At 37.2% G+C, this 58,289-nt stretch overlaps 5 protein-coding genes across 8 annotated transcripts; 2 read left to right on the top strand and 3 right to left on the bottom strand.

The window, feature by feature from the left end:
- Nucleotides 1-1,617: 1,617 nt before the first annotated feature.
- Nucleotides 1,618-16,704, top strand: LOC147517039 (protein FAR1-RELATED SEQUENCE 5-like). The gene is made up of 3 exons (XM_086593454.1): nt 1,618-2,427; nt 10,342-10,410; nt 16,528-16,704. The coding sequence occupies exons 1-3, from the start codon at nt 1,618-1,620 to the stop codon at nt 16,702-16,704; spliced, it is 1,056 nt and encodes a 351-aa protein (XP_086449580.1).
- A 5,431-nt stretch (nt 16,705-22,135) lies between these two features.
- LOC147517040 (Transducin/WD40 repeat-like superfamily protein) lies at nt 22,136-27,664 on the top strand. Of its 3 annotated transcripts, none has more exons than XM_086589461.1 (4): nt 22,136-22,322; nt 24,716-25,045; nt 26,222-27,054; nt 27,158-27,388. In XM_086589461.1, the coding sequence occupies exons 2-3, from the start codon at nt 24,718-24,720 to the stop codon at nt 26,932-26,934; spliced, it is 1,041 nt and encodes a 346-aa protein (XP_086445587.1). In that variant the 5' UTR covers nt 22,136-22,322; nt 24,716-24,717; the 3' UTR covers nt 26,935-27,054; nt 27,158-27,388. The 3 variants fall into 3 exon arrangements, with proteins under 3 accessions (XP_086445587.1, XP_086445585.1, XP_086445586.1); XM_086589459.1 differs by lacking the exon at nt 27,158-27,388 and adding an exon at nt 27,395-27,664 and having other exon boundaries at nt 22,138-22,322; XM_086589460.1 differs by lacking the exons at nt 22,136-22,322; nt 27,158-27,388 and adding exons at nt 22,666-23,234; nt 27,395-27,664.
- A 9,483-nt stretch (nt 27,665-37,147) lies between these two features.
- LOC147517041 (uncharacterized) lies at nt 37,148-37,894 on the bottom strand. The gene has a single exon (XM_086593455.1). It carries the CDS (start codon nt 37,892-37,894, stop codon nt 37,148-37,150), a length of 747 nt encoding a protein of 248 aa, XP_086449581.1.
- Nucleotides 37,895-43,133: 5,239 nt separating this feature from the next.
- LOC147517042 (flavonoid 3',5'-methyltransferase-like) lies at nt 43,134-47,072 on the bottom strand. 2 transcript variants are annotated; one of them, XM_086589462.1, is made up of 6 exons: nt 46,877-47,072; nt 46,563-46,648; nt 46,228-46,372; nt 45,190-45,321; nt 44,707-45,026; nt 43,134-43,704 (listed from the first exon to the last, which is right to left on the bottom strand). In XM_086589462.1, the coding sequence occupies exons 1-5, from the start codon at nt 46,928-46,930 to the stop codon at nt 44,733-44,735; spliced, it is 711 nt and encodes a 236-aa protein (XP_086445588.1). In that variant the 5' UTR covers nt 46,931-47,072; the 3' UTR covers nt 43,134-43,704; nt 44,707-44,732. The 2 variants fall into 2 exon arrangements, with proteins under 2 accessions (XP_086445588.1, XP_086445589.1); XM_086589463.1 differs by lacking the exon at nt 43,134-43,704 and adding an exon at nt 44,073-44,337.
- Nucleotides 47,073-51,276: 4,204 nt separating this feature from the next.
- LOC147517043 (uncharacterized) lies at nt 51,277-52,965 on the bottom strand. Its single transcript, XM_086593456.1, has one exon. It carries the CDS (start codon nt 52,963-52,965, stop codon nt 51,277-51,279), a length of 1,689 nt encoding a protein of 562 aa, XP_086449582.1.
- Nucleotides 52,966-58,289: the final 5,324 nt, after the last annotated feature.

Below are 58,289 nucleotides of genomic sequence, written 5' to 3' on the forward strand. Positions count from 1 at the left end.
GTTTTGGTGGTACTGATCGGTGGTTCTGGTTTGAGAAGGGGGTGACAGTTGTGCTGATCGATGGAAGGTGATGGTGGTGCAGACAATTGATTGAGTGATGGAAGGTGCTAGCGGTGATTAGAGATGGGTGCCTGGAACTAGTGGCTGTTGGTTTTAATTGTTGGTCTTGGTAGTGGTGGTTTGATGGTTGCCTGGGCGTGTTGACTAATCTGTGTTGTTGGTTGTGATATCTGGGCTGTTGGTTGTGATTTCGGTGATGTTGGTTTTGTTTGTTGTCGCTGTAGTGGTGGGTGTTGGTATTATTAAGACTGTGGGTGGTTGATGGGCTGGTCGAGCTAGCTGTCGCTTCCTCTGCAAAGGTTATTGATTCAACAAGATCAGTAACTTTTGGGGGTGAGAAAAAATGGAGACTTTCTAAAAGTTTCTAAAAGATGTGTCCGGCGGTCTTGTTCTTCTTTGGAGGATTTTGTGTTGGGGATTTGTATTCGGAGTCAGAAGATGAAACTTGGGTTTGAGTTGAATCCAGTCTTGGGGAGTGCTTTGGTTGATTTTTATTCTAAATATGGGTGCTTTTCAGAAGCTTTTGAAATATTCAAGGCTACGAATTGCGGTGATATAATTTCTTAGACGACAACGATCTCTTCATGTGTACCAGCTCGGGAATGGGGCCTGGCTCTAAGGCTTTATTGTCAGATGATTAAGGGGATCAGACTGAACAGGAAAATTATATTCCTACAAGTGCTATAGTTGGCCGGCTAAATGTTGGTAAAAGTAGCATGTTGAATGCATTAGTTGGAGAGGACATGACAATTGTTAGCCTTATCAATGGTACTACTCGAGATGCAATTGAAACAGAACTTACTGGGCCAGATGGTTAGAAGTTCAAGCTTATTGACACAATTGGGATTAGAAGAAGGGCAGTGGTAGTTTCATTTGGTAGCACAACAGAGGCATTATCAATGAATCACGGATGTCGTTGATCTTGTTATTGAGGCTCTGGCTTGTAGAATAGAGCGGGATTACAAGATTGCGGAAAGTATCGAGAGAGAAGGGAAAGGTTGCGTGACCATTGTTAACAAATGGGATACCATACCAAATAAAAAGTTGCAGACAGCGAGCTATTATGAAGAGGATGTCAAGGAGAAGTTTCGAAGCCTTAATTGGGCGCCAATAGTTTATTCCACTGGAATGGTCGGCCACAGTGTTGAAAAGGTCGTGGCTACTGCTAGTAGTGTGGAGAGAGAAAGGTCAAGAAGATGGGAATAGATTTGGGTTATCCCCAAACCTCGTGATATTCTAGGTGTCCGCGGACCCGGATGGGTAACATGGCCAACCATTGTGTCTATATTCTCGTAACTGCTCTCGATCAACTGTAGGACGATGGTGTAGTTATTTGTATGTATTGGAGATTGAACCTTGGCTTCCACATCTTCTTTTAATGAGAATATTGAAGGGGGAGACAATGACGCATCTTTGATCAAACTCGGCTCTGAACCATATCTCGGTCTGAAATTTGGTTCACAGGATGAGGCATATGAGTTCTATAATGCGTATGCAAAGGAGAAGGGATTCAGTATACGCAAAAGTCGTATAGAGCGCTCGAGGATTGATCACAGTATGATATCTCGACTTTACGTGTGTGCAAATCAAGGGTTGCGTTCTACAAAAGATAAAAGGTATGAGGGTAAGGTGGTCCGACCTCGCCAAGAAACAAGGTTAGATTGTCGAGCAGCAGTGTTCATTAAAAGAAGATCAGGAAAATGGGTTGTTGAGCGCTTTCAGAAGGAACATAATCACGATCTTGTTGATCCATCCAAAGCTGAGAAACTTCGTTCACATCGCAAAATGACAATGGCTACTAAGTCAATGATTGAAGCACTCTATAAATGTGGAGTTGGACCATCAAAGATAGTGGATATACTTACAGGAGTAGCAGATGGAGCTAAGGATACCCTTGGGAACAATGGGGAAAATAGCATTCTCGGAAATGAAAAACATTGTGAACATAATATGAAAAAGGGGCGGAAGAATAACATTAGAGTTGAGTGCTACCGTTTACTGGATTATTTCCAGAGAACACAAGCAACAGATCCTGGATTCTTTTATGCAGTAGAATTCGGTGAAAATCGAAGTATGAGGAGTATACTTTGGGCTGATAATAAGGCAAGAGAGGCGTACAAGCAGTTTGGTGATGTGCTGGTATTTGATACGGTTTGTCGAACAAATAAATATTTGTTCCCATTTGCTTCTTTCATTGGATTGAATCGCCATTGGCAGGCTGTTCTGTTTGGATGTGGATTCTTGGCAGATGAGACCGTTGAATCATTTGTTTGGTTCTTCCAAACCTGGCTTAGAGCTATGTCAGATCGAAGTCCTTCTTCCATAATAACAAATCAAGACAAATCAATGAAGGTCGCTATAGAGAAGGTCTTTCCAGAATCGAGGCACCGGTTTTGCATGAGGAACATAGAGAAAGATGAGTTAGAAAACTTGTCCCATGTCTTTGATACGCATAACAATTTCCATGCAGAATATAAAATGTGCATTTATAACACTTGGACGCCAAAAGAGTTTGAGTTAAGTTGGGAGGCTGAGCTATTCCCGGATGTGCATTCCGAAAGAGAGCGGAGGGGTTCGAGAAGACCCTTCGTGGATATGTCGTGGGACTATCTGAAGGAGTGCGGGGGGGATGAGCCTTCCGCGGACCCTTGTGTCCAAACAGCGCGTGTGGGGCAGGCAGAGCTGTCCCGAACCGGCGACAACCCGGTCGAGCCCGCGGAGTGGGATGAGCCCTCCACGGATCAGAGATGCTAGAGATACATGGGGCAATGAGAGAGCCCCAACAGGCGATAGTTTGAGCGAGCCCGCGGAGTGGGATGAGCCCTCCACGGATCAGAGATGCTAGAGATACTGGGGGCAATGAGAGAGCCCTAACTGGCGAGAGCCCGAGCAAGCCCGCGGAGTGGGATGAGCCCTCTACGGATCAGAGATGCTAGAGATACATGGGGCAATGAGAGAGCCCCAACCGGCGAGGCCCGAGCGAGCCCGCGGAGTGGGATGAGTCCTCCGCAGATCAGAGATGCTAGAGATACATGGGGCAATGAGAGAGCCCCAATAGCGAGCCCGAAGCGAGCCCGCTGGAGTGTGATGAGCCCTCCGCGGATCAGAGATGCTAGAGATACATGGGGCAATGAGAGAGCCTCAACCGGCGACCACCCGGTCAAGCCCGCGGAGTGGGATGAGCCCTCCGCAGACCAAAGATGCTAGAGATACATGAGGCAATGAGAGAGCCCCAATAGGCGAGAGCTCGAGCGAGCCCGCGGAGTGGGATGAGCCACCCAGCGGACGAGAAAAGGTAAAGAGACACAGGCGGTCAAAGAGAGTAGCCCCAGAGCCTGGTTGAGCCGCAGGTCGGAGATGCAAGAGATATGCGGACATGAGATCTGAACAACGGGGGGGATGATCCCTCTGCGGACATAGTGGTGAGTTCTCTGAAGGAGAGATGGTGGCTGAGGTGATACACTCCGCATGAGGCAGGCGATGAGTTCCGGAAGGAGAGCGCGGTGGGGGGGAGGCATACCCGATATGGTGGTAGTGAGTTCTATGTGAGAGGTGTTGGCTGGGTTGAGACACATTGTGGGCATGGTATTGAGTTGAAGAGAGAGAGCGAAGGGGATGAGACAGTGGAGTTCTACGAAAGGGAAATGAAATGGTGAGACACTCTGCAGATATAGTAGTGAGTTATGTGAAAGAGAGCTTGTGGCAGGGCTGAGACACTCCGCGGACATAGTGGTGAGTTCTCTGAAGGAGAGATGGCGGCTGAGGTGATACACTCCACAAACAAGCAGGCGATGAGTTTCTCTCGGAGAGATGGTGGCTAGGGTGATACACCCGCATGAGGAGCAGGCAGATGAGTTCCGAGAAAGAGAGCAGGTGGCTGGGGGAGGCATACCGCTGATATGGTAGGGAGTTCTATGTGAGAGATGATGGTTGGGTTGAGACACATCGTGGGCATTGTATTGAGTTAATGGGAGAGAGCGAAGGGGATGAGATCCTTTGGGGATACGTTAATGGGGTATATGAACAAGAACTGATGGATTGAGTACTTCACAGACGTACGGTCCAAGAAGAGAGAGTGAGTACATGGATACGAAAATGTCCTAAGGAGGAGAAGACTACGTCTGATCAAGAGATATCGCGGGATATCTAGAGTTCAAAGAGAGAGACAAGAAAGTTTGAGGACTTCTCGAGTCCACCGTCGTCATCGCCCAACCCGACCCGAGAGGGGGCAAATGTAGTAGCCATATTCAGGGATGTATCACATAGGTACTGGGCCAAGAGATAAGGCCCAGACCACAGTATGTGTTGAGCCAAGAGAAAGGCCCAAGACTAGACTAGGCCCCATGAGGTAAACCTAAGAAAGGGATATAAAAAGGAAGAGAGAGGAGAGTAAAGGGGGGGGAACAAGAGAGGCATAGAGGGGTGAGGAGAGAGGTGAACTACGGCGGCTTGATCCCGAAATGGGTATGTAGGCAACCTAATTGGTGCAGCCGATCCAAAATATAGAGTGAATGTGAGTAAAGTTAGAGATTGGCGAGATTCGCGGTAAAGTGGTTGTAACAAATACTATTTGAAACAGCACCATTACATACAATGATTATGAAAATGGTAGAGATCTTTATAAGGGTGGTGGTTATCGGAAAAAAAAAAATGGTAGAGATCATGATCAGATTAAAATGTGGATAGACTGTAATAATTAAGTAAGTTGTACTAGGAGTATTGTTATGTACTTATATACTCAAGGAAGATTGTGTGTGTGTGTGTGTGTGTGTGTGTGTGTGTGTGTGTGTGTGTGTGGGGGAGGTCATGTCCTCGATCTCACACTTCAATTAACCTCAACGTCTGAATTAGGTGATCCTAGTATGTAGCCGCTCTATTAGCTATGGTACTCAATCTCACTTCCCAGGGGGAGGGAGCGAGGCAGCTGGGATCCATCATTCCCTTGATTCCGATCTAAACGTTTAGTTAGAGTATTGAAGTAGGTGCACCGTGCCAGATAGACAACATGGAATCAGAAGAAGATTGAATGAGATTGAGAAAGAAATGGAAGCGGTAGGGATCAAAATGATGCTATAGCCTCCACGGCCCAATCATTGGAATTGACATAAACCCCCTCCTCCCCACATTCAACCGTTAATTCGCCCGATTATGTAAAAGAAAAACCAAAGAGATAAAAGCCGGCTATGGGAATCGAACCGATGACCATCGCATTACAAATGCGATGCTCTAACCTCTGAGCTAAGGGGGCTCATATAAAAGAATTGAACTTGCTCTGTGCGTAAGGCTTTAGTGAACTACTGGAAACCAAGTAATATTATGAGTAGCTTAATCATTCCCAGGTGTAGTAAATCAAAGTATAGTAAGTTGAGGGAGCCTACCAGGGGTCTTGCGGATAGTCTGTACTTTCGAATGATGGAGCTCATGAACTCTAACTAAGATAACTCCATAGATCTAATGCATAGTTTGGCATACCGGAAATAATATTCCAAAGTTTTCGTATGTTCTCTGTTGTTTGTGTGGATAAGACTTATGTTATAGAGTATATAACTTTGATCATAGGGATCAATTTCTAATCTCGTAGCTTCATAATAATTATGTAAAGCTACTGCATAATTGCCTTCAGATTGAGCTGAGATCCGTTACGGTCGTTCATTCAGAACCGTACATAAGATTTTCACCTCATACGGCTCCTCCTTTCTATGCATAATGATAATAATCCATGGAATTAAAATGAAATATTCTCATTATAAACTGAGAGGGGCTAGCATTTTTACAATAAATATCTAGCCAACCCTCCTGCAAGAGGTTTTTTCTTAACACCAAGCTCTTTGGTGCTAGATAGAAAAATGGGTAACTCGAGCAATTTCTTTGTCCTCAACGCCCCCTATTTCCAAGAATTAGTCACTTCAATGGTCTTCGATGGTTGTACGGGTATCCAAAGTACAAATGAGATGGATGCTTGTTGTCCCAACCATTCTTAGTAATCCCGATCTCGATAAGGAAAGGGTATACTTTATAACAATAACAAAGTTTTCGTGTTGTTGATTCCTAGGTGTAGTGCTTCTTCCCCTATGCCGCCTATTAGTACTAGTGGAGTGGTGTTAACCTGTAATACAAAACCCATAGGTGTAACCTTTCTCTTAAGACTAAAATCTAAAATTGAAGCGTCTGAGGCTGCATCAACCGAGGATGAGTTGTGGTTAGGGGTGAAATGTCACTCGAACCCAGAGCTAGCCGGTTCTCTCCGAAATGCGTTAAGGCGCAACAATTGACTGGACATCTAGGGGTAAAGCACGGCTACTGTAATAATAAAGTAAATTTTGATGGCACATGAATATTGTTTGCTACAATAAATAAGCCATCACCATTTTCATGGGAATTCATATTTGGGGGTATGCACTTATTTTGCATGCTAAACTGTAATTCTTGTTGCGGATATTTTACATCAGTTTCTTCTAGGAACATGTGTTATAGCATTGTGGCGTACTTCTCTGGCACCTGCTTAGTAAATTTGGTTAGCATATCTTTCCTGGGTCGAGCACTTCCTCTTTCAGATATGTACAGCTATGCGAATCCTAAATCCCGGGAGGGTTATATATTTGCAAACAAAGAACACATAGCTAGTTGCTAGTCTTATGTCTTCATGAAAGAAAGTGCAACATAGGTAAAACGTTCAAAGTAAATTATATAGAGAAAATCTAAGATCGACTTAAATATAATTGAATGAGCCAACAATATGCTCAACGTGATTTTAATGAGTAAGATTCTTTTTATTTTCTATGAATCAAATTTCTTTCCGGGCAATTGAACCCAAAAACAATACGCTTTCTTGGGTAAATTTTCATAAGAAAATTTTCCATGAGGAAATGAATAATTTCTCGAGAACTTCTAGATGGGCTGAGGTTCAGACTTTGAGTTCTACATGTGAGTAGTATGAAGGTGTGGTGTATATATATGCGAAGTGTGGTATCTCTGGTTGGAACTAATAGAGGTGTATAACAATGATATAAGTAGAAATGATGTATATGTTGTTTTCATTTTAATTCATGTATATAATTTATAGTATTCTTTTGATTCGAGGATTGGTTACTTGACTTAATTGGCATTAGTCGAGATGGTTAAGTAGTTGGTTCTACAAATCAATATATATTTGAGTAGTTGGGTACTTGGGTTTACGACCAAGGTCTGAGGTTTTAATATATGTTATTGAAGTATATTGTTTGATTTTCATGTTATGACAGGTTTTAAATTTATGAAATGTTGAAAATACAAAGGAAACTCTGCTAAATATTTTTTTTTTTAGAATGTGATGTTCAGTAGTGGTTTTATATTTGAGTTATGTATATCATAGGATATTTTGTATTCTTGAAGTCATCGAGAAGAGGATTGTATCCATCTTTGGTCCTTATCTTTGAGGGTAGACCAAACTCTTCCATGAACTGATATGTACCAAGCTACATCCAAAGGGGTAGATGTGAACATATTATAGTAATTGAGATGAAAATTTTACTGAAGCCTTAAAGCAATTGTCAGACAACAATTTAAAAAACTTTAGGAATACAAGTATGTTCTCAGTGGTTGTTTGTTTTTCTATTTTGCAAAGATAAAGCACAATGAAAAACTTAGTTGTTGCGCTCTAGGTACGTCGTGTTGTCTCAGTGGTTTGTTCTTCTCCCACTTTTGGTTGTTGCGCACTAGGTACATCGTGTTTTTTTTTCCCAGCAAATATCAAGTTTTCTAGTATTTTGAGTAAGAAAGTCTAGCCTTTATTAGTAAGAATAGCTGAAATAACCTGTTCATTGTTGGTGCAGTAGTGGAGTTTGATTTGTAGTAGTGGAGTTGGCTTCTGATTCTCTTGAGGTAAAACTTCTACCCATTTCGTATACTAGTTTTATTTGTTGCTTGTTGTTTTTTGCAACAACTGAAATTGTGGGCGTTTGTATATGATGAAGTTCTATTAGTGCGCTTGGAATCTCAACTGCTATTTACTGAGAATTGGTTAATGCATTAGAAACATTTTTGGGGTTAGTAAGAAGTTTTCTGGTTTTCCAAGGCTTGAGAAGTGTGTAGGAGCATATGAGAAGTGTATAGTATAGAAATTTACTGTTGCTTACCCTTTTTTTGGCCAAAGTTGATATTGTTTTGGGATTTTTAACACTGGAAATATATACATATCGTGAAAATATTGAATCAATGAGAATTGAATTATTTTGATTTTCAGGTTATGACAGGATTTACGTGTTTTAAATGTCGAAAATACAAAGAAGACTTTGCCGGATTTTATAAAAAAAAATGATGATTTATCATTGATTTTAATTGGAAAAAATTGAATGTAGTCCTATTAATGCCTTGTAATCTTTCTTTAATCCTGAGGCGTTACAACCAGTGTAGTAATTTGTGTGACTTTTTAAATATTTGAAATTTCGAATATGATTTTATAACGACATATAACCATTCTAAACATGTACAAATAAGTTAGTATTTTTTAGCATTAGAGAGTAGTTCATATTAAAAGTATGACCACATTCAAAGAAAATATAGATGATTTGTGGACATTTTTTTGCGATATTTATCGATATATCTACGATATTTGCAGTTAGCAATACCCACGCAGAGTCTGGCGATATTTTGCAATCTTTGTTGATATATCTCGATATATCTACGATATTTGCAGATGCCCCAATGTAATATATCCCCGATACATATCCATAAATCAGGGGGTCGATATTTTGCCATATCTTGATATTTTGTACTATGCATTGGCGATCCCTAATTAAGTATAACAAGTAAGACTTGTGTCCCGTCTATCATTGGGTCAAAAGAACAACCATATTCTCTTAGCAGTTTTTGGGGAAAGTATTTTAGTTTATGCTGCATTATGAGACAAAAATGGAATGGTGATCAACATAGAGTATGAAGAAAAGTTGCTTTAATCTTGTTGCTAAGCCATAATATTCCCATTATCTTCTCACCCAATTACACTTGAGATGCATTAGAGTGTTGATTCTTAACCATATATAGGACTCACGATTCTATTACGGCACTAAAGTAAATGATGAATAATACAAAGAATTAATTTCAACATTGTGATAAGTTTTCCTTGTCTTGTTACAGAAGTCAAAAGGAAAGGGAAAAGGAATTGATATAGATAGAGATCAAGATTAGTTGTGAACTATGCTTGTTTAACACATGCCTTAATTAACTTAGTGTTTGATAAGTTAATTAGGACATGTATGGAATGGTCATATAGAACCTATTATAGATTTGACTAGAACATTACAATGTGAGTCGAATATGAGATGTAAGAGCATCTTTAATGGTGAGACCTGAAAAACACCAAATTTTTTTGACCAAACCAATACCAAACCAAATCAGTGGAAATATCAAAGAGTGAGCACCAAATGTATATTTGATACAACACCCAAGCAAACACCAAATTGGAGCCGATTTGATGTTTGGTTTGATGTTTTTTTAGCTTGGTATTCAAGAGGTCTCACCACTAAAGATGGTTTTTACCAAATTTTCAAGAATTTGGTGTTGGGTATTCAAGAGGTCTCCACCCTTTATGTTTATGTTTTCCTTCTTTTACTTCCTTGTATATTTCCTTATTAATTTTTTATAAAATGCTCGTTTTTCCTACAAAAAAAAATGCTTGATAAAAAAAACATGTCCTAATTTATCAAAGAAACAACATGTATGTCTTAGTTGGACTATAAATGTTGATAATTATAATCAATTGATTAATCATGGCTCTGTAAAGAAGATGTGCACGTGGCTTTGTGGTTTCTTGCTTGAAGGTCAGACTCAATAAATTGGTACGATGATGGTCGGGCACTTCATTTCAAAGAACGTTTGTGACAATCTTACATATCTATATCAACTTAACAAAACAGCTCGGCTTCCTGACTCGCGGCTGGGATTCGTTTTCAGGGGTATAAATTGACGGTCGGGACAAGTGCCACGATGGCAGTGGCGTAAATTAATTAGATCATTAATTCTGAAATTAAACAAAAAAACCCTTCGTTTCTCCAGACTTAAACCACAACTGGGAGACTTGGAGACCTTGTTTTGTAGGATTAGAAAACCATTGAAAACCTTTTGGTTCTCTTCGTTCTCTCTCCCTCTACAACTTCATCTAACAAAAAATTCTCCTTGCGTGCTCGGTACTCTCGCAACTCACATGTAAGTTTCTCAATTTTTCATTTTTTGTTTTTTTTAAAGTGGTACGAACCAGTTTCGCTTCTTCTTCTTCTTGATTGATACCATGCAATTTTTTTGCAGGTGAAAAAGAACAACAAGCATTGTAGGACTTGCAACCGTTGTGTTGACGGGTTTGATCATCCTTGCAAGGTCAGAGGCTGTGTTTAGTTTTCTTTATTTCTGGAAATTGTAATATATTTTTTGTAGAAGGGATTGGGAGTTTCTTGAAATGGGTTTTTTGATGATGTAGTGGTTAAACAACTGTATTGAGAAGAAGAACTACATCAGCTTTATCCTCCTATTAGTTTTTGTATTGTTAATGGTCAGTGATTTGGTGCTTTCCTTTTCATTTCTTTCACTTGCAATGTCCTTGAAAAGATTAATAGGGCCCCCAACTTTCTAATTGTGCTCCTTTAATGTCATGAAGTTTATTATAGAAGGAGGAGCGTCAGTTGCCATATTTATAAGGTGTTTTGCTGATAAGAAAGGGGTAGAGCGGGAGCTGTTTAGGAAACTCAATGTAGAGTTTCCAAGAGGAGTCCTTGCAACAATATCGGTAACCTTTTCGTGATTATGTTTCACTTACACATGTTCTGTTCTCCATCTAAAAGTGAGAAGGTATTCTGCATTGTCTCATCCTTTTTCTTATTCTCATTGATTGTGTTATGTATTTTCAAGTTTTATTGGGACAACTCTTTATGTTTCATGTGGTTCTCATTCGCAAGGTATGTTTTGCATTAAACTAGTTAAAATTTTTTAAATCCTCATTCATTAAATATGGTAATGTCGAAAATGTGGGTAAGAGTACCACACCAAGTCGTTTTCCTCTGCATTGTGATGCAAAAGGTGTTCCTATAGATAGAGTATATGGGTGAAATGAATCTAAAGATTCATGGTAATTAGAATCATTTGAGAATGAAGGTGTTTTGGAATTTTTCTGTCAAAGAATTTTAAATTGGATAGAGAACATAAATCTTTTAGAATTAGAGTGGACTTATTCAAGGGTATGGTAGGTTGTTCCACCATTAATTACATACCAAAGAAGATGCAAATTCAGTCCAAGCTTTGCTTCTGAGTGATAACTTCCAAATGTCACCTTTGGCTATTATGTCCTCAAATCACCTCTATTCTTCAAATTCTATGTAGGAATATTTTGCAAAATTTGCAATGACATCAAACATAGACTAAGTTGGACTTAGAACAGAACAGTGGTCTGGGAAAAATCACTTAACTATCAGAGAGAAGGCTTAAGGGCTAAGGCAAGCCGAGCATCATGATTAACGAAATATAATGATACATCAAGGGACAAGCAGACATTACCCTTGTTGGTGATAGGTGTAAGTGAGCCATCAATAAAGCACACTTGGCACGGTATAGAAGACACTACTGTAGATGGGAAGTACCAAGTCTCGCCTCATATGGTGTGATGTATTTTATTGATTAATGTAGGAGACACTACTAGCCTGAGTTGATATGGAAGGAAGATGAGATGCTTGATGAAGTAATAGCATATACATCTTATGGTGAGGTAGTAGCCTGGGGGCAAAGATGATCTCTGAGTATCACATTAATACAGTTTTTGAGTTATTTGAAATCTATCAGGCGAAAGAGCAAAAGTATACTTAGAATCTGGAGACTCAACAATTGCAGAAGTAAAGGAGGATCAATCATCTAGAAGTGTTAGAACAGATAAAATGTGAGTAGAGCTTGAAACGTCTAGCATTAATATGACCGGGTTTGCCATAGTCAACACAGATAGTAGCATCCCCATCAACTTAACAAAACAACTCGGTTTCCTAACTCGCGGCTGGGATTCGTTTTCAGGGAGTATAAATCAAGGGTCCCCAATGCACCACAGTATGAGAGAGGTTAGAAATTAATTAATTAGTGGTATTAATTGTGAAAAGGGAAAAGAATCGGCAAACCCTTCGTTCTCACTCTCAAAGGTTTTAAACTAAAATTAAAGGAGAAAAAAAAACAGAAACCTCAAAACCATTCGTTCTCCAAAGTTCTTCCCGTCATTTTCACTCTACCCTCACAACAACAAATAATAAATATGTTCTCCTTTCGCCTCCCACTTCTTCTTCTTCCTCGAATTCGATATGCTTCCAGCATTCTCTATGTTCGTCTTCTCCAAACTACTCCTGATCAATCCCACTTCTGATCTTTGTGTATATACACTCTCTATCATGCCAAGCCAACACACACATATCAAGGTAAAAATTTTATCTTCCTTACTTCTTTTGTTCAGTTGTTATTTTTTCCCAAATTATTTCCTTTTTTATTTGGCTAAAACTGCGAAATTGTTGAGTTGAAATTGTGCATGTTTTTTATTTGTTTGGATTCTATAAATCAACTTTTGAGATTCCTACGGTTGATCAGCTTTCATTGGATTGGCTATTGGCTTCATAGTTTTTTTTTTTTTTTTTTTAATATAGTGCTTCTTGCTGCGTCTCTAATCAGGTTTCACATAACAGGTTAGTATTTCTCTTTAAACTTCTAATTCTTTTCAATTGTGTGTTTCTCATGGCTAAATGAATTTCTCTTGAATATCAGATTGTCTTATTGGTAATTCTCTAAATCAATGTTTGCACATGCAATTTGATGAATATCATCTGTAAGTAAACGAACAGTGTTTGTTCCGGTAAGTAAACAAACAGTGTATAATATGCATGTTCCATTATTGTTATATTTTTTCTTTGTTGTAAAACACTCGATGCTTTTTCGTACTTTTAACATCCTCGCACTTGCGTTCCTGTACACATGTTTTTCACTCTCTCTCTCTCCCATTTCATGCCTGTCCGGTAACCATCTCTCAATTTTGTTAATGTTTGTGATTGCTTTCTTATTAGTTTTGTTTCGTTTAGATTGTAGATTTAAAACAACTTATTCAGCTTGATGTAAGGGGTTAAAAACCCTTTTGCTCAAGCAAAACCCACAAAATAATTCATTGGGGAATATCAGATGTCTAGAAAGCTTCTGATGGTTTGGAATACCATTGCCCTATCTCTTCTAATATGTTGTATCAGGTTGACCATTTTTTTGGTATAGCACAGCCTATTGTACTCGAAGCTGGTAAGCTTTTTCATTTTATTTCCTCTATTTTATTATTTTCTTTTTCATACATAATTTGGGGTTTATTTACATTTTTTGAAATAGGTTTGCAATTTGTAACCATGTTTATCACTTTATCTATATTAGAATAAGACAACGTTATCTTTAAGCTGTTGTGTTGAAAATTTTAATTTTGATCTGCATTGTATGGAATTATATAAAAAATATATATGTTTCCCAATCTTTCTTAATTCTTTTTTTGTAGTGATTTTCAAATTGAGTTATGCTGGCTTTATGCTTATATATATAGAGTCGCTGAATTTGAATGGAGGGATTTGGTTGAATAGGTGGTATATAAAGTCATTCATAGAAAATTCTGTTAGTTTGGTTTCTCCTTCGCCCACCTTCTCCTAAGCTTAATGGCATCCATCTATAAGCCTAGCTAATTAAAGATCCAAGCTCCATATAGTATACATTCTGACTTTCTAAGAATGTAGTTTCCTTAAACTCCATCTTTTCTTTGTTGTGATGCCGCCTTAGTTGTTCATTCGAACTGTGTATGTATTTTGAGAAGGCCAAACTGACTTAAGATTCCATTTATATTCTTCAAATTTGCACACAATTTAATAAAACTAAAAACTCTTTCTATGATCCACAAATACATACAAACAGTTATTATGTTTTACACGATTTGTAGATCAAACCGCTTGACCAAGTAACTTATATTTTGTTGCATTTGTTCCCGATCTTTGTTAGCTATGCTGCTAGCAATATAGGCACAGTTAATAAATTGATATATGTTACACCTTTGACTACTACTTAGTGCATATATTGTTTTCATCTAACAGTCTAAAATTATGCATTTATTGTGTATGTTTAGGAGTCGTCTATTTTGATTTTGGTGATCGCTAGTTCTGACTTCGGTACTTTGGCCTACTATTATCAAATATATTCACTGAACTGTTACACCTCTCACATTGCGTTGGCAATGGAGGTATTGGAATTGCCATTGGAAGTAGTGTTGGTGTTAGGGCTAGTACTACCGTTGCTACCTGAAAATTTGCTTCCTCTTTGAAATTGATTTATAGAGTAATCTATACAGATACTGCTAGCACAATCTTAATAGTAAAACTGTGAGTTAGTGAGTGAGATCAAGTGTAATTTGTGCTCAGCGCAATCTGTAACCTGTGATGTTTTTTTTTTTTTTTTTGCTTCGGTGAGATTTGAATGTATCTGTAACGTGGAGAAGTATGTATGTTAGTTGCACTGTATAAGTCGTGTATTAGGGTTTCTAGGATGTTTGTATATTTATAGTTTTCTTCTCATTCGAGGATTGGTTACTTGACTTAACTGGCATTGGTCGAGATGGTTAAGTAGCTGGTTCTACTAATCAGTATATATTTTAGTAGTTGAATTTACGACTAAGATATGAGGTTTTATATTTGGTTTGGATACATTCTTATTAAATTTTCAGGTTATGACAGGTTTATATTTATGAAATGTTGAATATACAAAGGAGACTCTGTCGAAATTTTACTAGAAAAGTCACATATCTTGGGTATGTAATTGCATGAGATTTGGGGCGTTACAAAGTGGTATCATTATACTAATAATGCATATACATTCCTGTTGAATTGAAATATTCTCCAACTACCTATGTCGATCACTTTGTTCTCTTTTAGCTTTTGATATCTTCCCCTCCTAAAAAATAAATTCGTAAATCCATGTTGTTCCCTGGACTCTGTAATAAACTTAATTTCTTATTGCATAATCGTGTGTGTTAAGATTTATACCAATTTGGTCAATATTTTTGTTTGGCTTTCAGTTATGTCATTGAGGTAGACATTGATTACACTTGGGGTATTATACCTTTCTGTAATCCCTTTAAAATTTATACGCGCTTAACAGATTGTACCCTCATTTTAGGCCACTTAGATGAATATGATTTCATTGCCAATTGCAGAACTTTGAAGTCACATCTCTTTCATTTGGGTCAACTGCGCCAAGGTAATATCCTTTTCACGCTATTAACGTTCCAATGCCTTTCTTTTAACTTTGCACTTTGTTTATCTTAACCTTGCACTTTGTTTCTTCATCTCTGTTTTTAGACTGTAATAGTTTTACATTGTAGGTTTATTATCTGTTTTTGTTTCTTTCATTTAGTTACATCCGATTGTATAACTTCTTTAGTCAATCCCAAATAGACCCAACAATCATTCCACACTAATTCTAAAAGTAATCTAAGTTATATGTACTTGATTTTAGTTCTTTGTCCTCCCAACTGAGGAACCGTTGTTTGTTTGTATTTGTGTGTTTTCACTATTTTTGTTTTCGTTTTAAGTTGTGCACTTGCTGTGTTTGTTGTTTCTATTACTATTCTTTTCCATTTGTATGGTATTTTATAATTCTTTCACCGGCGAATGGAGTTTGTATTGCTGGCTCTATAAGCAATAAGGAGGTGCTACAAAGGTACACCTTATTCAGGTATTTTATTTTATTTTCATGTTGTGTTTTAAAATGGAGGTGCAAATACATAAAAAGGTTGTAATGCCTAAGAAAAACGTACACTTATAGCGGTATGGCTAAGCCACTCGACAATATTGCAAATGTGCACTGATTTTATGTTCATCAAATTAACATTATTGATGTCAAGACACCAATCTATGTATACTTGGCATGACTATTTATAAGCATTTCATTGCTCTTTTAGTGAAGACTATCTTAGCTAAGAGCATTACACATGCAACGATCAGATGAAAGTTATGTAGGTTAACAGGGAAGTTTATTCCATTTTTGCATAGTAAGAATCATATATGGTCTTTAATAGGATTTTGTTTTGCATATTGTTCGGTTTTTGTTATTCTTGCTTCTTGCTAAGGTTTAGACACATTGTATTGCATGGAAAATATTTTTATTTCCCATTTTTTCCATTTTAATTATTCATGGAAATGAGGCATACTATAGGTTGTTCTTTGGGGCATAGTGTATTGCTTAAAAATTCTTGCACTGCTGTGAAACTTTACACGATTTGTAGATCAAACCGCTTGACCAAGTAACTTATATTTTGTTGCATTTGTTCCCGATTCTTGATAGCTATGCTGCTAGCAATATAGGCACAGTTAATAAATTGATATATGTTACACCTTTGATTGCTAGTGCATATATTGTTTTCATCTAACAGTCTAAAATGATGCATTTATTGCGTATGTTTAGGAGTCGTCTGTTTTGATTTTGGTGGTCATTGGTTCTGACTTCGGTACTTTGGCATACTATTATCAAATATATTCACTGGACTGTTACACCTCTCACATTGCCGTTGGCAATGGAGGTATTGGAATCAGCATTGGAAGTAGTGTTAGTGTTGGGGCTGGTACTGGCGTTGCTACCTGAAAATCTGCTTCCTCTTTGAAATTGATTTATAGAGTAAACGTACGATTGACAATGTGAGAAAAATTGTAATCTATACAGATACTGCTAGCACAATCTTAATAGTAAAATTGTGAGTTAGTGAGTGAGATCCAGTGTAATTTGTGCTCAGTGCAATCTCTATTATGTGATTTTTTTTTTTTAAAGTGGAAATTTTATTGATAATGATAATGACTTTTACAAATGATTATGACAAGCGTGCAACAAGCTGCGCTACAAGTCCTTTCTGAATGGAAAATCCTATCCTCCTAAATACAAACTCGTTAGAACTAGCTGTCATTATGTTACTGTCCATAACTTTCTGCAACCTCTTAAGGAGCTCAACTGAATGTTGTATCAAAAAACCAAAAGTGTCGAAACTGAACGGAATGAAACAATGCTGGTTAGCCTTACAAGCATCCTCGTGTTTCTCAATCTTTCCTGCCGCTGCTCTATTAGCCACTCCTCCCACTTCAAAGACTCCATTCCCAAGCCCTACTAACGAAAAGGCTCCAGTTACATCAACACATGCATGCTTCCCTTCAGACCAACTATAAATCAATACATCCACAGGCCGAAGTGTCGAACTCCCCTCATTCAGATCAGTGAGAAAATTGATAGGAGCCTCCTTCTTCACTTGTACCCCAATCCTCCAAAACGCATCGCATAAAATGTCTCTGACATGATCATGTCGGTATTTGAAACCTGAAAAATGTTGACAATGTGCTGCATGGTCCCCGAAAGCATCCAATCTACACTTTTTGCAAACAGGGCATAAACCACCGTCATAGTACAAAGGAATCATGAGACGATATCGGAGAATAGAATGATACTCCACCGGCGACATATGCTGTCCAAGTCCCTCCATCGAAATAGCAAATAGAAAATCTTTTGCGTGTTCCGACTGCAAGCATCCCATGACTGCCTTTTGACGAGCAGATAAATCAAACTCCCTCTCAAGACCAACAACAATCTTACCGTATAATGCTTCTGCCAAAATATTTTGTGGTTTTGAGGGGACGGTAGCATTCATAGCCAGAGAATTGAGGTCAAAATCAGATAGACAGAGACTCAATGCACTACTAGCAACATCAAGAATCTCATCCAAAGGCACTGGACCACAACTCCTAAGAATGTGGTTCTGAAGCTCAGAAGTCTGAAAACGAGATGCCACAAAAGCAAATGTAGAGGCATCAGTGGCACAATAAATACCTAAACCACCCAGACGTAATGGGAGTGTCGATAAACAGCACTGCAATACACCAAAGCCAGGACCATCAGAAACCATAATACCCTGGAGAACACTGCGGAGACACCGATCAAAAGTCTAAGCTGCCTCTCTGAAAATGGATGCAGAGCTGCCTTTCTGCAAATGTGTGTGTGTGTGTGTGTGTGTTTTTTTTTTTGAAGATGAAGTATCACACCATTATCATTTTATCTCTTTTTTTTTTTTTTTGCTTTTGTAAGATTTGAATGTATCTGTGGTCTGTGAAAAGTTGTCGAGCAATTGAATTGTTACATGCTACTGTATTTTACCATCACACAGACCAACTGTTGGAACAATGGAGAGTATCTACACTTCTCCAGTACCAGCAACTAGCAACCACTAATGATATTCACTGTAGGTGTTGGGGCCTTCTGCAAAAATTCATCACTATACAATATTTAGCTGAATTTTACCATTTAGACATAAATGAACATAACTTACAAGTACATAGCATCAAAGAATTACTTGGAAAATCACCAAGAGTTACTGATTAAGATGCAAAAAGTAATGAAACTAAAGAAGATAATGGTCTTTCACATACTGCTATAAAACATAGTACTTTGTGAAGAGTACACAGCTCTCAATGATGTTCAAGTATTTGCTGATTCAATTTTTTTAATTACTCCTGATAGTTAATTACTATCGTGTTCGGAGGAAGAGGCGTAGCTCTTGGATGTTGTTGCAAAGTTGAAGTCTATCCATATGCAAATAAGTGTAAAAGCCAAGAAAAAAAAAATCTTCCTTTGCCTAATTATTGTACTTTGAGATCAATGATTGTTAGGGAGCTATAATATATGATAACTTCATGAAATCCGTGCCAAAGGCACGGGCATTAACTAGTCTATATAACAAATTAGGGTGGTGTGGGGCCCTAGAAACCAACCTTACTTTTGGATCTACTTATAATATTTATGACGTGGTGGATCTTAGGGCTTATGGGGCATGGACAATATAATGAGTAGCAACAGGAGTATTGGATCATTGTTTGAAGTCAACAAATGCCGACTGGACTTTTTGGGTGGGCAGTTAGCCTTTTTTCGTTGCGCTTCTGCTGGGGCTTTTTTGTGCAGGCACGAGCTAATACTAGTATAAACACAACAAGTAGCACCTACTGGGTAGTAGACTACGTAATACGTACTGTCAACCAAGGCCCAAAATATCACCGATATATCTGATATATCGCCAATATATATCTTTTTTTGGTACACTGACATCGATATATCCGATATATATCCACCGAATATTGAATCCTTTTTTTCCCGATATATATCAGAATTTCCGATATAAAACTTTATATCACCAATATAACCGATATATGTGATATTTACGATATATATCATTTGACTTTTTGACCATTTTTTAATATAAATATCTTATATTTCCGATATTTCCAATATTTTACAATATTTTTTTACTGATATTTCCTATATTTCTGATATTTTAGATAGTTTGGACTGGTCACAAAAAAAATCAAGAAATGGGGCTCACACCCCTGCTTCCTAGCCTGTTATGCTAAACCTCCCTCATGGCGGCCCAACCTACCTAACCCCCTATTTTTAAACCCCCCCCCCCCCCCCATTAAATAAACTCCCTGTTTTTGTGAAACTAATGAATCTCGGTCTATTTTTTATTTCGAAACAAAATTTATTTCCTTTTTTACCCTTTATCTTTTCAGCCAGACCACTCGTTTGTTTTTGGGTTTGTTCTCAATATTTTTTACTGGCAACAATGGCGAAGAACACACCGATTTCAACCTTAAATTTTTTGATGCTCCTGTCCATTTGTTGCATTAACGAATCAAAGGCGAATTGAGTTTCTGAGTCATGAGAATAACAAACCATAGATTTGATTGCTTTCAAAAGACGTGGGTCAACTTATGGTGGTATTGAATTTGTTGCCTTCTCAATTAGTGTTAACACTTTCCCTCCTCCTCTTTCTCTCTCCCCCATCATTCAAATTTCAACTGCATGGTCAATTCTTGAATGAGTTGAGGGAGATGTTGGGTGAAAGGGTAAGTGTCCCTAAGCTGTTTCTTAAAGGGAGGTACATAGGAGGTGTGGATGAGGCGATTGAGCTTAATGAATTGGGTAGACTCAATAAACTACTCAACGTGGTTGGCAAGAGTAGGGAACCTGGGAGTGGTGTCTGTGAAGGCTGTGGAGGATCTAGGTTTGTTCCATGTTTGGAATGTGGACGAAGTTGTAAGGTGTTGATCGTGGATAAGAAGGAACAATGTGCTCGATTAGACGAAAATGGGCTAGTCTGGCCCCATTTGTCATTGATGGTTGAGTTTTGACATGTTCTTGAGTAAGAAACAAACTAAATTGTAAAGTTTAGTTGAGTAATATCTCTATAATATTTTGTTTTCAATGATGATTGATGTGTCACAAATTCACAATGCCAAATTCATAAGGTATACATTATGTTGATCTTCGGGTAAAAATCGCTATCAGAGAAAATGAAGAGTTTTACTAGCTAGTTTGTTGAAATATCCATAATTCGTATGTTATAACTTCTAAATTGTTGTAAACTTTGAGTGTCAACATACTAATACTTGTGGAACTGAATATATAAAATATGCTAGTGTGTGACCAGACAAGAAATAGAAGCACACCACGGATGTTGCAAGAGGTAGGAAGAAGAACAAGCGTCTTTGCTATGACCACCGCAATCCAAGAGTGGGCTCCACTCCTACGACATGCTCTGCACCGATTCATTGATTCAACGATTCAAGTTATTGAATAGTTTTCTTTTTTCTTTTTTCTTCTTATGTTGGATGTCGATGAACTTTCATTTTTTTTCTTGTTTGGATTTTACATTTTGATGTTATATAGACACATTTTGTAAAACTATATTTACAGTCGCTGAATTTTTATAGACGTTTTTTTGACATTTGAGTTCTAACCAGGTGACGCGGGTTATGGAAATATGAATTTACATATGAAAATATGAATTGGCATATGCAAATATGAAGTTACATATGTGAATACAAATTTACATATGCAAATATGAAATTTCATAGATGTTTTTTCTAACATCTAACAAGTGACACAGGTTATGTAAATATGAATTTACATGTACACGTTGATTTTCACATACGTTTTTTTCCTGTCATCTGACTGGTGACACAAGTTATGAAATGTAAATTTACATATGCAAATATGAATTATAATAAACTGTTTTCTGGCATAGCTATGAAAATTTGACAAACTAATCAGGCTCATTTCTTGCATTACATCCAGAATTCAAAGACAAACTGACATTACATGAAAGATCAAAGATTTATGTCCATAATTCAAACAAAATTAGTATCCCAAAGTGATCCACCAATAAAACGCAACATATCATTTCATGATCTTCTTTCTTTGGTATGTTACAGCTACGTCAGATGGAGCTAAAATCTGCAAAAAAAAATGGATATATCCAATATTTCTTATATATATTGGTTTTTGGATACACTGAAATATTCACCGAATTCGATATTTTGGGCCTTCGGCTACTAGTTAATCCCCGTCTGAATTGCTGAATTTTAACTTCGGTTCACTCTACCGAACAAAAGGCAAACATTTCAGCCCAATATCATATATCGTTATGTCCACAACAATCGCTATTTGGGCCTCATTTCAAGTGTTATAACTTGGAACTTAATTGGCATTGGTTAATTGGTTTTGTTTCAAAAGCCCAAGTTTTTGTCATAAAACAAGGGCCATAACTTTGACAACCAGTAATCAAATAACATCCATAAATTAAAGCCAATGAAAAAAGGTTATGACTTATGAATGAACCTGGCAATCATACAAGAAGGAACGTCTATTAACAAATCTAAGATAATGGCTTTTCCTATAAAGTTGAATAGGACAAATATTGTGGTTCATGTTGCTGACCAACTTGGAGATAAATGCATATATGAATGACTGAAAGATGATGAAAAAAGGATCACACATTTATCAAATGGGACATGTTTTGCTGATCTTGATATGGCATGGGGCTCGGTTGGATTGAGACTTGGGAGGAGCTCGATTGCTCCCTAAAAACACTACTTGGAAAACAACCACTATCATCTCTTTCCAAGAGAACAAAAAGAAGGGAGACATAAAAACATGCAGAATTTATGCTCTTTAAAAAGGCATTGTATTCACCACACACATGCATAGACAAAACCTGACAGTTGACACTGAACTAAAACCAGTGACTAATTAGAGATGGTACCTAGTTTGGGCTTGGGTTTCAATCTCAAGCCCAATTTGAGCACTCCCAGTTTGACTGAAAAGTATAAAACCAATGGTTTTAGACTTCTTCACTCGTGCAAGAAAAACAACTTCTAACTGAAATAACGGTAACCACTTTTACTGAGCTTTTAGTTATTTTTCCATTCCTTTCCTGCCTTTTTTTTTTTAAGATATTGTTTTGCTTGATATGGTTAAACTCACATTTTCTTTGATGAATTTGATCATAGTATATACTTATTTGTGGATTGGATTTTATTGGATTTTATTGAATTTTTAGATTTATACATAAAATTTTCATTGAAAAATGGTACTAGTTTATATACTCATTACTCATTTGTTGTATTAAGTATATAAAATGGAAAACGGTATTAATTGTTACCTGTTATATATGACGATTTGAGTAATGGGTATCAGAAAACGTGGAGAAGAGTAAAGGGACTAATGGGGTTTTGTTAGTTTCGAAAGCCTAGGAAAATAGTTTGGGGGTTGTTGAAGGAAGAGAGTGAGGTGAGTGAAGGGGTTTTAGTTAGAGATGTTTAATATGCTTGTCAAGGGATTGATGGGAAATGTGTTAATTTGATAAGAGTAGATGGTTATGTTGTGTTGGATTCGATTAAAGTGCCTAGCGCAACTAGGGTTATGGTTTGGAAGTTATGTGACTTAGGTTGGTTGTTTAAGAAAGTGAAAGGGTATGTTTCTGAGAGTATGGATAATTTTCCAGCTGCAGATGCTGGGACAGTTGGACAAGCGTTTTGTGCTGCGTTGCAAGATGAGCTTTTGGAGTATTATAAGTTGTTGGCAGTACTTGAAGCTCAGTTGATGAATCCTATTCCGATGGTTTTGGAGGTGGTGAGTTCAGGGAATTATCTTTCGTTGAGGAGGTTGTCGGTTTGGTTTGCCGAGCCGACGGTTAAGATGAGATTGATGCTTGTTTTGGTTGATAGTTGTAGAGTTTTGAAAGGTGGTGCAATTCATCATCATGCTCAGCATGGGGATCCTTTGGTGCAGGAGTTTATGAGGTGGCTCCTTCGCCGAGTCTGCTCTCCACTTTTTGAAATGGTTTTTTGTGTTGGGTTTTGTAATTTTTTTTTGTTTTTTTTTTAAACTACACTGACACTTGAAAGAATGATATATGGCATACAGGGTTTATACTTTGAGATCTATACCTATACTAGTGATGCATGGACATTCATGAATATCATGGATTGATTGTTTCTGTTTGCTCCCCTCTTTGAGGTTCAGTTCTCACTAATGTACTTCATGTCATGGTCAGAAATTTCAGTTCTATAATGGAGTAACTCATGAAAGCTGTAGAATAGTATTATATATAGGTGAGAATGATAAAGGGTTCAGGTTACACTAATGCCTTAGAGAGCATGGATAATTCTGTATGGGTAAGTGACTATTAAATTTGAAGAAGATGATGGGAAATCTCAGTGAATACTGCAACTTATACGTTTAGCCAAGGAAAATAAGTGCTTAAAAGTGTGTAAGAATTTTCGAATTAAACGAAAATGCACACATATGTCAAATGATAGATGCACTTTAGTGTCCTCTATTTTATAGAGGCTCTATACCATCCTTTTCAGAAAATTGTAATCAGGGATGCTAAATGTGATACCATACTACATTTTTTTTTGTCCTTCTGGATACCATGTCTGTATATGATCCTCAACTCTACTCTATCCCAGTATAAGGCTTGTTCTCACCGCACCAATGTTCTTCTCGAAAGTCAACTGGATGTGATTCTCTTTGCTCTTTATGATATGCAGACTTGATATTCTGAGCTTTTGAATTTAATGCTTACTTAGTTATGTGATTGCATTTGACGAATAGGATGAGCTGCACCTCCATATACTTGAATAGTACCCTATAACAACATCAGTAAATTATTGGAATCGTAGATGAATATTTGCATAAATCTACCCTCAACGACTTCGATGGAAAGTTTTTTCCATAATAGTTATGGCAATGCCCTGCCTATGTAAAAAAACAATTTCTCATTAGGTTCTTGAAGGTGCTAAAATTTTCCCATATCCTCGCTGTACATGTTCCTGTTTTGTATTAACTTGAATAGTTTTGTATTTTCCCATACCCTTTAACTTCATATATTTTTTTCTTTACCTGCTCCGCTCATGCCCATTGCTATGCAGTTATTCTAGTAAGAACTGGTTGCAGTCATGTTGCGGCTGAAGTTAGGCTGCGTGGGCATATAGTATAGACACACCACATATAAAAATGAAGTGTATTCATTTCTAACCATGGGGGTTATGTAAACTTATCCTTACGTACAAACTCAAAATTTACCAAGCAGCACCCTTATAAATCGACGTGGCACATCTTCTTTCCAGGAGTAATTAGTTTTTGAATTTTTTTTTTTTAAAAAAAATCAAGGGAATTTGAACAGAAACAGCAAATGCTTGCTTAGACTCATAAAGAGGCAAATGAGAATGTATTTAATAAGGTTCCTGATTTGTAATCGTTGCTTGGTGTTATATAGGTATGGATGTTGCAAATTGCTATCTGTATGGCAATGTTGATGCAGTAGAGTTTTGCCCACATGACTCATTCCACCATGTTCTAGCTGCTTCTACATACACATTACAAGAAGGTGATCATCCTAATCGTTCTGGAAGCATATCACTTTTTGCTGTTGATGCTGATCAGGGCAAACTCGACTTGTTTCATCATGTGGAGACTGTTGGTATTTTTGATATAAAATGGAATCCTATTGGAGCTAATGTTGTTCCACTACTCGCTCAAGCTGATGCTGATGGCTACCTGAGAGTAAACAGTTTAGGATGTACTTTGGATAAACAACAAAATGGAGGTAATATATAGATTCAGCATCCCTTATCACATAATTTCTTTACTCCAGAATGCTTACCTTGGATTGAACTTTAGTTAAAGGTAAATTAGATGCGAAAGGCCAACGAAATTTCCACAAGCTCTTTTCTATTTTCTTTATTGTTGTGATACTGAGAGCTATATCAACAGAATATACGGTTTGATTTTTTTATTTCTATTATTTTTTTTTGCCTCAGTTATATGTAGAGTTTCTGTTAGTTTACTTCTGTTTCATATGGTGATGGGTTTTGAAGGTGGAAGCAACTTTTGAATCACCACAATGATGAAATTAGGGCTGATTTAAGCCCTGATTTTCTAGGGGGGGAAGGGGATTTGGGATAAACTCTAAAATCAACACACTTTAAATCAGAACAGAATCTGTTCTTATAAAAATATTCTCAATGCGTTGGGCAATATGCCTAATTTTACGCAAGAAATTCCTTGGGACACAAGGATTCCAATTTGGGAAGCAAAACTGTTAAATAACTGCTAAAAATAGCAATTAACAAAAATAAACTAGTACTCTAATCATGTATTTCATCATCTAGTCACAGAGTACGTGCAAAAGGTGGGTGCGGAGCTTAGCTGTGCACACACGCCTACTTCTGCAACATGTTCATCTCCTCCATTGTAACCCGTTCCTCCCTTGTTGGCGTATGCATATGCATTTACTGTCAAGTATAATTTTGATATTAAGTATTTTGATTTAGACATTAGTACTATAGTAGAAGTACGCATGTGACAAACATAAACCCGTAAAATGGTTTGATATTCCTCCTTATAGTTGTAACCTGAAGGTTGCGAAAACTATAATCTATCGAGGCCATCTTTAATCACCTTAAAAGCAATTGATTCCGCTCCATATTTTTCTTAAGTGTTAGCTGATACAATAAGAATTATATCCTGCACCAACAAATGGAATAGTGATGCTTATATTTTCAAATATATTAAAATTTAAGAATTTAGTGTTTGTGCTTTGACATTATCTTTATCTGGAAAAATAAATGGAGTTCACAAATCCTTGTCTAACCAAATCCTTCCAGATAACACATGTTAGCAAGAAAAACTCCAGCTTTTATATTTCATGAAGTCAATACATTTTTAATTCAGAGAGCTCTGATTCTTTGTACTCACATTTTGCATTTTGTATGATGCGCAGGGGACCTGTTGACAGAAATTGCTGGAGAAAAAGTCAGCTCTTCCATGTGTCTGTGCCTGGACTGGAACCCATCAGCTACATCCATATCAGTAGGGCTTTCGGATGGCTCCGCCTCTATAATTACTGTTAGAGAGGCCCAGCTGAAAGTACAGCAAACCTGGGTAGCACATGACTTTGAGGTCTGGGCGACTTCCTTTGATACCCACCAACCCCATCTGGTGTACACTGGATCAGATGATTGTAGATTCAGTTGTTGGGATTTGCGGGAGAGTCTTTCAAGTTTGGCCTTTCAAAACAAAAAGACTCATAAGATGGGTATTTGCTGCATTGCAAAGAGTCCTGCAGATCATAATACGCTACTTACTGGAAGCTATGATGAGTACCTAAGGGTTTGGGATGTTAGATCTATCTCTAAGCCCATAAATGAGAGTTCAATATGCTTAGGAGGAGGAGTGTGGAGAATCAAGCACCACCCTTCAATTCCAGGCCTGATATTGGCAGCCTGTATGCACAATGGATTTGCAGTTGTGAGCACTAAAAATGATAATGTTCTATTGATGGAGACTTATGGTAAGCACAACTCTTTGGCGTATGGAGCAGATTGGCAAAGAGGTGAAAGAGAAAGGTCTGTAGTGGCTACTTGCTCATTTTATGACCGGCTTCTTAGAGTGTGGATGCCAGAGACTGGTCGTGACATCAGTCCTGAAGGTTGATACAAGCCTTAGTAACCAGTGTTATGTATTGCCTGGCGCCTCTGATGAAATACTTGGTGAGGTTTATGGTTCTAGTATTCTGAACTTGGATCCAATTTCATGGAAGCTTTGTTTTGCTAGGTATGTCACTTTTGCGCCACTTATACTGCTACTTCTGTTTTATATGAATGCATTCCGAGAAAAAAATAGATGAATAAATAACACAGCCCTTTTACTCATTTAGAATTAAATGGTCGATCACAGCCTCGGCTACATAGAATCCGAGTTAATACTTCCAGGACAAAGCATTGGTGGAAAAATATGATTTTCTATTTTGGAGCCCATAATAAGACAGCTCATTGGACATGCTAGCTAGTGTGATTCCACATACAATGTCGCCCATAGTGTGAATTTGTATTTGAGGCCATAAATCGTGCCAACTGTTTATAATGATTCTCTTTTATTCTTTTTATTTTGATAGGAGAAGGTCACCTGAGCTAATTTGTAAGTTTCATAAGTGGTTGAAGTAACTGTTTCCCGGTTCGATGAGCTCTTACATCCTCTCATGTGGTTGTTTGGGGAATAGATGGTTTTCAGAAAATTGTAAAAGAAATTGATTACTTTGTTGAATCTTTTCTTGTACTATCGTAGAAGTTTATATAAGGTGTGAGGCAGTAAAAGGTATGACCATGAATTCTTCATGTAGTTGAGCTAAATTCAGTCCAGAGTACCCAACTTTTACTTTGTTTCCCCCCACTGCTGATCAATTAAATTTATTAAACCCATATTACATTTACTTTTTTATTTTTTATTAGTAAGCCTGTTTTTAAATGAGATCAGTAACTCTTTGATACTGGCGGGGTTCGAGCCCCAGACCTCTGATATCATCACCCAAAGGTTTTACCGACTTTGCCAGTCAGCACCTGCAAAAAAACATTCTCATCAAAGTTAAAGTTCGTAAAAGGAAACTCTTACAATTTATTCAACGAGTCTAAAAACTTTTGATAGACTCCCTAATGGAAGAGAAAAGAGAAAACTTCTGTGTCCATAATAAAGCTAAGGAGATGGATCAATTGTGTAGTAGGGAGACATAGGAGGCTTAGGTTTATTGTTTCTGTTTACGGGTCCAAACTTTATATTCAATCTTGAGGAGCAATTGGTTGATAATTTTTTTTTTGCGGTGTCATAAGGTTCCCATTGTGTATCAGTGACACAGTGTCTAGTGTCTGTAGATGGGTTTGATGTTTTATTCCTTGGAATTTAGCAGTGCTTACTAACTAAGAGGTTGGGTTCAGGTTTCTCTGTAAGGAGCTATGTTGAGTTCCTAATATTTCTGTTTGCAAATATGAAGTAATTTAAGAATAATATGAAATGTAAAGATCATCAGCAGGATTTCATTTCCTATAGTTGATGAAATCATTTTTGCCCTTTCTCAAATTTGAAAGAAAAGCATCTAGCTGTGGATTTTCTCTTTGAAGATTTTAAAGGACAAAGAAAGGGCAAGGAACTCTGTCGAATTCTTCAATTTGTTGTATGAAAGTTTGGAATGCTTCGGCAATAGAAACTTTGAAGATTAATTGAGCTTCATTCCTTGAGTAGAGAAAATCATTTGGTGTAGTTGTTTATCATGCGAATTTGTAAACGTTACTCTGAGACATTCTGAACTAGCAGGGGAATTCAAGGACTTGGTAGGTATTCTCAAAAACTTTGCCTTTTGAAATGGAAGCAAAGTCTTAACTGGATTTATCGCCTCCGCTAGGATTTTAGTTGTGTAACTAACTTCTGCAAATTTACAGGGTAAAGAAGCACAGTATCACTATTCCAATTTTTTGAACTATAAGTTTAGCTGAGGATATGCAGTTTGACGGTTTTGAAAGAGAGAGAAGGCTAGTGACGTTGCAAATTGTAATAGTAGAGGGAACAAAATGTAGCTTTAGTTGAACGTTAAGAACGAGTATTTGTTATCCAAGAGTTCATGTGATTGGGAAGATTACAAACCACCGAAATAAGAATAGTTAAAAGATTAACTTTTGCTAGAAGCATACTGCCGTTAAGAGAAACAAGGTTTCTTATTGTTTGTAAGAAGTCTCTGACAGTCACTTATTTGTTTTTTTGACAGCATTAAGCGCCTCTATTTCTGGGATTACAACTACATCTCAGGAGGGTTGTAGGTTGATCTAGAGTTTCCTTCTTATCCCAATTAGTGCAAGTCGCACATCTTTAAGAGAAAACTGGAGGTTAGCTAAAAGTAGCATTTGTTGTCACAATATTGGAGTAGCTGTTGAGAGTAGCGCATGCTCATAATTTGTTTGCAGAAAGTGTTTTTTCGAAATATTTAGAGGGTTAATGCAAATCCACACCGGTTACATTGAAGGACCCTAGTCTGATGACTTACATTACCCGAAGGCCACACTGGTTACATTGAAGGACTCTAATTTGATGACTTACATTACCCGAATGCTCATCAACCCCGAAGGAAAACCAACACTTGGTGGGATTCGAACTTGCAACTTCTCCCAAGAGGAAAGGGGTACACAACCAATTGAGGTAGAAACTCTTGTGTAATTATTAGACAATAACACATGATAAATCGTTATTTGCACGTTCGTATTAATTCATACGACATTTAACGCACGAACCATATGATTTTGACACGTACAAATACACAACCTATTTTTTTACCTTACTCTCTCTTTGATTGTTGTGTAGCTTGGAGCAAAGATGTCTTTCCCACCTCTAGACTCTTGTGGAATCAAAAGCAAACATAAAATTAAAACTTTGGAGTTTGAATTGGATTGATGAGAAAAAGGATTTGGTTTTTTTTCTTAAACTTTAAAACATGACTAGCTTTCGAACCCATTTTACGAACGGGTGTCGTTATATTAAATTATTGTAAAAAATATTAGTAACTATGCATAGCTATAAGATATGAAAATTATACTAATCAGTCATTCAAATTTCTTGCACCACTCTCTATAAAAAAAAAAAAAAGAAGTATCAAACCTTGATAAAACTCATCGACTTCTTTTTGTTGTTAGATTTAATAATAGAAGTTTGATTGAAGTTTTGTGAGAATTCTCAATGTGACGAAGATAATATTGAAGCTACTTGAATAGCATGACATTCTTAATCAATAATCATAATAACAAAATTATGATAAACACTATTTAAAATGCAAAACTATAATTGTCGAGACATTTATTCCCCTTACATATAATACAAACATGTTTTAGGGTTATTAGTTCAATGCATTTGCATCAAGTTTATGATTTTCCATTAATTATTCTTTGAGGTTAGTTCAATGTAGTACATTGCATTCGGTTTCAATTTCTCATTAATTATTCTTTGAGGTTAGTTCAATGCAGTTGCATCAAGTTTCCGATTTCCCGTTAATTATTATTTGAGGTTAGTTCAGTGCAATTGCATCCACTTTATAATTTTCCGTTAGTTATCCATTAAGATTAATTCAGTACAGTTGCATCCAGTTTTTGATGTTTCGTTAATTAGTTTTTGAGATTAGTTCAATGCATTTGCATCCAGGTTCCAATCTCCCGTTAATTACTCTTTGAGATTAGTTCAATACATCTGCATCCAGTTTCTGATTTTCCATTATTTATATTTTGAGGTTAGTTGAATGCAGTTGTATCCAATTTCCAATTCCTGTTATTTAATTTTTGAGGTTAGTTCAATGCAGTTGCATCCAGCTTCCGATTTCTCGTTAATTATTATTTGTGGTTAGTTCAATACATTTGCATTCAAATTTCAATTTCATGTTAATTGTTCTTTGAGATAAGTTCAATGCATTTGCATTCAGTTTTTTATTTCCGATTAATTATTCTGTGAGATCAGTTTAATGCATTTGCATCCAGTTTCCAGTTTTCGATTTCTCGTTTATTATTTGATAAGATTGCATTTGTATCTAGTTCCCGATTTTCAGTTAATTATTATTTGAGATTAGTTCAATGAATTTGCATCCAGTTTCCGATTTTCCGTTAATTATTTCTTGAAGTTAGTTCAATGCATTTGCATCCAATTTATTATTTATGCTTTGAGGTTAGTTCGATGCAATTACATCCGGTTTCTGATTTCCCGTTAACTATTATTTGAGGTTATTTCAATGCATATTTGCATTTAGTTTTTGATTTCCCACCAATTATTCTATGAGGTTAGTTCAATGCAGTTACATTCAGTTTTTTATTTTATGTTAATTATTTTTTGAGTTTAATTCAATACATTTGCATCCAGTTTTTTGTTTCCCATTAATTATTATTTGAAGTTTGTTTAATATATTTGCATACCGTTTAAGATTTCCCAGTAAATATTTTTCAAGGATTTGCATCCAATTTCTAATTTTCCGTTAGTTATTCTCTGACGTTAGTTTAATGCAATTGCATCCAGTTTTCGATTTCTAGTTAATTACTTTTTGAGTTTAGTTTATTGCATTTGCATAAAATTTTCGATTTCCCGTTAATTACTCTTTTAGCTTAGTTATGTATTTGAATCTAGTTTTCGATTCCTTTTAAGTATCCATTGTGGTGTGTAATACAAACTTCTATTGATCCATATGTAGTTATGTAGTGTCTTTACAAACATGACATAAAAAATAAATTATGTTTGATTTACTATATTGGATCATCAAAGATTATCCAGTTCTCAATTTTTCGTTAATTATTCTTTAAATTATGCATGACTTACTATGTGAAATCTGCAAAGATTATCTACAAACGGGTGTTGTTATATTAATTAATCTAAAAAATATTTGCAAATATGCAGAACTATTATATATTAATATTATATTGATCACTCATCCAAATTTCTTATAATGTGAAAACCTCACTCTCTATTAAAAAAACAACTCACATTTGATAAAACCCTTCAACTTCATTTGGTTGTTTAATAATAGAAGTTTGATTTAAGTTTTGTGAGATTGCCTAATAAGGCAAAGTTCGTATATATTGAAGCTACTTGAATAGCAAGGACTTACCAATCATACAGAAAGAGATAAGATAAACACAATTTTAAATGCAAAACACAACATATAATCCAACTATATTTTGAGGTTAGTTCAATGCATTTGCATCAAGTTTCTGATTTTTCGTTATTTATATTTTGAGGTTAGTTCAATGCAGTTGAATCCAATTTTCGATTCCCGCTATTTTTTTTAGGTTAGTACGTTCAATGCGGTTGCATCTAGTTTCCGATTTTCATTAATTATTATTTGTGGTTAGTTCAATACATTTGCATCCAATTTTCAATTTCATGTTATTTGTTCTTTGAGATAAGTTCAACGCATTTGCATCCAGTTTCTGATTTCCAATTAATTATTCTGTGAGATTAGTTTAATGCATTTGCATACAGTTTTCGATTTCTCGTTTATTATTTGATAAGGTTGCATTTGCATCTAGTTTCCGATTTTCTGTTAATTATTGTTTGAGATTAATTCAATGAATTTGCATCCAATTTCCAATTTCCCGTTAAGTATTTCTTGAGGTTAGTTCAATGCATTTGCATCAAGTTTATTTTTTAAGATTAGTTCAGTGCAATTGCATTCGATTTCTGATTTCCCATTAATTATTCTTAAGATTAGTTCCACGCATTTGTATCATGTTTTCAATTTATAATTTTTTTTTTTAGGTTAGTTCAATGCAGCTGCATCCATTTTTCGATTTTCCGTTAATTTAATATTTGAGGGTTAGTTCAATGCATTTGCATCCAGTTTCTGATTTCCCAACAATTATTTTTTTATATTAGTTTGATGTATTTGCTTCCAAGTTTTGATTTCCCGTTAATTATTCTTTGAGGTTAGTTTAATGCAGTTATATCCATATTCCGATTTTCTATTAATTATTTTTTAAGATTAGTTTAATGCTTGCATTTACATCCAGTTTCCGATTTCTCGTTAAATATTATCTGAGGTTAGTTCGATGCATTTGCATCCAGTTTTCGGTTCCCTATTAATTGTTCTTTGACGTTACTTTCATTCAGTATTATATATGTTTTAAAATATTTGTCATTATTGCTTTGCCGTTATTTTATTTTTCATTTTCTATTATATATTTTGTGATGTTATTTTTTGTATAATTTAATTTTCCACATGTAATTTGTTTTGGTTTGGTTATAGTGAGTGCTTTATATATATATATATATATAAATTTATAAATTTAATTGGAATATGTCATAATTATTGTGATTTTTGGAATTCTTAACTATGAATAAATGTTTAAATCTCATTGTGGATGGCGCATCAAATCGAAATGGTTTTAGGAAAATCGTTTTCGGTGGAAACTATTGTTTTTAGCAATTTAGTTTTTTGTCTCATATTTTTTTTCGTAATTAGCTATATTGTTTAGGAAAAGTTAGAGACTCTGTGAAACTTTAGATGAGATTATTTTTTTCGTAATTAGTTATAGTGTTTAGGAAAAGTTAGAGACTTTCTGAAACTTTAGATGGGATTGTTTTCTTATTTATATTCTACTTTTTTATAAGTAGTAATAGAGTTTAGAAAAAACTGGATTCCCTACGAGTGTTCAAAAAAATAGATTGGTGAGGGTATAACTATAATATATATCTAAGGATAAAGATAAATATTTGTTTTCTATTTTATCTCCTATTTTTTTCTTAATTAGCCATGACACGTAGACACTTTAGAAACGCTTCCTCAATTGAAGAGGGTAGAGCTATAATATATATATAAAGATTGAAGATTTAAACTTAAACTTAAAACAAGATTGAAGACTTAAATTAAAAAAGCAAGAAAGATTGAAGATTGAAAGAACTAAAAATGATTTTTAGTCAAGAACATGAAGAACAAGAAAAATGGAGGTTACGCCTCCATTTTCTAAACTTAATTTCCTACTCCTAACTAAAACTACTCTAACTAATTTCTAAAACTAACAATTAATGAATTGCAAATTCCATTTTTCAAATAAGAGCACCACCCTCCATTTTTATAGTTGAAATGTGATGAAATAGGTGGTCTACATTATTTCTCACCTACTATAATCTAAAGTTACAATAATCTTACCTATTACAATCTAAAAGTTACAATCTAATTTTACATGCTATAATATCAAAGTCACTGTTCATGCCTTATTTGGGATATGAACAATCATTGTTTATACCTTAAACATAATATATTAGTATAGTAGAAACACTGGCCTATTGGAGTATGAACAATCATGTCACTGTTCATATAAACAATTATTGTTCATATCTATTTGGGGTATGAACAATCACTGTTCATAAGTTCATATCTCAACATAATGTATGATCAGTAATAACACATATTAGAGTATGAACAATCATTATTCATACATATTTGGGATATTTCACTCGAAAATTGATTTTTTGGGTTATTTTCACCCAAAAATTGTCTTTGAGAGTGATTACAAAACAATACTGGTTTTGAGAGTGATTTTCACCCGAAAATAGGCTTTGGGACCAATTTCTTGTTTTAGGATTGAGAGTATTAGGCCACTGATCTAAGCGTTGTCAAGACTCAAGTGTCCTTCCACCCATTGTGGCACTCATACTATCAGTCAATAAAAACTATCCCCTTCATTTCAATCAGCCAAGCCCTATCTTTCATAGTGTTTTTCAATCGCTTGACATTTTTCTCCGAAATTCCCAACTCAAAAATGACAAGCAGTCAAGCACACAGCACATACTTATTACTCGTTAGCGCCATTGCCAATTAATTGATCCAACAATCCGTACTTTGGACTATGGAAATATAAAGTAACACTAATTAAGAAGGATGTATTTGTAAAATCTGCTTTTAAGGTTGTAACTAAGCCCAATAATGCCCCAAAGGCAAAGACTTATAAGTGTTTGATAAATTGTTCTTTTTCAGAATGATCAACTTGATAATATTCCAGGGCATCACATCATTAATTCTATCTTAGGAGAGATATATATATTCCTGCAGTAGAGCTTCGCTTTTGAGGATGTTCTTCGAGTGATCTCCTTTGTCCATGGTCTTCAGCTCAACTGCAGATCAAGAACGTCTAAAAAAATAAGAACTAACGTCTAATTTCTAGTAGTTGCGACTCGTGACCTGTCACATTCGGCACTAATGCCATGCCCACAAGGCTTTTGTGGTTCCACACTCTCATTTCTAGGGTGTAGCATCATTGTTGTGACCTATCTTTCTTTTCTCCTCTCCGGTTCTATTTATAATCCCTCACCTTTCTCTTAGGCCCTCCACCTGTCCTTCCATCTCTCGGTCCATCGATTGCTGCGTGGAGGGTTCCCGTACGACCCTAGGGTTTTCCCCTTGCTCCTGCTAGGCACGTGTCCCGATGGTACAACTCCAGGTCAGCTATCCCTTCAAGTCGCGACTTTCCACTGTCAGTTCTCAGCCTTTATGCTCGACTCCTATGTTCGCGGCCCTTCTAGAATGCCTCCCACCCCACCGTATGTCCTCTTTCTGGATCCATCATCCGCCGCACCACCGGCCATCATAAATTGGATCGCTACCAATTCATCGCACGGCAAACCCTCCATTTGCCTAGCACACTACCAAATTCGAGTCCGAATACACTGTCAGCTCTTTTATCCCCACATCCTCTGCCATTCTCATACCTGCTATTACCGCCTCATACTCTGCCTCATTATTAGATGCCGCGAACCCTAACTTCATGGTTAACTCTATTTTGTTGTTCTCCGGTGTGGCCAATACCACTCCTATCCCACTGCAAGCGTCTGTGGCTGACCCGTCAGCGAATACTCTCCACCCATTTCTCCGATCCCAGGGGTCCAACCAGTCCTGCTTAATGATTTTCTCCGACTCCATGATCATCTCTTCTCCCTAGGTGGGATCCTCCGCTAGAAACTCTGCTAAGAATTCTACCACCACCTGCGCCTTCTCCGCTGTCCTGATCTGATATTGTATCTCGTAAGAACTCAACATTACTGCCCATTTCAGCATCCTCCCAGATTTTTCTGCTTTCAATGCTTGTTTTAAAGGCAGATTTGTCACCACCACTACTGAGTGTGCTTCAAAGTATGGTTTCAACTTCAAGGCAGAGAACACCAATGCCAAGGCATACTTTTCAACTCTGCTATATTGGGTCTCGGCATCCAGCAATGTTTTACTTTGAAAGTACACCGGCTTTTCTAACTTACCCACAATTCTTACTAGCACTGAGCTAATTGCATGTATAGTTTTTCTCCATGTTCTGGCCGCGACAGCATAGGGGCCTTACCTAGATAACTCTTCAACTCCTGGAACGCCTCCTCGCATTCCGCGGTCCATTCAAAATCCGGAGTGTTTCTCAGCAACCGATACAACGGCCTACACTTGTCCGACAACTTTGAGATGAACCTATTCAAAGCCGCGACCCTTCCCGCAAGTCTCTGCACCTCTTTGACGTCCTGAGGTGACGGCATCTCCACTAAGGCTCTTATCTGCTCGGGATTGGCCTCTATTCCCCGGTAAGTAACTATGTACCCTAGAAACTTTCCCGTAGTAACGCCGAACGTACACTTCTCTGGATTAAGCTTTAAATTGTACGACCGCAGTATATTGAACGTCTATTTCAAACCCTCTAAATGTTCTTCCTCTGACATAATCTTCTCCACCATGTCGTCTATGTAAATCTCAATCCCCTTTCAAATCTTGTTTTCAAACATTTTCTCCTCTAGCCGCTGAAATGTAGTCCCGGCGTTCTTCAATCCAAACGGCATTCTCGTATAGCAATATGTACGACGCTTACCCCACGGCGTCAGTCTTCTCCCCGATCGGCCCGTACATGGCGACCTGGTTATATCCCATTGATGCGTCCATGAAAGAAAATATTTTAAACCCTGCGGTTCTATCCACCAGCTCGTCTACTCTCGGCATGGGGTAGCTGTCTTTAGGACATTCTAAATTCACGTCAGTGAAGTCAACACACATATGTACCTTGCCATTCTTCTTAGGCACCACAACCACATTTGACAACCAGTTCGTAAACGACACCTCTCGTATTATACCTGCCCCCTTCAACCTCGCGAATTCCTTCGGCGTACTTTGGTCTAATCGGGTGACCTCCTCAATCGTCCACGCAAACACATCTTTATTAGCAGACAAAAACTGTACTAACTTAACCTTCCATTCCTCAGACAAACTGGAACCTACTAATGTGAACTTCTCCTCGTCGCCTTCCCCTAAATTCACTACTTCTATCTCATCCAAGGTCTTCGGTCCCTCTATTGACTCCGCCGACCCCTCCCCGACGGTGCACTGTAATTGCTATGCTTGCCTCTTCCTGGAACGCGAAGTCTCTTCCTCTGATCCGCGGATCAATCTCTTCACTGTACTCGGTATTTGTTTTTGGGTCATCACCGATTCCCCATGGACCTCATATACCCCGGTAGGAGTAGGGAATCGGATCACTTGGTAGTATGTAGAAGGGACCGCTTTCATCTCGTGAATCCACCTCCTTCCCAAGATGGCGTTGTATTGCGAGTCGGCATCCACCACTTTGAACCTCGAGAACACTGTAACTGGTCCCGTGGTCACTGGGAGCAGAAGCTCCCCTAAAGGTTCCGTCATGCTTCCATTGAACCCATACAAATTTGTCAGTGAGGGCCTCAACTGCTTCCTTTCTATCTTCATTTCCTCCATTGTCCCTCTAAATAGTAAATCTACCGCACTGCCGTAGTCCACTAACACCCTCTTTACCATGTAATTTCCCATCGCCACTGTGATCACCAACGCATCCTCATGCGGGGAATCGATTGCCTGACCGTCCGCGTCGGTGAACATTATGCTTCTCCTTCCATTCGCGGACCAGGAGGTCGCCTGCGAATGTCCTGCTGATTTGTGGACCTGCTGTATGCTCGCCGCCCGCCGTATCCTATCTCGGTGTGCATTGTGGCTCAATATCTCTCCACTGAAGATTACGTTGATCGTCCCCAATATCCTCCCCTGGGTCGGTGCTTGCTCTACTTTTTCCTCTTCCGTTATAAACTCCTTCAACAACCCCTTTCCTATCATCCTCTGAGTCAACCATCTCAACGCGTAGCAGCCGTCCGTCTCATGGTTATGTATTTGATGATAGGCGCAATAGGGTCTGCCTTGTGCCTCCACTGGTTTAGTTCGCGGACCCTCATACCCCTGCAAATTCTGAATCAACGGTAGTATCTCGCTCAACGACTTGTTCAGCGGCACTTGTTCTACCTCGCGATAGGGATTTTTGTCTCGACTCTCCCTCCTAGCCTCTTCTCTGCTCCTCTCGGGTCGCGACGAATATCCTCGGTATCCGCTGCCTCTTTTGTCCGAGGACTCATATCGGTGGACGCCCTCGCCTTTTCCAAATGATATATCGCCTTCCCGGCCTTCTCACCTCCTTCTACATGGTGTCTTCGTACCTGATGTACTTCTCCACCCTCGGGTATAAATCCTGTAATGTTGCAATTTCATTCTTGGCTACTGACTCATGTACCCTCGTTCCCGGGAGCAATCCTCTCTCGAAAGCTATCACTGCCGTCCTTTCGTCCAGATTCTCCACTTTCAAGGTCTCTGCCTTGAACCTACACAAGAAGTCCCTCACCGATTCAGCGGACCTTTGTCTTACATTGAACAAGGTTGCGATGTCCACAACACGCTTCTTCTGGTGTATAAAATGGTCAATGAATGCCTGCTCCAACTCCTGAAAGCTATTAATACTCTTATAAGGTAATCTGTAATACCAGTCAGATGCTCCCCCTTTTAAGCTTGCCGGGAACATCATACATCTCAGCCCATCATACTGTGGCTCTGCCACAGTGGCATCTGCTGCCGGAAGTGATGAATATGGTCCGCGGGGTCTCCAGTCCCATCATACCTCTCAAACCTTGGCTGGTTGAATCTCTTCAGCACCTCTGACTTCCAGATCGCGTCCGCCAGTGGGTTGCGGTTCAACCCTGCCACCACTTGACTTGCCGCGCCTCCCATGCCCTTGGCCTGTTCCAGACTAGCTTTCAGATCGCTGGCAATCATTTCTCTGACTTGCTCCTTGGTGAGCCCCACCACCGTCTGCTCTTCCGCATCTGTCCCCCCTTCCTCCTCTTTATCTGCTCCCGACACCTCCCTTTCCGACTCCTCTATTGTCTTTCTCTCTCCTTAACCCCTCATTTTCTTCCTTCAACCTTGCTATCTCCTCATGCAACAACCTTGTTTCCTCCGCCTCTGACATTACTGTCTCTTCCCTATCTTGCTCTTCCCCTTCACTCCTTACTGACTCCACATCCATCTCAGTGACCGTCGCCTTTTTCGGTCGACCCACTCTTCTTTTTGTCGCCATCTCACTATTTTTCACTCTCGTTCCCCACAAACGGCGCCAAATGTTGTGACCTATCTTTCTCTCTTCCTCTCATGTTCTATTTATAATCCCTCACCTCTCTCTTAGGCCTTCCACCTGTCCCTCCATCTCTCGGTCCATCGATTGTCGAGTGGAGGGTTCCCGTACGACCCTAGGGTTTTCCCCTTGCTCCTGCTGGGCACGTGTCCCGATGGTACAACTCCAGGTCAGCTATCCATTCAAGTCGCGGCTTTCCACTATCGGTTCTCAGCCTTCATGCTCGACTCCTATGTCCGCGGCCCTTCTAGAATGCCTCCCACCCCACCGTATGTCCTCTTTCTGGATCCATCATCCGCCGAACCACCGGCCATCATAAATTGGGTTGCTACAATCATTTTTAGGGTATGGAGTTTGTTTTCTTTTTTAAAGCTTGATGTGATACGTATATCCAGCCAAATTTGTGGCCTTATCTAGCATTTAGCAGCTGCTAAAAATAAGTTGGCGGGTGAATTTTCTGCAGGTCGTGTGCTAAATTTCGATGGACTGTACAAATTGTGTCGTTTGTTGACATAAATTTCCAATTGAGTTTGCAAACTAATGGACTAACAACCACTTCAAAGTTTAAAACCAAATTGGTACAATTTGTGAAGAAGGGGTTTTGGGGTTTGTTGAAATGTATAGGTTGGGTGTTGAGTGTAATCAGTTTGCGTTTTCTAGTGTTCTTAAAGCGTGTGTTCTATTGTTAAGGACTTAAGGATAGAAAGACAGATTCATGGGGTTGTGGTGAATAGTGGGTATATTTCGGATGTGTTTGTTGCCAATACTTTGGTTGTTATGTATGCGAAATGTGGTGAGTTATTGGATTTGTGGAGATTTTTTGATGAGATTGTTGAGAGGAATGTTGTTTCGTGGAATGTGTTGTTTTCTAGTTATGTGCAGAATGAGCGTTGTGGAGAAGCTGTGTGTTTGTTTGGTGAAATGGTTGAGTGGAATTAATAATAATAATAAAAAGTTCGGTTTTGAGAGGTGGAATTCTTCACAGATTCATACTTTGCTTTTCATCATCAACTCTTTTCTATTTGTTTCTTGATCTCTTACATGTACGTAACTCTTTTTTTATTTCATTTTCATGATAATTTTTTTTAGTGTGATTGTATATGTGGAATTGAAGTTTTGTGATTTTGTTTTTGGTGAAACAATCGAGCAAACGGATAAACTAGTTGTTGCGGTTGTGGACAAGTGTTTGGAGTTTTCATTTTGTTTTTTGGAAAAATTGGATTTTGGTAGTGGTGATTTGAGTCTCAGGTATGCATCCACATTTCTCTTAGTAGGTTTACACATAAGGATGAGTGAATTATATATGGTTTAAAAGTAAGAATAGATAGTATTAGCACCTCTCACTTCCAATTTGCATATAAAGCCTTGGGGAGTTACCCCTCTCATTATAATACCACAAAAACATTTTTATCATAATATGTCTTTACCTGTAAAAAAAACAAAAATCTTGGGGGAATTTTCCAACTTAGAGTAAGAAACGTAGAGGGATCTTGCCATTTTCACTTTGGGATTAACAGATTATTCATGGGATTGCTCCTTTGGCTTGGGTTTGTCCTAGTTCGTGTTGTAAGCAAGAAAACAATTGCATAGGATTTGATGTAAGCTTTATAATGGTTGGTTTCTCTTTTGCGGGAGATCTTTGATTATGTTGCTTCTAATTTATAAAGATGTTAATGCAACATTCTCTAATATACAGTTCTAGAGATTAAGATGGACAGTTATTTCAAATGTGTGCCTATTATTTTTGCTGTGGTATCATTCAATCTAAAATAGTGAGAATTGGTATGTTTTCTGGGATTTCCTAGTGACTATTAGAGGGCCATGTAGTTATCAATGTGTACAAATTGTTATTTCTTCAAGCGCATTCTAGGATGTTATTTCTTTACCAATATAAGAGTTGGGTAATGATGGATCTTCCATTTGAGATGAGGTAAGAGGTGAATATATTGAGAGTTGAGAAGTAGAGAAAAGTTGAGTTGAGTTAAGAGTATAGATGTAGATGATTGGAGAATGAGAAGAGTGTAGTTGTATTTTAAGGTTGTGGATTTTGATAGTGTATATTAGTTAAGGACAATAGGGTGAAATATTGAATTTTTATTGAAATAATTGAGTGAAATATTGAATTTATATTGAAATAATTGGGTGAAATATTGAAATATCGAGATGTCTAACTCTCAACCCTAAACCATAAACCCTAAATTGGGAATATTGAGGAATCTCAAATTTTGATACTATTATAAATTAAAAATAATAATAATAATAATAAAATAGGTGTTAGATTAAATAATGAATATTAACTTCTAAATGTACTAGATGTTAGATACTAAATTCAAAATATAGTTAGAACTGTATTGGCTAAACCCTAAACATATGTACAGTTGCTACATACCAACTCTAAAAATATAAATAATAACCAAAATGTTTTATTATGGAATGGAAAATGGGTTTAAATTATATCATTTAATCAAACTTTAATTTGTTGGTAAAAATTTAGATGTTAAATCGATTCAAATAAAGTCTAGTTAGAAATGTACTGTTTCAAACCATAAACCCTAAACCCTAAACATAAGTAAAGTTGCTACTAATTCTGAAATAAAAAATTACAGTCCAAACGTTTTATTATAGATTGGAGAACGGGTTAATTTAAATAATTATATCGTCTAATCCAATTTTAATATATTGGTAAAAATTTAGATATTAGATTCAAAGTGTAGTTAGAACTGTATTAATTCAAACTCTAAACCCTAGACATAAGTATAGTTGCTACCAATTCCGAAATAAAAAATTATAACCTAAACGTTTTATTATAGATTGGAGAATGGGTTTAAATTATATCATATAATCCAATTTTAATTTGTTGGTAAAAATTTAGATGTTAGATTCAAAGTCTAGTTAGAATTGTATTTATTCAAACCCTAAACTCTAGAGACATGTACAATTACTACCAATTCGAAAATAAAAAACTATAACCTAAATGTTTTCTACTTGTTGGAACTAAGTTATCACCTAAAACAACTACAAATAAATTAAAATATGCTAATTATTAATCAAATTATTATCAAATAGATGATGAAACATTTAAATATTGGAATTTGACAACACAACAACAAGATACCGAATGGTTTAAGAATTTTCGGTGTCTATTTGTTGTATATTTACTTGGTAAATGGTAATCCAACGTTGTAATTTATAGTTATGTTTCAGTAACCCGTTACTGTGGTTTATGGTATTTTACGACAATGTGTTACCGTTCCTCAAAATAGCATATACATCAAGATTACACAAAATTTATTTTGAAATCTAAGATTCAAACTATCGTAATCCATTTAGTTTCAATGACATTAGACAATTTCAATTACATTAATCTCCAATTTCTTCCTTTTCATGTTCAATTGGTTCTTCTAGCATCATATAATCTTCAATTTATTCGACATTGAGATGTGGGTAGTTGTATTGCGATAAATCGCTCATTTTAGAGTTGGATAATTATACATACTCCATTTGAAAGTTAAAATGTAGAGGTATTGAGAGTTGAGAAGTAGAGAAAAATTGAATTGAATTAAGTTAAGTCAAAGAAAATTGAGTTGAATGTAGATAATTAGAAAAGGATAGTGTATTTTGATAGTGTATAGAGTTGGATAATGCAAATTGGTTAGTTAAAGACAATAGGAAATTACCACTATTTTTTATAGTGAGTGCTCTTAGAAATGGAGTGTATTTAAGATTACCCTTCCTTTATCATATGGCAACTCTTACTGCCTCGTCGAGATTTTCTTTTAGGTGGGAATGTGGGATAACCTCCACAAGTCCATTAACACCATGAATTATTGTTCCAATAGTTTTTTTTCGCCCTAAAGAAGCATATCTTGTTATCAGGAACAAGTTTGAGCAACAAAATCACAAAACAAGAAATATTAGATAAGCACTCCGGTGGCACATCAAATCACCTGTTTACAAAGTTGCAAGTAGCACTTCTAGCTTCACAATATTCAAACACAGTAATACATTCACCCAAAAGTTTCTTATAACTTATAATAACATTAACCAGATTTTCCTCTCTTCATCCAACCATATCTTTCTCTCTTTTATGCCTAACAACTGTTCTCTCTCTCTTTTAAATAGGATAAATGAGGTAAATATCAAAAAATAGATGGGCAAATAACAAATGACCAAGTAACCAAGAGATACATTAAAAAAATAATAAAATACTATTGCCCCACTGTATATAAGAGGCGTAATCTTTAAAGTATTTTAGATTAACCAGATTCTTAAGGCCGTCAGCGAGGAGCCACTTCATTTATTCAAGTATCCAATTTATGTAACTGCGGTACCATGATGTTGTTAAAGCCGACCAACACTGTTGCACAAATTCCATTAAGTATGCACACAGCTCCACCACGACCATGGTCCTGCACTTAGTACTTTTAGCAAAGCCGCCCTTCTTGATCTCTATAAATAGCTCCCGTACCTGCAAAAAGGTGATTAGGGGACATAGCTCCATACAGTTATTTTTTATAAAGCCAGTTGACCAAGGTAAGTGGATTGGCTGCTTCAAACTCTTTCTCTAAATTAAAGGCATACCTGCGTGTAGAATTTAGAGTAATAGGGAACAATGGTTGTTTCTAAGCTTCTATATAGACTTGAGAATGTACATGAAATGAATTTTATCAGAGTTTTTGAGGTGAGAATGGCTAGATGAGATCCATTTGATCTTGTGGTTAAAGGAGCAGAGACTACCACCAGTTTTCTTAAAATCAGTCCAAATAGGCTTGATGATATTGCAAGATATGAGAGATGTTGCAGGTGCCGACTAGCAAAGTCGGTAAAATCTTTGGGTGATGATATCAGAGGTTTGGGGCTCGATTCCGCCAGCATAAAAGAGTTACTGATCTCATTTAAAACAGACTTGCCAATAAAAAATAAAAAAAAGATATGAGAGATGTTCAATAGACTCAGGCTCAAGACCACACAAGGTACAAAGAGGGGTAGATCAAGATAATGTTTCTAGCATACAGGATTCCTCGAATAGGCAGTCCATTATGTGCTATTCACCAAGCAAGGAATCTCAGATGCCATCTTTCAAGTACTTAGCTCTAAGAAGCTGAAAAAGAAGAAAGTTGTTATTGGTCAAGAGTCTCCAAGCTGCCTTAGATAAACAGGGAATATTGATGTCAGTAAAATTCATCAGACCCAGACCACAATCAACAATATAATTATAGTCACAAACTCAATTACGAGTGTATAAAAATTGTATAAATTTGGTGAAAAGGCAACCCTTCAAGGCTTCAACACAGTCCTTCACCCTCATAGATCTGAAGGCAGGGGCAGTGGCGGGCTGACCCGTATTAACATTTAAGATAAGGAAGTCGCTTCAAATCAGCTACATAATTTAACTTGAATTCCAGTCATTATATCTTTTGAAACATTTAGAATGTTGTAACCATAGTGAATTTGGTGCAGAAGTACTTACAGAGATATCTTCGGCGTTTACACATATTAATAGAGACGCCTGCAGAGGGCGAGACCATCTCCAATAGAAACGTGTGATAATTCAATACGCGGATCAGATGCCAAGTAGTTGTTAAGCTTCTTTGTAGGTTCTATCGATGCCTTGAGAAATTCTGGAATCTCATCACCTTCTTTGAGTGCAACTGATCCACTCCACAAAGTGTTATCATACCCAATGACTCCTCCCACCTTAACCAGTTTCAATAATTTTTCGTGATAGTTCAAATAATTTATCTTGTCCGCGTCTACAAAGGCAAAATCGAAGTTTGCTTCATTCTCACCCTTCCACAAAAGAATATTAAAACTTTGTCAAACAAACAACCGATCACAAATATTTTTTGCCTATGTGTGCAGTCATATTAAATACAGACAATAAGAAACACGATAAATAAATAAAAAAAATTATATAAAAAAAAAAATGACGATCACATAACCATTAGCTTACATTTATCAACATTTGGTCTAGAGCAGTTATGGCATCAGATTGGATAAACTTGATCTTGTGTTCTACACCAGCCTTTTTAATAGAAGGCAAACCAATTTCATAAGCTTCTCTGTTCATGTCTATTGCTATTATCTGCCAACAGAAAAGGGTTGTTAGAATAAACAAAATTGGCTCTATTGTTTTGCTTCACAATAAAATGAAGCAGATAAATACTACTCATACGGAGAAATCACATGTTGATCACAATCTTCCCAGTAAGTGTGAAAGTTGAAATTTTGGTTCTATAAATCATTTGCCAGGCGACGATGTTGCTCATTTTAATATATTACCCCCTCTTACAGACCATCTTTGTAGATTCACTTTGAGTATTAGATTTGCTATGTGTTTGTTTAGTCCAAAACTGCTTACAGCTCATGATCATGGATAGTTTTTAATTTCATCTTAGTAAGTGTACTTCCCTGAAATGTAGACCTTTTTCTGGCCTACACATAATATTATGATTTTCATGTACTTTGGTGTTTGGAAAGTTGCACACTTGCTCTTTACCTGCTGAAGACATGCCTTTCAATGTTTCATACACATGAACATTTGATGTGATTTGATTGGTGGAAGCTTCAATCAATTTACGCACACCATTAACATAACCCAAATCTCCAAACGGTAAACACATAAAGATAACCCTTTTATTTATAAACTCATAATCCAAAATAACCCAAGTGACTTACAAGGAGGCTCCCAACCTATATATAATAATATTACCTCCTTAAACCCGAGAAATCCTAAAACACTCTGGCTGAGCTTTTATTATATGGGCCCATTGCATTGAGCCAAATTTCATGCAAAATTTGATTAAAATTTTGGTTTTTGTGTGTACCAATATTTCCCTTAGAAACAAAATTTCTACAATCTAAGTGGTATTCTTAAGGTGAATATCAAAGGGTAACTCAACTCTTTCGATGCCTGACATACTTGTAAAAGGGCATATCTTTCCTGCTACTCGTTTTTATATTTTAACATGGAAGATTTGCGGTCACCAACCTTGCCGTCTTCAGGCAATGCAAGAGCAGTGGCTAGGAGTGAATAACCAGTAAAGACTCCAATTTCAATGGTCCTCTTAGCATTCATCAGCTTTAATAGCATTGACAGCAACTGGCCCTCATCACCAGGTACTTCCATTACGGCCCTGCAACAAGAATCAATCTTCAAAGTTACCATTTTTATTCCTCAACATTTTTGAGTATGCGAATAATTATTCCAAGTTTGTAATATATGATGCTGAATGAGGAACAAAAAATCGAACCAGAATCAATCATTTTGTACCCAGTATCAGACTCCTCTAATAAAATAATTGTGTGTAAATGTGAAACACTTACACCTCTCCATATCTCTCAACGGTGATATCTCTGATTTCCTTGAGCTGCTTGTGTTCTCTAGGGTACACACTCGTTTCTAAGATGTACTGCAAATCAACAAAGGAATATCCTAAATAACACAGATATAAAGTAACACTAATTAAGAAGGATGTATTTGTAAAATCTGCTTTTAAGGTTGTAACTAAGCCCAATAATGCCCCGAAGGCAAAGACTTATAAGTGTTTGATAAATTGTTCTTTTTCAGTATGATCAACTTGATAATATTCCACGGCATCACATCATTAATTCTATCTTAGGAGAGGAGAGATATATACCTGCAGTAGAGCTTCGCTTTTGAGGATGTTCTTCGAGTGATCTCCTTTGTCCATGCTCAACTAACCTTCAGCTCAACTGCAAATCAAGAACGACTCACAAACTATAAAGAACGAATGTGGCGTGGTGACTCCTGACCTGTCACATTCGGCACTATTGCCAAGCCACGCCACAAGGAGCCCAATAGAGGCATGACACGTGTCAAGCCAACTAAACAAAATGTAATTACAAAATTGGTACTGTTTTGAGTTTTTTTCGGAGAATTTGGTACCAATTTTTATACCGGAAAGGTATCACATTTCAAAAAAAATTAGAAAATAGTAACACTTTTTTGCATTGACCATCAGCTGACCAAATTGATCACGGTCAATCTGACAGTATTTTCAATATGGCGGTATTACCCCTCAACGTGCCTCTCACAGTCACCACGTGCTATATTCTTCTTGGTCCGTAAGATCTAATCTAATCTTGTTCCTTAATCTTTTATTTCGTTGATCTTGATGAAATTGGTGAAATAAGGAGGGACACCTTCTACATACACTTTCAGACAGATCAACAAGTGAGCAAAGCAGTTGTCCAAAGGTATCTGGTAATGGTGAATTCGATGATCTTCTTCCGTAACAGAAACAACATTCACAAAGATCTCAACAACACCTGACAATATCATAGTAATATAACACTGTTGTGCTTTGCAGTTCGTTCAACTGCGAGGCTACTGTCTGGGGCAGACCAAGTAGAGAGGTAGCCTTCTTCCATTAGGAATGGCGTGTATCATAGGTAAAGAGAACTTGGTCGACTTGATCATTCCATCGGGCCACCTTGTTTGCTGCTAGAGTGAAGGAGTGGGAACCGAACATGATGCCAATTGCCTGGATTCACGTGTTATCGCGTGATCTTCCCTCGGGCCGACGTCTAATGAATCAAGCATTGACTTGTAAGTTGAAGTCATAAACTAAGCTGAAATGCTCATTCTTTTTTCCATGGAAATAAAACATGCACTCCATCGCCACCCGCAAACCTTGGATCGTAGCAGGCTGACCCAATTCCATCACACTTAGGCGTGCATTCTGTGAAAGGAAAAAAAACATAAAAAAATTAGTTAGACTCATAATACTAGCTAGCTACGAATTTGATAGATGTTTGATTACTATCAAAAAAATATACATATTTTATTTTATGAAGCAAAATACATGAAGTACAAGTGTACACTTTATATCAGTATCAATCTATCAATTGTAATCTCACTTACTTCTCCAAATGGCTTCACATTTTTTTGAATTACAATCAATGAAGCAACCTTTGGCGGTGGAGCCCGTGGGTTTGAATGTTATGTACGGTACGTTTAGGATTCTTCTCGATCCCCCCCCCCCTCTTGTGCGTGATAATTAGTTCGTCTTGTATCTCTGGATTCTTTGTTAGCTTTTGCAGAGGTGGAAGAAGAGGACCCAACTCTTATAAAACAACCCCCCGAACGACTTTTTTTTTGGGCCATTGGATTGAATCCCTGATTTTGACATGTGTATTAGTGACTTACGTTAGTTTCTAACGGTTATATGCCATTATGCCTGAAAAGCACGTTAAAAGTACTAGTATACTGCATTGCAGTGGGGCGTGAGCGTAGTATATCATTTATTTGGCTCTCCTTTTATATATATATATAAATATTTATTTAATTATTTCCACGGCTTGTCTCTCGATTTGCCTATCGATTTCTATATATCTCGCACTAATAAGAGGAGTTGTATACTTGTATACATTCCCACGTTAACCTCACTAACAATTTATTGATATTTTAATCCCAAGAAAAAAAATGTGTTTTTTCCCCAAACAATTTAATTTGTGAAACAGCATTGTGGGCTGTCTGACTGCATTTTTACTTGCGCAAGATTAATATAGTTTCCTACGACTTCCAGGAAATAGTAAGAAAATGTTATAACTGAAGATGCTCCTAGGTAATAACAACTTTTAAAACCATAGAATGACTAATGTACTATTCCAGCTAAGTAATTGGGTCTGCAGTATATGCCCACAAAGACATATCAAGCACCTCTAGCTAGTACATAGTTGCAAAGGAAAAAAGACATGTTGCAAGTACAACCATTTCTACAAATTGAAGAAGAAAGTTCAATCAAAGGTTTACTTCAGAGTGCACATACGCATGAATGTTTATGGATCATAATCAATATCAAGGCCAAAAACCGAACACAATATTGAGACAATTTTATTGATAGATAAAGCTTTGTCAAAGAAATCTATGATCAACAATTTCTGAAGATCCAATAATACATCAAAGACAATTAAAACACTCAACATTGAACTACAAATATAAATGTCATACAAAATTGATCATAAAAGAGGCCGAAACGATGCCGACGCTAACTAAGTTTGACATTACAACTTAAGGAAAACAAACTCTTCAATGAAAATTTCGACATAACCTCCTTTGTATTTTTAATATTAAATCATAAAAAACCTGTCATGTCTAAAAATCATTAAACCTATCATATTACCAGAATAACCAAAATAACAACATCCCAAAGGTTCTAAACTACTATACATATAACAAGTTGCACAGTTATTGACTTTACAAACTGCTCAACTCAACTCAAAAGACACAGAGAGGGGGGCTAGCAAAAGTCCAAACAACTATAATATAAAAGGCAGTAGTTGAAGTGACAAAATCCATCTGCAGCAACCATTAAAAAATGTCCTCCTATACATTACTTGTGGAAGAACCTGCATAAATCCAAACAAAAAAATTAAGCATGATAACGACAGTAGATATTCATTTATGAGAAATATATAATATCTTGATGAAGTGAATTTACAAACAATATAAATAGAAATAAAGGTAGAAAGATGAATACTACATACCGCGATAAAAACAAGAAAATAACATTTCAACTATAAGATTTTCCTAGAACATCAAATGGTTGAAGCAGACAAGTGCAACAAACGATTCTCCTCTTGCAATCGGCCTCTAAGACCAACACATTTTCCAATCTTTTGAAGTCTTTCCAAAGAGAACATAGGGCAAAATGCCATATCACACAACTTTCTTGTGCGAGACAAAGCAACAAAAGTCAAACCGAGGCTTTCCCTTTCACCAATATCTACCACAGCCCGATCAAGAGTGAGGCCTTGACTCTTGTGAATTGTTATCGCCCAACATAGTACTAGGGGAACCTGAATGCGCTGGCATGAAGCATTACCTGACTTCCAATTTGATGTCTGTGGAGTAATAGGTATTGTATTAGAATCTGGACGGAACCTAGCACCACGATAGTGGTCGAAGTCAACCATAACAGCAAGAGGTATATCTTCTGGTGATTTGCAGCCATTTCCGTAAACAATATCTACAACAGTGCCCATTGCACCATTAACCAGCCCATTTGTGGTGGCAATGTTTGAACGCATAACACGTGCACCAAGTGATAGACACAGAACTTTCTCCAAGCCTTTTGCATCATCTGACGAAGCCTTGTTAGCGGTCTCACAATTATTTAGTGATACAATTCGAGCAACTGGTTTACCAAGCTCAATAAGTCGGGTGAGATTATAATCATGTGCAGGCTGTTTGGTAGGAAAAAGACGCAAAACATCTTTGAAGGTGTTAACCTCATCCATATTGAGCGATGAAATATCCCGAGTTAGAAATAATTGCCAATCACTGACGGTTGAAGTTCCATTACTTAGTCTGAACAGTGTTTCTCGAAATGATGCTTGGTCATCCCCTGCTTGTCGAAATATATGTGATAACCGAACACATTTATCGAAACTAGAATACACAATTCTACCATGTTGTTTTTGAATAGACCCACCTTGGACATATAATGCACTGTCACATACAGGAGGTAATTGACGCATATCACCAACGAGGATAAAAGATACATCACCAAATGGCTCGTTCTTTGCAAAAATATCTCGACAACGCTGGTCAATATTTGCAAGCATACTTTTTCCAACCATGTTGTACTCATCGATAATGATAAGTTTGGTGTCTTTAAAGTCTTCTTGCATACGTCGACATTGATCACCTTCAATCTTTTTGGAAGTTTGTTTCACACCTTTTTGTTCCACAGTGAAAGATAGTTCATGATGGATGGTTGCACCTCCAATATTAAAAGCGGCAACTCCAGTAGGAGCCATGATACGCACTGCTTTGTTTGTTTTGAAAATTGCGAATGGCGAATACACAATTGCATTTATGAGTGTGGACTTGCCTCGCTGCTCCCCACAAACAATTAACCGAATACATGCTCCGGCTTGTAGGGCTCTAACTACCATATCATGAGCCGGTCTTTGTTCATTAGATAAATCATGATCCGGTACAACCGTTTTTGAGGTTCATGATTTAGTTCATTGCCACCACGAAGAGCATGGACAAATTTTCTATCAATTTCTATATTTGGATATCGATGTAAACCTTCAAATGAATTGTGTGAAATGTCAAGTCTCTTCTTCCTAATTCCACAGTTTCCCGAGGGGACAAACATGGGCCCCATTGCTTTGCCATCATCCACTCATCCCGAAGTAAGTCTTCAGTACCAAGCTCTACCTCAATACCATCTTCAAGCTCTTCATCTATCGGTTCTGGAAGAATAATCCCATGAGTGATTTCGAAACCCAAGTCATAGTATCTTTCAGACCACAAGGGAAAATCTCCCCGAGCTTCTTCGAGAGTTCGATAATGGTGATGAATTAAGACTTGTTGACAACAAAATGATTCCCATTTTTCAGTGTTTGGTAGGATGTCACCGTCTAGCTCCGGAACCAAACGCACAACAACGTCAACTCGAGAAGTGTGCCAAACATGTTGCTTGAAATAATGTCTTTTTGCCATATTCAGGAGGGAAATATTTTCATAACAAATAGGTCGTTGCAGATATCTTCCTACAAAGGTTGGATCTATTCCAACAATTTCATCCTCGTCGGCCACTCTTCGACGGAGTACAATTGATGCTAGCATGCTCTTTTCGCTAACATTTAAGAGTACAAACTTTCTGGATGATCGGGTCAATGGGTACCCCATTAGCAAGTGACATACTTCCTGGGCAGAAATATCTCTTTCAGAGACACTTTTCATAAGTAGCCGCTTGAAAGCAGATCTTGCATTTTGACATGGTCGATGAAAATCTTCAACAATATCTTGAAAAGTATCTCTGAAACTTTTTGAAGCTGGTTCAGATTTAGCGGCGTATTTAGCAATGTAATTGACAACATATTGCACTGAAAGGATAGGCGACCAATCAATGTTTGCACGCCAGGTCTGCAAAATCTTTCGATTGTGGGAACAGACTAGTTCATCATTTCGGTGGCCGAGGAAACGATACATGCTACTGTTGGGAGGCTCTTCTACAATCTTCGACTGACCAATTACATCAAATGGGTATCTAAAGCGACATACCATTTGTTTTGTTGCTTTGTGTAAGCGCAAACAATGACTCCCACATATAGAGTGTCGCATGACCCAATTGACCAACGAAACATAGTCATCTTCGTTTGTATCAAGTTGTAAATCAAGTGGCAAAATGCGTGCACAAGGATGTTCTTGGAGATTTCTAGACATGCTTGGGTCTGGGTTAACAGTGCAAACAAGTCTATCAAAATAATCAATAACATTAGATCTATCGATAGCACTTGTAGCAATGTTAGTAACATCTGGAGCATCTGCTAGCCAAAGAAATCCATGAACATGACCACTACCACGATTTTGCCACTCAAACCGGTACCAATGATCAACCACAGAGAACTCATATCGTAAGTAATCCCGAAAGAAGAATTCCACTCTTGCCTGAAAGAACCAAGCGACAACATTTGGGTTATCATTAATTAACTTTGCGCGTCCCCTTCTTTTATCTAAAGGAGACATCCTTTCAAGATCATTAGAAGGATCTAAAATACGAAACAGTTCTGGCCATTGCATGTCGCCAGCGACGCTGAGTGTGAAGAAGATGGTTGGTGCACCTAACTGTTTAACCATGGCGGTCGACTCTTTCAATCTTGTATACCAATAAGACCGAAAACCACGAATGTTGTTAGCAAAGTAAGAGACACGATTAGCTAATTGCTTGTCACGGATCGAAATCATATTTCAATTTCCCTCAATTGACAACTCAAAGATCCCCTGGATTTTTCCTCACAAAAACATCACCTAAAGAAAGTGTCTGCCACCTTGAAAGAGAGTTCCAAGCAAAGTAGCGGAATCTCGTATCTCTAGCAAATCGGCCATCATGATATTTCATCAAAAACTGGAAGTATGGCAATGGATTGAGTTTCCGCTGGCGAGCTTGTCGTAGATCAGCATCACCGTAAGGAAACAAAGTTGGAAATGCCATAACAATATATCTAGGGGTTGAAAACTCATCAATGATGTGAGTTGTTAAAGGCATATGAACATTAGTTTGATCTACATTTGGTACCATAAATGCCCTCTGGAGACGTGCTTGTTGATTGGGTTGTGCCGCAATAGAAATAGTTCCAACAGCATGAAATTCATCAATGTGCAAATCCTAGTTATACAAGTCAGGTGGCACGTCATCGTCATCGACTTCCCTAGGTATGGCAGAAACTTCGTTGTCGATATCTTCTATAGGTCGGGGCATATGTGGTAGGTCATCAAGTTGTCCATCTACAGGTAGTCCTTCGATAGTTCCATCATCAATAATTATATCATTATAGTACCGATGATAAGTTTTCAACCAAACCAAGGCTGTGCGTACAAATTCTCGCCGAACACGGAATTCCTTGCTTGCATGTGGCCCCCCTCTATTAATGACAAGAATTGCAGACAAATCAGCGGGCTTGAATGGAAGAACAGTGGCAATCAGATTGACATCTTGGGAAAAATTTATCACATTACCACTGTACTTGTATTGTTGACCCCTAACACGATACACAGACATCATGGGGTGCACCCTGGCAATGAGAATTCTTTCTAGATCGGACAAACGAGACAGTTCTAGAGGTACAATGCCCGGATCCATTGAATTGTTAACACTGAATATGCCAGCGTTAGTGTTGTCCCGGTTATCCAATTTGCAAGAGGTACAAATACCTGCATCAATTCTTGTTATAAGCGAGGTTCTCAATTAGTACAAACATATTCCAACAAAATATACAAAGAAAAGCAAATACCTGCAGAAATCTTTAGATCGGGAAATTTTCTTTTGCATAGAGGACAACTGACCCATGAAATATCATTGTAGGATTTTCTAAATACTTGTGCGTTGGAGAGTGGTATGTAGTCGTCTGTAGTAGGTGGCAGATCAAGGTTTTCACAAAAATTGTCTTCACACCCCATAAGTTGAACACCAGGAAGTCTTTGATGAACAACGTTCTGTGAAATAACTCTTTGACGAGCAATAACAACTCTTTGACGGGCAATTGTTTGACGTGCAAGTCTTTGCCCAAAGAACTCGCTACTGAAATGCATTAAGGCGCTTTTGAAAAACCCTTTCAACAGGGTTTTGCCTTACAAATGATAATCTTCTACGAGCTTGTCTTGAATTTTGTACTCCATCCATGTGCAATCTACGAGCCAAACCTTTACGAAAGCAAAGTCTAGGCGACGATGAGCATCTCGGTGCTTTGAGGTTTTTTACCAATGCGTGCATATTTTCTTATAGCACTATTAATTGACTGTGTTGATGCATGTTGTGAACTTGTCTGTTTTGCACGAGTTCTCTTCTTTTTTGCAGTATTTGTAGACCTACCATGCTCTACACTTTGCATTCTGAGGGAATGTCGTACTGCATCCATTTGCAATCCACGAGCCAAACCTCTACGAGCAGTGTCTAGGCGACGATGAGCTTCTCTTTGCTCGGAGTTTTGGCAAATGCGTGCAGCTTTTCTTCTAGCACTATTAATTGACTGCGTCGATGTATGCTGCTCACTTGTCTGTTTTGCACGGGCTATCTTCTTTTTTATAGTATTTTTTGCCCTTTTCTGCTCCACCCGTTGCATTTTGTGGGAAATGTTGTTATTATCAACTGGGCATGCAACCTTTAGATTACGTAGCCAATGAATGAGTAGGCAATTGTCTGCTAAATCAAAATCAGATACATTATCTAGTTGCAAAGATTTATCTACTTGACTTCCAACCCTGTCATAACCTCTTGAAGTCTCTGTTGGATATGGTAGATTGTCAACCCTTTGAATACCGGGTACATTTTCTGGTAAATCAGATATAGTCTCCCTTACCATAGAAGTTGGTGCAGGAATTCCAACCATACGAACCCAATCAATGAGCGGGCAATTTTCATCTAGATCATCGACCCTCTCCCTTGCTGAAGATATTTCTGCATAATTTCTAACCATGTGATTACTAATAGAGGATTCTGGGTGATCAGGTCTCCTATGAATATGCATTGAACACTCAGGTTGAGATGCCACCGCCGTCATAATCCGAGAAGAAGTACGTCTGGAAATAATTGTACGTCTTCGAGTAGGTGGATATGCAATTTCTGGTAGGTAGACTAATCTCCTGATGTATGCTGAAATGTGGGCGAAAGAGTTACGGGGACGGCGATTATGAAGACGCGGCCGAGTAGTAGTTGGTAGGTTAGTATGTCGATTCCGACGACTATAAAATCTACCAAAAAACCTATCAATTTGGTGTAGTGCTACTGGAAAACCTTCCAAAGCTGCATCCATTGTGCATTAAAACACTGAGAGTGGAAAAGTAGGGACGAGAGGGAAGTCTTCTTATGTCGTGTCAATTGAAATTCCTACATGGTGGGCAAACTCGAGCATTAAATAGTTGAAAGTTTTGCTTAGGAAAGTTGTTTCTTTTCTCTAACAGGAAGTTAAGCCAAGAAAAGTTTAATAAACGGATAAAAACTAAAAAGTCCAACTACTTCAAACTTATTATTTCAACCGTGGTTGTCATAAATGTGAAAAACTTGTAATATATATGAAAGATAAATATGACCACTAACTTTGTTATATATAAATGAAATAATGAAATTTGAGCCATTATTACTCAATACTCACCTATTAAATGCACCCAAAGTAACTAATGTATTAGGAGATATTAAGAATATTAAGAGCAAGAGAAATGCATGAATATTAACGAGGATTGCACGACTTATATGAGACCGTCTCCACCAATTGCATTACCATGTAAATCGTAATTTCAAGGTGAAAAAAAATTAAAACAAGGAGTAAAGCAAATGTGAATGAATACATACCAATTTGTTTGTCAAAAATATCTCCAAGAAACATAAATACTCGGAACGAAAACAAAACCAAAAGAACTGGGCCTGGAAGGACAAAACAAATAGTGGTTAGCTTTGGAAATATATTGTAATGAAAACGGATAGTTAGAGGCAAAGAAAATATTAGTTGTAGGAATACGAATACCACAAATCTGAATGAAAATATACCGCTGACTTATTTCAATATTTTCTACAAAAACAGAAATACCTAGAACCAAAAAAGTGCAGCTGTAAAAACAGAAGAAAATGGTTAGGTACATGGGAATATAGATATTCAATAAAGTAAATCTACATAACGATTTGGTTGCTTTTATATGTTGAATTGTTTGAAAATGCAAATGTAAAGTTGTATCTTATTTCTTGTTATTCCTTTTGGATAATATTTATAACAAAATTAAATCATAAATACACTTTCAAATTTAAAATTGAACTTACATGCAGTTGACATAAACAAACAAAAATTCTCAATCATGATTTAAACATATAGATAATTGGGTTATTCATTTAATAAGGCTTGGTTCCACATCTTCAAACCTCCCCAAAAGTGTAAACGCTAATGGATCTTTAGTTGGTGATGTGGTTGGGGCTTTCGACACCGACACCAGTGGTGTAACCCACTAGCCGTAAGCCTACTTGCATCCCTTCTATTGGGTTATTGGTACATGACATGGTAGAATATGCATGAATGATATATATAAAGAAATACACATGGAAAATAAGCAAAAGGAAGTACAATTAATAAATGTGTTGTTCTAGGACGTAAAGCATACAACTAATCATATTTGGCAAGAGATAAGGGTAACACCGAATACGTCAAATATTGCACAGTGAGTTAAGGGTAATAAATATTGTTATTTTTCTTGGAATTGTTTGAAAATGATAGAGTAAAGTTGTATCTAATTTATTGTTATTCGTTTTGGATAAATTTGTTCATTAATTTAAAGTTAAAATACATTGCCAAATAAATAAAATACATTGCCAAATAAATAAAACAATATAATTTAAAATATTGGACTTACATGCATTGGTGGAGGTTGATGTATATTGCGATCATGACAGAGATTAAATCCCCTCTCTTCTTGCATTATTACAAGTGGACATCTTGTTATTTGGGTTTTCTTGATCTCCATCAAATTCTCTGCTACGTTTTGGAGCAAGGTGATTTACTTCACTTATGGTAGAGGTATTGTTTTGAAGAAACGAAAAAACAGATTGACGACTCTGGTCCCATGTCTTGACATATATAATTTCTTTTTTGATGGAGTAAGAAGTAAAATCAACACGGTCATTTTCAAGATCAGCGGTGGTTGGATTGAATGGAACACAACCAAACTGGCATAGTACTCGAAGTGGCACATATGGAGTGGAACCATGAAGGCCGACAAGTACAATACTTTGTCGACCTGGAATATGTAGATAAATATCTCTATGACACAAGAGCCAATCACATTTCCACTTGATGTCCTCCGTCTTCAAAGAATTTAAGCTGGGTGTACCATCGTTAGCATCCTTAGGAATTGTACAAGGGCGCTTGCTAATGCTTGTTTTGACAAGATTATATCTACTATCTCCAACACTTTTCATTTTCACCAAGGAATTTGATAAGTGCTCATATGCCCAAACTTGAAGAAGTGGAATGCATCCTGAAAGCTTGGTATGTCTATTTATGACACAATTGGTCAAACCTATAAGAAGTTCTCGCTAATATCATTGGTATGCGATAGTAACGCCCTAGCTCTAACTTCTTGAATAATTTTGCATAAAGAGGCATCAATTTTGTTTGTGTTATTCGGAAGAAGAACATGTCCCACAATTGCTAAGTCTATTGAATTTGCACGCCCTAATGAATTTTTTTTATCGTTTGGATCACCAACATTCAAGTGTCTAGCGATAAGAAAATCAAGAGAGCAAGTTTTCACTTGTCCATTTGTGTCTTTTTCAAGAGCTTTTTTTTTTGAGATCTGCAGGAAATCGACAAGTTCCTTTATATAGCTATCTTTTAGGTGGGGAAAAGCAGGGCTTCCTTCAAGAGACATGCCAAGAAGATGAGAACATTCTTCTAGTGTAGGACAAAGTTGATGAGGGCCAAATTTGAAAACCATGTCATTTGGCTCCCAACATCTAACAAGTGCTTCTATGAAAGCCCAATTGATTTCGAGTTTAGCTAAAGTTAGTGTGTTTCCCATACCACTATTTT

Source organism: Coptis chinensis, chromosome 2 (genome assembly GCF_015680905.1).
Source record: "Coptis chinensis isolate HL-2020 chromosome 2, ASM1568090v1, whole genome shotgun sequence".
Classification (NCBI taxonomy): domain Eukaryota; kingdom Viridiplantae; phylum Streptophyta; class Magnoliopsida; order Ranunculales; family Ranunculaceae; genus Coptis; species Coptis chinensis.

Coding starts and splice junctions, on each gene's coding strand:
- LOC147517043 (XM_086593456.1), bottom strand. CDS start 52,965: ATGATTTCGATCCGTGACAAGCAATTAGCTAATCGTGTCTCTTACTTT.
- LOC147517042 (XM_086589462.1), bottom strand. CDS start 46,930: ATGGACAAAGGAGATCACTCGAAGAACATCCTCAAAAGCGAAGCTCTA. Junction 46,649..46,876: donor AAAGCGAAGCTCTACTGCAG/GTATATATCTCT, acceptor GTTGATTTGCAG/TACATCTTAGAAACGAGTGT. Junction 46,373..46,562: donor GTTGAGAGATATGGAGAGGT/GTAAGTGTTTCA, acceptor TTCTTGTTGCAG/GGCCGTAATGGAAGTACCTG.
- LOC147517039 (XM_086593454.1), top strand. CDS start 1,618: ATGATATCTCGACTTTACGTGTGTGCAAATCAAGGGTTGCGTTCTACA. Junction 2,428..10,341: donor TGAAGGTCGCTATAGAGAAG/GTCTTTCCAGAA, acceptor ATTTTTTTGCAG/GTGAAAAAGAACAACAAGCA. Junction 10,411..16,527: donor GGTTTGATCATCCTTGCAAG/GTCAGAGGCTGT, acceptor GCGTATGTTTAG/GAGTCGTCTGTTTTGATTTT.
- LOC147517041 (XM_086593455.1), bottom strand. CDS start 37,894: ATGATAGGAAAGGGGTTGTTGAAGGAGTTTATAACGGAAGAGGAAAAA.
- LOC147517040 (XM_086589461.1), top strand. CDS start 24,718: ATGGATGTTGCAAATTGCTATCTGTATGGCAATGTTGATGCAGTAGAG. Junction 25,046..26,221: donor GGATAAACAACAAAATGGAG/GTAATATATAGA, acceptor TATGATGCGCAG/GGGACCTGTTGACAGAAATT.